This window comes from Aquila chrysaetos, chromosome 5 (assembly GCF_900496995.4).
Source record: "Aquila chrysaetos chrysaetos chromosome 5, bAquChr1.4, whole genome shotgun sequence".
NCBI lineage: Eukaryota > Metazoa > Chordata > Aves > Accipitriformes > Accipitridae > Aquila > Aquila chrysaetos.
This window is the reverse complement of record NC_044008.1, coordinates 32828641-32887667: the sequence shown is the minus strand read 5'-3', so window position 1 is coordinate 32887667 and position 59027 is coordinate 32828641. Positions and strand designations below refer to the sequence as shown.

The window sequence follows — 59027 nt, the reverse complement described above, 5'->3', positions numbered from 1 at the left end:
GTGGGAAAAAAAAAAAAAAAAGAAGAAAATTGGCTGGTAAGACTGAGTATATTGGTAGAGCAGAGACCGGCATCGGAATAAGGGGCAAAAGGGAGCAAAAAAGGTCAACTAAAAACCAACACACACAATCGTCTGTAACATTAATTCCCCTCTATTTAAAGAAGGCTTTTATAGGAAATGAGTGCTTTTGCATATTGCAGTGAAGGTTTGTTTTTCACATTCAACTCTGAACTCAGTTATCTGATTTTCTCAGGTGCTAAACTTCACAGCAATATGGCAAAGGTGGATGCGGCCCAGCTTTTTTTGAAAAATAAAGCCACGAATGACTTCCCAATCTATCCTTTGTGTCACCGGTTATTGTTCAAGAGCTCTTTAGCCAATAAATAACTTCTGAGACCTAATGATGCTTCTGAAAACCAGTGTCTCTTACACTCACTTCCCTGCTCTCCTGTCCCTCCTTCCCCCATGGGTTTGCTGTTGTTCAGAGCTTTCTCCAGTTTTTCCAACTGCCTGGATGACAAAGTCCTCCTATCTCTATTCACTTCACCATTGATATGATTTATGCTGAGGGTTTTTTCCTGATTCATAACTTGCTGTTTGTTCTTCTGCCTATGATGAAGGTTTCCTCCCTAGATTTCTGACTCTCTCAGATGGAGAGATTTCTCTTCTGTGGTTTTTTATGTGTTGAAATTCAGGGTGTCTCATTCTAACTATACTTTACCTGCAAGACGCCTTTTAAAAAAAAAAAAAGACAAACAAACCCCATTGCTTTCCAGCTATGCCATTCATTTAGTTATTCTGTCCAATTGATTTTCCACTTTTATTATCATTGACTAACTTTAATATCTAAATAAAGGCCTAGGTTTACAACTGAAGGAGATTTTACTCATTCAGGTTCTTTTCCTTTCAGTAAACTGCTAATAATGTGAGGGGTTCAGTTATCTTCTGTCACATTTAGCCCATCTATTTTTTTAATTTTTAATTAACCAGAAAAATATAAAATATTTAAAAATGGACACAACCCTAGCACGCTGAAGTGAGCAACTAATAATAAAAGTTCATCCTATGTTTTGTTCTAAAATTACTTGTATTAATAATGAATGAGGAGCAAGAAATTAATTCCAAAATTTGCTGCCTGGAAATTTTCCTCTGCCATCTCTGTTTCTCTCTCTTTTTTTTGCAATGTAATTGTTACGGTTCCTAGACATAATATGAATGAGTTAAACTGAATTCACTGAGGTGATTAAAATATATATGGTCATCATTAACTGAATTATAGCAAAACCAGCAATGAATCACACAGGCTAATGTTTGCTGCCATGTTTGATGACAGATGTATCATACTTAGGCTTCAGCTGATGAGAGAGGCCAACAAACTATATTTCAAATGTCTAGACATATTCCTTTGGAGAATACTCAAGTATGAGTTTCATACACGCCTCCAGTCTGAGTGATAAGTGCATTATTCATTGATAACTGGTTTTAAAAGATGTATATTGTGCTACAGTGTTATGATAGGCAGTATTTTTTGCTGTTGCTGTCTTAAAAAGTTTATTAGCTGTTCCATTACTTTTTTTCTTTCTTCTCCCCCCCCCCCCCCACTTTTCAAGGGTTTAAGAGTTCACTCTGGAAATCTCCTGATGTTTGGCAGAAAATACTCACTTTAGAATCATATCTTTATTTCTAAAATAGAAAACAGGGTGGTGGGGAATCTCTGTAATATTTTTATATGATTTCAAAGATAATGTCTTAAGCTTATTCAGTTCATTTAATGTACTTTAATTCACTTAGAAATAAAAATCAGCTGCTTGTCCCTTTTAATAAGAATAAGCCAACCAGCAGATGGTTATTCCATATTTGAATTCGTATTTCTATAGATCCATACTCAAGCTGTTCCCAAATGTTCACATTTCTTACTAATACTACTACAGCTGAATACTGGTTTAGGGAAACTTCATTTCAACTCAAATTTCAATTACAGGAGGGAACTGAGAGACTGGGAGGAGCCTCAGTAGGCTGCTATCATTTACATGGCATGAATAGTTTGTGAAGAAACGGGAAAGTCATATGAAGTAAAGAAGTCACGTTGCTGAGGAGAAATCCCACACAACCGATCGTTCACTCTTACTGGTTTCCCAACCTATTTTTCTCATCCAGAGAGAGCGGCTCAAGTTTCACTTAGTAAAAGTACTATTGATCCCATTAGTTTTTGAATAGTGTCGCAACAGAACTGAAGCAGTAAGAGATGAGAGCTCGGAGCTCACGGGAAGTAGTCAAAAGCAAAAAAAGGCAATTCCTTAAAGAAGCTGCGATAAAGGCATTATTGCAAACTACCCCAAAGTGGAATAAAATAAGGAGAGGGATATAAGAGCCCAACTTAACTAAACCACAAAACTTTCAACAGTGTTAAAACAGAAAAAGAAAAGGGGAACCTACATCAGTTTGCTAAGCGTAATTAGCACAAGGATACAGAGGCGAAATCAAAAGTTCAGCCAATCAAACAAGAAACAGTAATGAGTGCTGTACGAATAACAAGAAAAGAGGAGTATGTTCATAGGAAGGGTAAAACGAGGGAGCGAGTCGATCTGCCCTTCTTCAACGGGGAGGAGTCCTCCGTGCAGCGGCTGGAAAGGCAGAGGTGTTTCAGCCCGGGTGCAATCAGCCCTCACTAATAAATCGACTGTATTGCTAGCAACCATCTATCAGAGCGCAAGCTGCAACTGGGAAAGAAAGGCGTAGGGGATGCTTAGATTAGTTCGATGTTGTTAAAATGGCTGGGCCTCCCAGAGTACCTAGAGAGCCCCAGGCAGTTTTAGGAGTTGTCTTTGAGAATCTGCATTTACAAGTATACGCTCAGGTTCAGCTTTTAAAGAACGGGAGCTGAGGAATTTTAGACCCATGGTTAAAAAAAATCCTGGAACAAAATTATCGAGCAAAGGGGGGAGAAGTAAAAATCAATATGGACTGTAATCAATCGGATGTCTTTCTGTACAAGGGTACAGACTTTCCATGTAAAAGAGAGGTGGTAGATATCCTTTATCTTGACTTCATTAAGATTTGTGATAGCGTGACATAGTAACGACATGGCCTAAATGCCAATACTGTAACCTGAGTAAAATTTGGGGGGGGAACTGCTCTCAGTAGCTCACAGACAGACTGATGTGAAGTCCTGAGCGGGGTTCTGCGGAGATCTGTCACGAATGCAACACCGTTCAATACTCCCTTCAAAACCTTGGATGGCGGAATGCAAAATATGCTTGTAAAACTTGTGAATAACAAGCATCACGTAGGACACCAGCTGTCTTGGCTTTTCAGCCGATACTGCTGAATATTGAATGGGCATAAGAATAGCTCTTCCTTTCCTGGCTGTTCCTGAGCTCATCAGTTACCTCCGACGACCTCGGCGAGCACCTTCTGCTCAGCCCTTGCGTCTCCCCATGGTTCTTCCACGCTGGCGTGGGCTTCTGCCCTCTGCTCATCGCAACCGAACCGACCTGTGCTCAAGGCTTATGTGTCTTTGTCCTATGGGGACACTGGCAAGATGATCGGTCACCAAGCGCATCTCCAAGGCAGAAGAATATTTTCATAAAAGCTTTCCGGATGAAAATGGGACTGAAACCCCTAAATCTGTTTTCACACACCTGACCATTTTTTCCTGGCTGATCTAAGCTTTCAGTAAATTCTGTATCTCTCTCCCGAAGAATGGTAGGTCTGGTAATGTTTGGTTCATGGCTACTTTAATATTTCGGGAAGAGATCCTTTAAAGCTGGGTTGGGTGGGTTTTTTTGTTTTGGGGAGGGGGGCTGTTTGTTTTGGGGTTTGCGTTTTGGTTTTTTTTTTAATCTTCAAAGTCCCTGTCTAGCAAAACAAGAGTCTTTTCCTTGGAGGCAAGTTATACGATCTTCAAAGCTAATAACTGTCCTCTGTCTTTCAAGGCTGTGTTGAAGCCTGGGGCCATAGACTGTATTTGCTACAGCCCCCAACAAGCTCCAGTATGCCTCTAGCTGTGATGCTCCTCTAAGTATCAATAACCTCCCATCACTAACAAGGTCAAATACCACATTTATAAAATACTTCAGTCTTCTTAGATTGAGGGCAATCCTACCTTTGCCTGGGTTTATACTCCTTTACAGCAGGAGGCTGGTGCTCTGGTGAAGTGGTAGGGAGAGACGTCCATTGCCAATGTAGTAAATGCCGAAGCTGAAATACAAATTTCCAGGGCTCGTTTGAGTTCAACCCCTTCAGTCTGTCAGCTTGGAGTTTGTCAGCATGTGGGGGAAAGAACGAGAAACAGACTCTTGAGCGCAAATAAGTGACAAAACTGAAAAAAGGGCTCTTTAAATCTGTTCTTGCACTTCAAGACTTTTTGTTAATTGGAAAGAGCCTTGTGTGGGATCGTCATTTAAGGAGGAGGCAACTGCAAGCAATTTCCATGAGACACAAAGAGACGGTAAACCTGGGTGAGCTGTTGGTCATGTTCATTACATTTCTTATCTAATTCTGTGATACTATCAAGCCCTACTCACTGGAAACCCAGGCACTCTCATTATGTATAGAATCATGGTGCTAAATAACAATGTGCTTAGATGAGAAGAGTCAACGCTTTAACAATTTTGCAGCCTTTCCCATATGTTTTCAGGGCAATAAGATGAAAATTTCCAGGTCCTGCTTTGATAGATCACAGCTTATAATTATAGTCACGTTGCATGGGAACGTGGGCACACTGCTGGCTAGATTAGAGAAAGAGACAGACAAGATCGAAGCCTCCCTGTTATTTTTTTCCCCTCTGCGAGTGTGCTAACATGTGCCTATTTTAGAAATTTTGATGAGGATGTTTTCACACGTTTTCTCCTTCCCTCATTTTTATCGCTCTGAAGGTTTCGGTGGTTCTGCTTTGTTTCACTTCTAATAAATTCTTCTTTTGCTTGACCTTTATCTATTCCCACCGTATTCCTTTGACCGTACTGTATTCCTTTTCTCCCGTCGCCACGGTCAGAGCTCTCCACCCCCTCCAACGCCGTCTCCACCTCCCTCCCTGGAGGCAGCCCCTGTCATTATCACCTCTCCTTCACTCCTCTCTTCCCTGACATAAGCGAGAAGCTCGATGACACACACTTCCCTGCCTAAGAGGAGGCTGTTCCTCGCCAGCTTTTATTTGTATAATAACCCCCTTTTCACAATGGCACTTTACGGTTTGTTGTAGAAGATAGAGGAAAGAAAATCGAACGGTGGTTTCCAGCGCAGCGAGGTAGGGCTGTGGGTCCGCTCGCCGTCCCTGGGTCTTGCCCTGTACCAGCAGACGTGAGACTTTTGTGGGCTGGAGGGCTGTGGGTCACGGCCTGGCAAAGCACTAAGCTTGGCTTTTGAATGCCTTGCACCCCATCAGAATATTGCGGCTACATAATACAAAATACTGATGGGGTATAAAGTCACTCCAAAAGGTGAAGTGTTCCCCAAAGGGGTTGTTTGCTGATGGGTCTTTTGACAGAGCACGTATTTTCTTTTCTCACCAGGGCTTTACTGGACCTCCCATCTCTCTCCTCAAGTCTTTTCTTGGTCGGTTCTTTGCCCTCTTATAACTGTTTTGCCCGAGAACAAAGGTGATTCCTCAAAGCACCCGTTCTCGGTCCTGCCCGCCCTTTTCCTGCAGGAACGGCAGCTGGATCTCTACAGCCTTTACCTTGGACCTCGCCTTACACCGCAGGTCTCCATTGCCATAGTAGCCAGCAGCGGCACTATCACCCACGTAGAGCCCGTCAAAGGCCATAGAAATCTCATTTGGTTTCAGTCTTATCGGCCGTGGTCCAAAGTGGATCCGGGAAGAGACCTGCTGAGGCTCTGGAGAAGAGCCGCTGGGCAAAACGGCCGGGGATAAGGAATCCGGTGCCGGTGCCTCGTGCGTGCTTAAGGAGAGGCATCAAAAGGGCTTGGACTAGTGGAGCATCTAATAAAGGCTTTGAAGATGGAAAATGTCTACGAATACTGATAGACGGCCCAGTGCCAGGGGATGTCGTGCTTGCAGCAGAATGAACTTGGCTGCGGTTGGTGCGGGAGCGGGGATGCAGTTCCCGGGTACGGCAGGGATTTGGTGGTACGGCTCCAAGCCTCCCTTCTGTAGGAGCCGCTTCCCCTCCTCTGAAGACGGGCATCCATCTACGCTGATCGGAATATCGCGAGAGCAGCGACGGGGGGCACAGAGTAGACAAGACTTCCCCAGTTCCCGGGTACCCCTGAGAAGGTCCCAGGCTAACAGGGGCACAAAATGAGAGGGACGACCCCCTTTGCGGGTTCTTTGCCTCCTTTTCACGGTGAGTCTTATTTTCTGGGCACGCTGCTAAGCAGCGGGGTTTTCCAGCAGGGCCGTCCAGTCTTCTCAGTTCTCCCACAGCCTGACCTTTCCACAGCGCAGATGCCCCCTTCTCTGGCTCGTCCCACCTCAGAAGTTTTGACCAAGACCGTGTCACCTCCCCATCCCTCCTCGGTGGTTGGGAGACTACTTCAAAGCATTTTAGTTTCGCTTGCTCCCTCTCCCAAAACCTTTCCCGCTGAACAGGCATAGACACAATTTGTAAAACGATGGCAGACACATGCACACGTTTCACGCAAACCCAGAGCTGTTTATTATGTTCAGAAAGTGTTTTGGCAATGGATGGACATAGAACCAGCCTAGTTGTCCATCCTTTGCCAGTGTTCAATGATCGTATATATATTTGACTTAAGTGATACCAGAAATTAGGTGCCTGGTTTTGGTGAAAGCTAGGTATACTGGGGCACCTTTGTGACCAAGATGTTTTCTGGTGAATTACTTCTTCTAGTTAATGTGTTTAATTCCACCCAGAACATAGTTTAGTTACCTAATAGGTTTGATTTTTTAGGTTTCGGTTTAGGTCTGATTATTAACTGAAAAGTAAGAACTGCACGGTTTGCTTCTTACAGAGCTACCGAGCTCCTTAGAGAGCTACCAGTTCCTTTTAATTTCATAGTAGAAAAAGATTTTCTTTTCCAAATATTGACCTCAGTTTAGAATCAGCCAGGCCTTTTCAAGACGCTAAGCAAATGCACCTAGGCAATGCAGATACAATAATTGCCCACAGGAAGATCAGCTGAAACGCTGCCTCCAAAGTCATGTTGCTCTTATCCCTAACCTCCTAGGAGAGTGTGAGAGAGATGAAGATATACTGCAATTTCACCCACGTATTCTACTCCATACCTGATATTACCCATGACAACAAGAAATACAAGGGGGAAAATGCTGAATATGCACTTCTAAGAGATAGATGCCCTGAAGCAACAGAAACACAAAGCAGCTCCCACAGGAGAAGGATAGGATTAACGATCTTGATTGTTTTATAATGGCCGCTGGTATGTTTTTCCTGTTATGAGGCAAAAAAAGCTATTTGCTACACACAAAAAAAATGTAGAGCCTACCTTGTGCTAAAAGGCAAGGGCTTGAAGTAGAAATAACTTAGAAAGTGAGAGAATGAGCATGGAAAGAGTCCTGCATGGATTCATCCAGGCATGTGTTAGTGACAGTGCAAGAAAAAAAAAAAAAACACCTTAGTTAGTTTGAAGGAATTTTTACATGTATCTCATTTCTGAGGTGCATAAATGGTGACTCCAGCTCCAGCGAGGGGCAAGCCAATGAAAGCCAAACTAAAAAAGCCAAAAGAAGTGAGAAGTAGCTTACGTTACCTTATAATCTTGTATTTTCTCCAGTAGAGAGACCGCGGTCAACATGTTCTTCTCCGAGAGCGGTTTGCGCTGCACTTAATCTGGTACAACCGTGGGCTGCCACCAAAGACGGCAGTCTTTCTGTCCCCGTGTCCCCACTCCCACGTGTGTCCCTGTTCTCCTCCTTGCATCACGTCGAGGGATTATGCAGCTTCGGGGTGAATCAGCTCCCCCCAGCCAACAGAAAATGAATAGGTTTTTGGTGGGAAAGTTTGCTTTGGGCTGACCCGAGCGAACTGAGCTGGAGGTAGATGATGGGGAAGAAACTGGTGAATGTGTGGGGCAGCGAGCTCTTGACCTCCATCAGCTTCAGCCAGAGCAACGTCTCTGACTGCAGTCTGAGGCAGCTTCCAAACTGGAAAAGCACACAGGGAGAGCTGTTTTCTATCAATATGCTGCTGGACCAACAGCAAAGATCTGGGGGAGGAGGAGGTGACAATAAATGTGATGGAAGAGGCAGAATTCTGAGGGGTTTGAATGCTAAAGCATATGGGATATTTGGAGAATGGGGAACCACCATCTCGGCTCTTTTTGGAAAACAGAAGGAGCCGGACTCATGCATCTCCCGTAACCGAGTGACTGAGGAGAGCTTTTGCTGAGGAAATGAAAATCTCACTTAGCTTCAACCAAGAAATATTAATTGTTTTCTCATTTGCTGCTGTTCAGATATTTGCCGCTGATCACAACCTAGCAGATGATGTGCTATGAAAGGTGGAGGCAGCGTAAAATGCCTTGCTGAATAATTGATCACCACCCCCCCAGGCTATGTCCATGGATGAATGCATATGCCAGTTAGGATGACTGTGTCCCCAGTTAATGCTCTTAATTGACAAACACTTGATCTGAATTAAAATAGCATCTTTAAAGGCATCTTATTTATGTCAGAAGGGGTTTCGTATTTTACAAGGTTTCTTTTGTGTGTGTGTTTTCTGATCAAATGCAGGCACCTTTTGGCCCTTTTATTGTATGGACATTTGGAAATGGATGTATTTTTAACAAACAGCGGTGTACATCTCGATCACGCCGAATCAATGGGAAACCTCTGGTTCACCTTCCCACTGTACTTTTTCATCCAATGTGTGTTGCTACCAGCATGTTATAATTCCCCCATTATCTTAAGAGGAATTAGGGCACCAAATAAAAGCCAATATATCAGGGCCCCGTATCTCATCCACAAAGGCAACACGACGCAGCAAAGGGCCAGAGGGCTAGGCAATAGGGCTGCTGAACTCATTAAAGGGCAGACATTTCCCACCTTTAAGCCCGTTCTACAGATTTCTTGGCCTTTCACAAGAATCACAGGAGGATAAGAAATTTTACCTGAAAATAGCTCTGATTCCTGAACATCTAAAATTTTTAATGATGTGGCTGATGTTATGCACGTATTGTCTGCTGGAATTTACTTCAGACTCTGAAAGGGGAGGGGGGAAGGGGGAGGAAAATAAAAAAAAAAAAAGCTGAAGGAATTAAGAGAGTTGGAAAAAAGGCAGCATTAGTACCAAATGGTGCCACTGTACGTGAGCTCTCCTCTCAGCTTTCTGCCTCATCCCAGCTTTCTCAGTGTTGCTTCTCCTGAAATGCACAGGGTCTGGCTCTTAGAGGCCCTAGGCCATTCTCTTGTCTGTTCGCCTTTGGGAGGATTAATGGTTATTTGGAGGCAGCTGCCTGGATTTTCTCCCCATGTGACTGTTCACGCGGTCACATCCAAACTCGGTCATATTTGTTTTACATTTGCTGTGATAAGCTGATTTACTATTTCCTATGTAAACTGTGTAACATGACCTTGTAAGTCCAAACATAACATGAATTGTAAAAGGAGATAAAATCAAATCTCATCATTAATCATTTTATTTTTCGGTCTTTTTCAAGGCATTTTTTATTTTTCTTTCAGGTGAGAACCTGGTCCAAAGTATATCCAGGTGTGTCTACACACATCATGCATACTGCATATAACCCTCTACATTACAGGAATATTAATTGGCAAATAAGGTCCAAGGTGAAGCTTTTGAACGTTAGAAAGTGGCAAGTTTAAGATCCCCTTATTACTCTTTTTTCATCTGTATTCTGCACTGAACCAGACAGAGATCCCATGGAGAAACAATACGTGCTGATACTGCATAATGCACTTTGCGCAGGGGACCAAGTCAAGGTCGTACAGTCAGCTGGCATCTCCTAACTTTTGGGTAGCTGACTTTGCCACCCGTAGCATCCTTTTTAAGTAGCTTCCTTGCTTCTTTTTTAGAAAAAAACCCTCAAGTTCATTTTAAAGAAGAAGATAGAACCATGTTATGTGCGTCCCAGGCTATGGACAGATGCCCTTTTCCAGATCCACCTGTGCTGGGGTGAAGAGTTATCCCCCCCGCAGTTCGCAGTCACTCCCTCCCTTCCCCAGAAAAAACTCCCGTGCCCTGGTACCGGCTGGCTGAGCCTGCCGTCCGCCTCCGAGGTCGGAATGAAACCGCTCCGGGTTAAACAGCCTGAGCGGGAGGCTTCGTTCACGTCCCTCGTTCGGACTGAAACGCTTAGGGGAGAGTCAAGGGACCCAGGCTGGGAGTTCGTAACTCTCTCCGTGGGCCCGAGAAGAAACGGGACCCAAGAAGTAAGCGGTGCTTCCCGACGGAGAAGGCGGCGAGCGTGCCAGCGTGCTGTCTGCACGGAGGCATTTGCAAAGCGCTCTTCTGCCTGCACCTGAGCGGCCCAAACAAGAGAAGGGCAGTCGTCGTTTTTTTACAGTTTTGTTCTCTGCTAAAGCTACGTAGGTGTTTTTGTGACAGCGGAAAGGCATTTCCCCTGGAAAATGTCACAAACTTTATATAAACAGTGCAACTTCTCAAATGAAGAGAATGATTTTTCAAGGCGAGAAAGGGCAACCCAGTCTGACTTCAAAGTTGAACCTGCTTTGAGCAGGAGATTGGACTAGAGACCTCCTGAGATCCCTTCCAACCTGAATTATCCTGTGATCCCATGATTTTTTAAAGTGAAAAATAACCAGCTACAGGTTAGCTGTCACTAGTGCTATAAACTGAATGCAAACAATTAGCGCTTTGGAGAACTGTTGGGAGGGTTCCCATTACAGCTGAGACAATCGGATGCCTGGCTGGCCCCAGAAGGATGGGTTCCCGTTTTGCCAATCTTTCGGCTTTCTTGTTACTGCTCACGTGGCCCCGCAGTTTGTTGGATCTGCTGGCCGAGCTGGCAGAAAGCTGGTTGACCTGGCTCACCCATGGGTCAGACAGTGCCAGAGGCAAGAAAATGGGAAAAGGTGGGGCGGCACGGCCAGGATTAACCCTGGGAAAGCAGAGCCTTAGCTTCTCACGTCAGCAAGCTGTGAGATTGTGCAGTTTTATTCTTGTTGGTTAATGTAGATGTGTCTAGGCACTGTCTGCGTCAGTTCTCCCGCTATCACGTTTAATTATTTAATATAGGACCTGATCCTTCAGGACTGCAACCCCGTGACGTAGGCTGGTCTCTGTGCCTGCGTCTTGCAACGTACAGGGCAAGGGTTTCGGCTGGGAGTGCCAGGAATCAAGCCCTGTACCTGTGAAGTACCACTTGCGTGTCTGCTGTTAAATAAGTGATAATCAACAAAGAGCTTTTTGCTTCCCAGTAAGTTGCCTGTTTGGAGGCTTTTCTGTCTTTTGATCACAGGTCAGGTTCGTGTCCTTTTTGAGGTTAGGACAATTTCTTTTTTTGAGTGATTTTCAGTGCAACCTCCAATGCTGTCTTATTGCTTAGGTTACCTAATTTTATATTGCTGACTTGTGATGCGTGCAATGAAGCCTGACTCGCTGCAGCCGAGAAAGAACGGTCCAGCTCTCTGCTCCTCGCCTCTGGTTACAAGCTCCCGCTGCTTCCAATCAAACAGCTGTGGGCTGAGCCGGAATGGCTCACAGATCAGAACGGAGAAAATGAACTCTGCAGAAAACCCAGCAGAGCGGTTCCAGTCAGCCGGGAGAGCTGATCCAGCTCACCATGCCCTGCTCTGTCCCTGCGGCAGCCGAGGCAGGGGGGAGGCAGGGACGGACCCCCGGGCGGAGAAGGGGAGCTCTCCCTTGGGGGACAGCCTACAATTAGCTTGTATAAAGTGGTCATGAAACTGCAAGATCAGTCACCTTTTGCTCTTCAGAAGTACTTGCGTTCAAATTTTTCTTCAGGTGATTTTACACGGAAAAAAAGTTCCAGGAGAAATTCCCTGGGAAGCTGCAGAATCGGTAAAAGACACCCTACCGTATTTTTTTTTTTTTCCTCGAACAAATGTAGCAGAAAAGAATGCTTATTTAAAAATGATTATTTCTTCTGGCATAGAACAAGAGCAAGCCGGAGAATATTTTATACTTCATCAGTTAAATATTTACAATAGTGAAGTGGTGGTTTTCTTTTTAGCTTTCGGCAACAAATGCAAAACTGTGCAGTGATTAGCTTTGCGTGAAGCCAGTGTGAAAGAACAACAGTATTTTTAAGAAGCTGTCAGTGGCTTATCTCACAGCTGGCACCTATTAATACAGTGAGTAATTTCTGCAAACCCAGATAGGCTCCAAAATTAACACTATCCATTAAGAAAGACCATGGAGTGCTATAATTATGTCAGAATACTTTGGCTGGCAATAAACAAATCATCTTTAATGTTGTATTCACATCCATTAACACAGGTTTCTAACCAGAAAAGCGGTAAATTTATTTATTTTTAATACAACTTAATCCATACATAGTTTAGCATCATCCAGAAAAATAACAATTTTTCTATTATTTCCACATCAGCAATTTTTGTGGGAACTAGCCGGTTTGACATCACACTTTTTTCTAGCAACATTCCCATGTTAATATGTGCTTTCACCCAGCCTCCTCAGCCTGCTCAGAAGTGGCACAATTACTTCAGACTCAGCAGTGCAGCAATAAATTACAAATTGTCCTCTAGCTTGTTTTTGCACACCCACAGAAAACTTCTTCCCTGCGGTTGTTCTTAAAAGACTTGAGATTCCATCTGCTTATTTTATTTTCCAGGTGAAAAAGAAAGGGAAAAAACCCAAACAAGATAAAACTGAAAAGTCTGCATCCATTTAAACCTCTTCAAAATCCAGAGTGAATGCTTTGATTTAAGCAGAGTCACTGAAGATTTATAGTGACAGACAGATGAGAACTCAAAATCTCAGTCCAAGGCTGAGTTAGGAACACATGTAAACAACCTGGAAGCAGGTTTAAACAAGAAAGAACTTGCGCCCACTGTTTATTTCAGTGTAAACACATAATGCTGTCGTGAAATAAAGTCTGTGAATCAATTCAGGCAACAAATTTGACCCTGTTAACTACCAAAAGAAGGTTCCTCAGCTGGGACACTGGAGGAATATTGAATACTAAGCTCCAGTGCTCAGCTGCTAGTTAAGTGGGAAGCCAGGCTGGAGTAAAGGAGAATATTGCAATGATCCTGGGGATTTAGGTGTTGTAAGGGCAGCCTCCAAAAAAACCCAAAGAGCTCTAAGATCTTATCTAACTTAGCTCATTTGCTGAAAGCACCAAGAGGCTACAACAACTGCAAGTTACTGGACACATAAAAGCTAGTAGCAATAACTTTTTCTGAAAACATAATTTAATCTTTCTATGGGGACCTCAGTGCAAACATTTGCACAGATTACTGGTATCCTGGAGGAATGTATCTGGGCTTTCCAGCTGAAGAATGGGTTTTTTTCCCCAACACAGCAATGCAGTTATCCTAATACAGCTGAAAAACATGGTGCATCACTACTTTTTACAAATGCTCTGACTCTTCCCATCTCTGATTTTGAACACAAAGTGACTGTGCAGTCACATTTGCCTGTGCAAAATAGTTCACGTGCAATAGAAAAAAAAAACCCAGCTATTACGTAGTTTGTTACCCTCTGCACGATGTTCAGTTGCTTCTTAAACTAAATGTGTATCTAATAAAGCAACTTCATAGCTGTTAGTTTTTCTAAGAAAATACAAAACCTACAGTGACTTTGTGTATGACATTTCTTGACTTTTGGAAGGCTCCTGATATCAGAATATGACCCCTCTTCCTCGCCAATTAAAAATGAAATAAAACAGCAGACAACAAAAGAAAAATTTCACCCAGACCATCTTCTGGAACTGACTGTCTCTTTCTTTTTAACTCCCTGGCTTTCCCACCATCCAGGTACAGCTGCAGCACACTCGTATTATCACTGCCATTCCCGCCGTTCATCTTTATATGGGTAACATTAGCTCTACAATACTTCCCATCTTTGATAGCACTGGAAACAGACATTTCAAGGTTGCTTCAGAACTTGGAGGTTTTGTATAGCAACATCATTCATCAGCACATCTAAGACACTATGATTGGACTGGCCAGAAATAATTCTTCCAGGCTCTTTACTGAGGACTTCAAACTGAAGTGGCAGCATGCTGTGAGAGATCATCCCGACTATGCCTACTACGCCAACCCTTTCTGCGCCTTCTGAACATCAGAGAAACCTTATATAATCTGTAATATCACCATAGGGGATTTTTTTTTTTTTTTGGTCGCCTTTCCAGACCTTGAATGTACTGTAAGGAACATAGAGTACTGGCGTGTTTGCGGTATGTGTCTTCTTACAGAGATCTGAGTGAATGGTTCAACACTCAAAATTTCTTTGCTTTGTACATATCAAAGTTCAAGATCCTTTTGTATGGATTGTAGGGTGTATCACCTAGGCTATGGATTTCATAGGATGCATCACCTATGCTTCGGATATAGCACTTTTTGTGACAATTTACAGATAAAATGATTTAATTCATTTGTAACTTAAAAATTAAAACAAACAAACAAAAAAACGCAGTCACTTTAGGAATTTGCCATTCACCAATCTTTTATCCCACATCTCTGTTCAATGATGCGAAAACATAGGAGGATTCAAACTTTCCGTAGAGTCAAAGCTCCTGAAATCTCACATGTAGGCTTCAGCTGGAGGACATACATTGACAGTATGTTATTAACGACTGGTATAGAAACTGCAGTAGGCGACAAGCAGGTGCAGATCTATACCTTGATGTATAACACCGGAGGTAACAAAGCCAAGCGTCATCCTTCCTCACTCACTGATTTGCATGAGTCGGTTTAATTGGGCAAAATCAGTCGGGGACACCGGCCTCATCTGTTAATAGCTCTCCCTGACAGCGCGCACAATTACCAGCCGGTCCCCGATGCCACTCTCGTGAAGGTTCTCTGTGCCTGACTGCTAGTCAATTAATGATCAGGCTTATAAGGTCTCTTTGGCTGATGTTAGGTCCCCCAGTAATGCAAAGGAGCTGCAGACCTGGCTTAGCTTATGACTATATTTTGTTTGCTTTGCATTGCATTGTGTAGCAGGACAACGCAACCAGTGCCTGCTGATGAATCTGTCTCAAAACTTCAGATATGTTTTCAGCTGAGCCAAGATTCCTCATATATATCTTTAGGTTTTGGCAGGTGTTTTGCTACCATTTTTGTGTCTTCTTATTGGGTTTCTTCCTGGGTTTTATTGTTAAATGTTCACACATAAAAACCTTTTAAAGAAATTCTCAGACAAAGATCAATGTTAAATTGGAATCGATATTGAGAATGTATATCACTAATTTAACTGAAAATACTCCCAGAAAAGATGTGAACTGCATCTAGTGATGGCTACCCACATCGAAATCTAGATCCCCTTTTTTGCGGATTTGGTTATATCTGCAACCAATGAACTGAACGTCAGGTCCTGAATGGACACTACCAAAGAGACTACAAGTAAACGCGTATTCTTGCACTGAAGTCTGCTTGCTATTTTACTTTTGTCAGTTGATATCTCAAATGTAAGAATGCTTTGAATTATAAATTGAATAGTCTGTTTTATTTCTATACTATTTTATCCTTTGATCTATGGATTACAACACTTGTTAAGAGATACAAATCTGCTGCATATCGAGGCAGAGAGAGAAAAACTCTTAGATTGCATTAGTCTTTTTTATTGGTGTTGATAAAGCAGGCAGTTTGCTGTCAATTACAAAGTGTTTAGTTTACCTAAGCCTATATTCAGACCACCGATTAGTCATGCATATCAAAGCAATCTGATGATTGAAGACTTCTGTATGTCCATCCCTTGTCCCAGTCAAGCCAACTAAAAAATCCCAGTGGTTGGTCCGTTACCAGCATGATAAATTGAACTTCAAACTATGTCCTGTTACTCTTTGAAGCTATATCATCCTTGGATTGCTACAGCGTCTAAAATGAAAATTAGAAGGATGGTACTTACTGTGGTACCCGACCAATTCTATAGCTTCAAAGATTATAGATTAAGTAGATTTGTTTTGGAAGATTAGAGTATCAATAATGCTAGCATTAATGAAAATAATGCCCTTCTACCCTATAATGGGCTTTCTTCCAGGTCTAGTCTGCCTGCCGCCTTCCTCATATCTGAGAAAAAGGTTTCAAACATCAAGAATCCCATATTCTGAATTCCATTTAAATCATTTATTATCAATGCTGGTTTGAATGCTTGTTTTTGAAGCACTCCACATTTTCCCTGCCTTGTAAGAGAGTTACGATGCCCTTTATTCTCTTAGACTAATCCAAAGAGCACGCTCGATATACTTGAGTGTTCTGCTCTGTCAGAATGATATCTTATCCTGGCAAATGTCCAGCTGGTATTTCATTTAAATTTAAACAATAGAACTCCCGTCACTCAATTCGCATCACACAAACCCACGTTTGTACCCAGTGCAAATACATGACCTTCCCACAACACTGTTTGAAATTAAGGGATAGTTAGCTTTTGGACATGCCATCAAATGATAAACTGTAATCTATGTTAAAGCTACAACTTGAATAAGGCTCAGTTTGGCAGACCAGAGAGATTATGATTCATGCTTTAATTTTATCTGTCAGGTGCTATTGCAGTGCTATTCTGGCTAGCGTCCCAGGCAAACTCCTAAGAAGACAGAACACAGCTCTCAGAATACGTGCACATTTTAGACCTCGAAGCTCTACGACCTCTCTTGTATTTGACCTCCTGAGGTTACCAAACGAACACAAAGGCAGTCAATCATTTTCTGCCACTGTCTTGTTGAGGTGCTTTTTCCCTGTGTCTACTATACAGTTTGTTATCTTTGAGTTACACGGGGACAGATTTTTATCTGGAGTTAAGTGTACAGGTCAAACAGCTTGCATAAAGTTATGATGGTTAACCCAAGCAGAGTATCTAGCTCACTTTACTGCACATTAATGACAGACGTGGCTAAAGAGTTTCTGCTACGTGTCTCCCTTCTTAACTGTGAAATAGCTTTTTTTCAACAAATAAATCCAATTACGGGATTTTTTTTTCTTTCAAAGAATTGAGCTACAGATAGAACTACTGAATTTATGTGAAATCTTCTTACACGTGCAGCTAACAAATATTCTGTTGTTACTATATAAGCTAGTAACTCACATTATTAATTACTTTATCTGCTTAAGTACTTCCCCAAGGATAAGGGAAATGGTAAAGCCTTTACTGCGTGTTCTACTAGTATCATAAAAAAGACATTCAACACTTCATTCTTAAACATTATTTATCAATGTTTATATGAAAACGGTAGTAGTTAAATAGACGTAGTGAGGACAAATTTGGACATTAAACTTGTCTAGAATGCTACAGAATTTGCAATTAATTAAAAATGGAAGCTTCCAGATAGTATTTTCATAAATCCAGTCGTCAGGAAAATGTAATTCTTCTTCTCCAAACCATCTCATTTAATAGAGTATGTATAAAGATTTTATTCTTCTGGGAGAGGTATATTAAGGCACTGCGTGTCCTTATGTGTTTTGCAAGTGGTAACTAACAAACCGAGGCAGAGATCTGTGGGTACGTTTGAAAGCATAAATCAGAAGCTGTCAGGCAAAGCTGACTTAAAGCTTGTGCTTACACTGCCTTGATCCCTGGGTTTCTTTGAAGATTTCTTTGTAAGGCTGTAAGAGAGCAGCATTCTGAGGGTTAGTCCAATGGACGTAATGGCTACAGACGATGATAACTCCAGTGCAGAATTAAGTAGCAAAATTTGTCATTTTTCCAACTCCCTTTTGTGTCACTACATTTCCTTTTCCTTTCTAGCAGCCAGAGAGCAGCAGTTCAGCTCGAGAGCAGAGCTTTTTGCATCGGTGGTGTGGCTTTGCAGCCTTCGCCGTGCAGCCTGCCCGGTCATTTGCAGGCTAGACAGACAGCACCCGTCAGACCCCGCGGTGCAGCTGCTTCGTAAGGAAGTCGTCTTGACCTCAGTGGTCAACTTCCAGTGACGGTGATCTGCGATCATCATCTTGATAATTGCAATATTTTTTCCCACGGCGCTTCGTGGTTTTTTTAAAGGTTTAAATCATCTTAAAAGTAGCAGCGCTGCAAGATTAGATAGTCTTTTATTTGAACGGTTCTTCCTGAATCCTGAACAATTTGGAGAATCTTCTACTTGAGCAATTACCTAGCAGGAGGAATCAACACTGATCCATGTCGACTGACAGGTTCCTCTGGGAGATTTCTGCTTCTCCCAGCCCCAGACCACCTGTCAGTGCAATGGGCTCGCTACAGACAGCGCTCCGCACCTACGGGCAAAGCCTGAGGGTACGCTCCATGTTAATTAAAGAACTTCGTTACTCTTTCTCTCTCATTTCTTATTTATTTATTTTGAAAAAGAAGCTCTGTAAAGAGCTCCTACCGAATATTGAGTGTCTATGCAGTCCAAGCCCTACGCTTGGCAGCAATACAAGTCCAGCAAAAAGGACAGGGAGAGAGATGAAGGGGTGGTAAGACGCAGTGCGTGGTTATTTAGGGATGCTGGCACTGCAATAACCTTAGCACAGTGGCAAAGAAATTGTCTTCTCCTCAGGGGAGAGGTTTCCTTGCCCGGCCTTGATTCTGAACCCACACGGTGATGTGTTCTATTAGCTGCATCTGATCCCTGTGCTTTTTTTGTTCCTTTTTGTTGTTCAGATGCTATATTTTAATTAAAAGGAGGAAAAAAAAAAAAAAGAAAACTGAAAAGTGTAACACTGAGGCTGGAGGCAGAAGATACTGACATCGATTATGTCGTGAAGGATATAATCTTTTGCCAAACTGAGACAAAGCCAGTGATTCCAAGCCAAAAAAAAAAAAAAAGTGAGATCTCTTACCAGCACTCCTGCGAGCTGCACCTTTATTAAATCCATCTTTCTCTTCCTTCCCTAGAATAGTGTGGGAATTGGGAAAAGGGGACTCAAACCGTTTCTTATGGAGATCTCTTACCTCAGAGTATTTAATAATGAAAATGTGATGACCTGATACGGAATACCTTTTAAGATAATTTTGCAACTGTTTTGAATATTTATGTACCCATGTCTCTGTGTGTGTACGTGTGTATATATAGCTATGAGCAGTGAAATATGCTTTTTATTATACACAGAGAAGGCATTCTTCTTAAGGAGTCATCATCTTTGCATGTTTTTTTCTGACAGAAGGTTGGTTTGTTCATTCACTACTCCTATTATACCTGAAAAAAAGCAGTACATCTGCAATATCCTTTTTTCTGTGTCACAGTGCTACACATTCGCCCTTTCCCCTTCGTTTGTCAGAGATAATGCCTGTAAGTCAAATTCTGATCTCAAAGTAAATCTGGAGGAATATATAAAAGAGATTTACAGTGAGAAAAATTGAATGGCACTTTTGATCCAAAGGTGGCTTATGGCACTTGTGAATCCAGCCGTTGCAGTAGGTGTTTGCGTGCTGACTGACACTACGTTGGAGAACTGAACTGAAGCTGGAACTTGCTTAGGGGCTTTAGTTCCAGCATTTCATTTTTTGCTCTGACAGCTTTTAAAAAATGCCGTGTAGGACCAGGAAGCTATGTGACTTTCAGCCATATCCCCTAATCAGATTCAGAATGCTTTAACTATTGCTGTAAAGTGTGAAATCTCCTCTGGGCTGCTGTTCTTCCTTTGGCACTATTTCCACTGGAAGCCTGCCACCTGCGCAACACAAAAATAGGAAGCTCAACCTCTGGCCAGATTTTAACGTTTTAAAACAACTCCTAAAAGGGAGAGCACCAGTGAAGGTTAAAAGCAAGCAAGAGAAGAGTAAGACATGACAGAAAGCGAACTTGGAGGATGGAGCAGGCAGAACTAGCAGTACAGAAAACGAGCTAGAAAGGTAAATCTCAGATATAAAGACAAGGAGGATAAGAAAACAGGAAAGAGGATGAAGGAACACATAAAGAGAAGGAAAAGGGAAAAAAAAACCCCACCCAAAACAGGAAGATGACAAATATCAGAGAAGGAAAGTAGGAGGGATAAAGGCAGCTGATGAAATCAGGGAGCAGACCTGAACAGATAGCATTGAGAGTGGGCTATTTTTTTTCTCTCCTATAGCCCCCAGGGAGCTTGACTTGCTAATCAAGGTACATATGTGTTCAGCCCCGTAGCCAGCTAGATCTTATGCTGATGTCGGCAAGAACTGGCAGCTGAAGACAAGAGATTGTTTCTGTTTAAAGGAGCCTCTGCAATGCATACCCATTCCTCCGCGGCGGGCTCCGGCTTTGCCCAGGTGAAACCCCCTTGGCAGGGGATGGACTACCTCAATTCACCCTGATGGGAGCAGCCAGGGAAAGATTTAGCCCCAAATTTAAATAGTTGATAATGGCAGCTTCACTCCAGTTCCTTCAACCCCAGAGATCCAAATTCACAAAGGCTAGCGAGCCTTGTCTCCCTCCGCTCCCTTTTTATAGATGGTTCAAAGCAAGACCCCAGCATTACCACTTTGAACCATTTGCCCTGGAGAAGCCGATCTTTCACCATTTGTTAGGAGGGAAGCTCCCACTGGCTCCTCAAGTCCAGACATAGGGTGTGTGAACACCTTTCCAGTGTCTGAAACCATCGCCTGGCATACCCTCAAATCTAGCATTGACAGGCAGTTTTTAGCGCACCTCTCCTGTGAGAGGTATGATAGAAGAATTAAGTATTGGTATTATTTATTAACAATCTTCAGTGACCTATCCGAAATGAATGATCACCTTCAGCCTAAAAGACTGCCGTGTGCACCACCACGCCTGAGAATCTCAGCAAAAGGACCAGAAATACTTAATGAGTGTTGGGAATGTTCTTTTATTCCTAGCAGTGATCCTTCACACCTCAGATTACCTCCAAGAGAGGCTGAATGGAAAAAGTAGGGAAACTTGTACTGTGAGAGTTTTCTGTGACCAAGTAGAGGACTTACAGAGACTTATAGAGCTGAAAAGCTTCCCTACGAAACCTGCAAAGATAAAGGCTGGGCCCAAACCAGGAGAGTAGACAGTAACTGAAATAATTATTTGATAATGAAGTGGTTTGATAATTTCATTCCAGTCCATAGAGGACAAATATAAAAAATGACCACTATGGTTGAATTTTCCTTCAGCTAATCATCACCTACACAGACAACTGTATACTGCTGCTGCACTATAACCTGCGAGCGTTTTGTGTACAATGCTCTTTGTCTTACATGTTTGGAGCCAAATTCTCACAAACATATTATACAGTCAAATTATGGCCCTAGAAAGACTCCTGGACTTACTCACCACCGCGTTACTCCAGGTTCACGACAGCATATCCCTGCTGATCTCAGGGCCATTCTGACTGAGTGAAACCTGAAGGATATGGTGGTGAACCAAGTCTCATGAATGCAGTAGTTCCCTAAAAAATTATATAATGTGTTTAGGTCAGGCTTGTACACGCAAGAAAGCGCAACCTACTGTAAAACACATTTTAGGCTCTCTGATGTTACCATGTACTCTAGATGAGGTCCCTCTCTGCCCCAGCCCTTTCCAAAGCAGAATTTCCCTCTCCTAAGAAAGAAACACTAATAAGAGAAGTGTGGACTGCCAGGAGCCACTGATACTTTTTTGATAGCTTGGGCTGACCCCAAGGCTGAGCAAACACACGCTGGGTTAAAATGGAGGGGCAGTTCTCACTGTCACCAATTTTACTGTCTGTATTATAGGGTATCTTTCACTTTTCAAAAGCTCTGAAATACTTTTTTTTTTTTTTTTTTTTTTCTGCAGTGCAGTAGCATATAGAAGCCCAGACAGGATTCAGGCCTCATCATACCAAAAAACCGCACCAGTCAAATTCCCATGAATTGATTGAATCGTGTTGATTTTATTGTATCAGTGCAACCCAAGCAAAACAAGATATACTGTGCTGGAATAACGTGGCATTTGTTCCAGTGAAATTTTATACTTATGTAGTTTTCCTTTTTATAAATAGGGATTGAAAGGTGGTTTATCTACAATATAATGATAATTGTCTTTATGGAAAGTTTTATTAAACTCAAGCAGTGACAAAGGCATTACTTAATTGCTCGAGATGCTGGTAATGCAGCAACTGGCATAGGTTTGATGTGCACAACAATGGTTCACGTATTGACTAAATGGCAAGTCTTCATAGGGATTTACACAGCGACAGCCTATTCTTAAATAACTTCATACGTGAACACTTTCTTTCAGGAACAACTGTAATTTTCTCTGCAGCAAGAATTTTCATGCAAAAAGATACTTAGAAATTGTGACCATCCCCTTTCACATCCTCTTTAATATGAATAAACTTTTAACTGAGAAGTCATGCATGCCAGAACATTTATACCATAAGATATTGAAAATATTATTAGATCTTTAACTTCCACAAAGCTATCAGCATAATATCATATTCAATAGCATAATCGTACTGTGAGCATTTCCCTAGTACAATGCTATAAAAATGTCAACTTTAAGATAATAAGAGACCAAACACTAGCTAGAGAGAGAATGCCTGATGTACAAAGAGACAAATATATTGCCCATCCCTTCTGTCTTAAAGATGTGTTTACCTTAGCTCAGCTGAATTGGAATAGGGTGCAAATAACTATTCCGGAACAACTGTACTTCTAGATGAAATCGAACTTAAAACTAAGGGAATTCAAAATGAAGGTTCAAAGAGATGACATGGGATGGCTCAGTGCTTTCACTGGTGTTCTCTTGTGCTCCTACCTGAGGACAGAACAAGGTGTGAGGAAAATGGCCTTTCTTTCCTCTTCGGTGTTACTCAAGAACGACACCCATCCGTGCACAGACCCGTGGGCACCATGGGTGGCATCACGTGGAGGGCACCATGACCCATCCACCCGAACTTTTGAACGCACCATCCCAATCACCTTTCGGCTCCCAAAATAAGGATCAGTTGGGAGTTCAGTGGGAAACAGGCCCAACGCTGCTGGGAAAACATCGCAATCTTTACGCACAGTGGTTTGGGTGATGGCCATGCAGCAGAAGGTCTGGAAGGCAACAACCAGAAAGATTACTCGGCTGTTAGGGATAACATTTGTGGCTGGCAGTTGCGATTCCTCCTGCTGATTAGAAACAGTTCTCTCCAAGAGTGGTTCCTGTGGGATTACAACATATCCCAGCGTTTTGTAACCATCAGTGGAAGTTCTGGTTTTTTTTCCTCACAATTGGTATGGAAAAAGTAGTCTGTGACGGAGGAAAGGTCAAGAGAAAGAGGTTGTTTCAAAATAATTGCTTTCTGAAAGTGGGAAAATAATATGTTTATTTATACAGTAGAGAGAGTGCACTGTGGAAAAGGGCACAGGGAGACAGGTTTCGCCACTGCTTCCCGTCTAGAGATTTCTACGTAGCGCGAGGTTCAAGCACAGGTGAGTCACCTCATGTAAGTCTGTAATTTGAAAGGGTAGATGCCCAGTTCTGGCCTACTGGTGCAAAGCTCTCTCTATAATAGTCAATGGAGAAAAATGGTCCCCACAGATGAGAAAATCGTATGCCTGTTCTTAGCATCAGATCAGCTTCAGCAGGAGCTTGTTTCTCCCTGCTGGGGGTTGGGTCTGGGCACCTAGTTCATGTAAATACAAACAAAGCCAGGCCAGCTGTCTGTGCCTGGCGTGGCCCGTCCTCAGACGTGCAATCCATACATTTTATTTCTGATTTACAGAAGGCTCTATGAGAAGCATAAAAAGAGAAGAAAGAAACTGCAATAGAGGAAGAAAGGAAAAGGCGAGGCAAATACGGAAAAAGAGGGAAGGAGGGGAAAATTACAGTACCGAAAGCAGGATGTGAACGCAGAAGGAAATCAGGATAAATGACCAACCACAAGTAGAAAATGCTACACCGGCTTCCAGTTGCTGTTGTACAGGATTGCTAAACAGAAAACTGTGAATCTTGTAGAAGTATTAGTACCTTTACATAAATGTCATGTCCCAACTAATGGGTCTTTCATTGCTTCCCTAAGAAGACATCAAGCACTTTACCTACACTTTCCTTCTCGCCGTCATACCCCAGTATTTCTAGCTGAAATTCTTTTTGACAACTTTGCCTTCAGAGTCAGAAAGTTTCTCCATTGTCCACTTGCTTAATTTTGAAAGACGTCTACGTCTTCAGTTAACGCTTTTTCACACACTTGGGTAAACCACCTCCCCTCGGGCATATTTTGTTCTCGAAATCCCGTTGTTTCTTGACAACGCAGCAAAAATAGCTCTGACCACTACGACGCTGACCAATATCAACTCATTGTCTGCTTGCACTCTGCCATCTACCTGCGCCTAACCGCTCTTTTGTTCCGTACTTAGGACATGTGCTCTTTGTTCTGTTTGTACAGCATCTTGCGAAATGGCATCCTAGCCTGCGACCCGGGGCTCCTGCGCGCAAAGATGGTACAGGTAATTAATTCCAACGTTTTGCCTAGCGCTGCACGAGAACCACGTCGTACCTGCAAGCCTTTAAGCGCAAAAGCACTCACACCGCGCACCGGTACCGGGTAACACCGCTCTCTCCTGGGTTTGGGTCGGTGCCCATCACCTCCTCCGCCCGCCTCAGGGTAACAGGCTGGTTTAGACGAAGGTTTCTAAGCAGAACCTCGTGTTCTGGTTGGTTTCCCCCCCGCCCCCGGCTCTTTATTACTGTAAACCACGGCCCGGAGCAGTTTCTTTGGGAAGGAGAACAAGGCAATCTGGACGCACTCGCAGGGAAATACCCTGCAATACAGAAAAAGCGGTTTTTTCCCCCGGGGACGAGCCGCGCAGGCCAGTTGACATCACTCCCGCTCCCGGCCAGCCCGGTTCGCCCGGCAACCGCCTCACGCCTCCCCGCCGGGGACAGCCCCTCCGCCGGTTCCGCGGCTCTGCCCTCGCCGCCCACCGCCTGAGAGGGCTGAGTCAGCGGGGGGCCCGCCGGCCTTCCCTCAGATCGCGGCCTCCGAAACGGGCCCCGGCGCCCGACCGACCTCCTCCCGGCCGGGGAAACTACGGCGGGGCGGCTCCTCCCCACCCGCCGAGGCCTCCGCGGCCGCTCAGCCCGCCCGGCCTACCCCGGGGCGGCCCGTTCCCCGCTCCCCGGCGGGACAATGGCCAAGGGCGCCCGCACGCCAGCCGGGGCCCCCCCCCCCCCCCCCCTCCGTCTTCCTCCTCCTCCTTCTCCGCCTCAGCGCCGGGCCCGCCCCGCTCCGCCTCTCCCGCCGCCCCCAGCAGCCCCCGCGGCGCCCCGGCCCCGCCGCTGCCGCCGCCCGGCTCGCAGCTCCCGAGCCGCCGCCGGCGGTTGCGAACCTGCCGCCGTGCGCGGCCCGCCGGGCGCCGCCGCGGCCTGCGGGCGGCCGCTGGTTGGCGGCTAAGAGGTGGGGACGCGGACGGACGGGCACGCGTGAGGGAGGAGGGGGCAGCGGCGGCGGCGGCAGCGGCAGGAGTTTCCCCGACAGCTGGAGGTTGCGGCGGCGGCTCCTCCTCCTCCTCCTCGGGTCCCCGTTAGAGCCGAGAGACCCCCCGCGCTCCCTCCTTATTGACAAACACACACAAAGGGCCGCGCCGGGGACGCGTCTGGAGCCGGCATGGGAGACAAGAAGAGCCCGACCAGGTAGGGGCAGCGCCTCCTCCTCCTCCTTCTCCCTTTCCCCGGGCCCTTTCCGTGGCGGCCGGGTGCGCGGAGCCGGCGGCGATGGCGGCCGGCGGGGCGCCCCCGGGGAAGGCGGGGGGGGGGTAAGGCGGCGGGGCGAGGGCGTCGCGCCCGGTGTTGCCCCCGGCGCTCGTGTGTCTCCGCAGGCCGAAGCGGCAGCCGAAACCCTCCTCGGACGAGGGCTACTGGGACTGCAGCGTCTGCACCTTCCGCAACAGCGCCGAGGCCTTCAAGTGCATGATGTGCGACGTGAGGAAGGGCACCTCCACACGGTGGGTCGCCGGCAGGCGGAGGCGTTGGGCGGCCTCCCGCCGCCCCGGGGTGTGAGGGAGGGCGGCTGTGACAGGAATCGGGTGCCGGGAGGAGGGGGGAGAGCCGTTGGGGGCGGCTTCCCGCCGCCCCGCGGTGTGAGGGAGGGCGGCTGTGACAGGAATCGGGTCACGTTTACCGGGATCAACACCACCCCCCCCCCCCGCCGCCGGCCCGGCGCTCCCCGGTCAACGTGACCCAAGCCCGTCTGTGTGTGTGAGGAAACAGAAATAATAAATACCAAGAAGGGCATCATTGCCCGCGCAGCCTGACCCCGGGGAGGCCGTGCTCCCCGGGCGAAGAAGAGCCATCCCCTGGGGCGTGCCTTGCTAAGACACTCACCCTTTAGTGGGGTTGTTTTTGGTTTTTTTCTTTCTTTTAAACTCATTTTTTTCTCCGAGTTTAACTTTGCCTCATAAATAACACCCCCCCCCCTTTTTTTAATTACTATTATTTTTTTAATTCGCTTTTCGTCACCGAACATCACCGTCCAGGTTTCTGGGGGCTGTAGGGGTGGATAATAACCCTTCGCTGTTTAGGGGAGGAATTGTTGATTAGCTGAATTGCGCCGTATGGAAGTGCCACCCTGCGTATCCGTGACTTCCCAGGAGGACCTTTTCTCTGTGCACCCGTCGGAAAGCTCGCGGTGGATTACCTGGTTCCTGCGTTTGCCGGTGTTTTTCAGTATTGTGGCCTAAACGTGCGTGCTTGGGGAATGGAGGCTTTTTATAAAACGAACGGGAGCGCGCTTCTAGCCCTTGCGTGCTAACTGAAGAGAATATTGCTAAAGAATCCTTTGTTACGGTTATCGTACCTATGGGTTAATCCCGTCGGCAAGAGAAGTTTAAGTGGCAATGAAAGTTGCAATCCTATCAAAAGCAGCAATTACATTCTAGATGTAGGTCAAAGCAGTGCTGAATGTGACTTGCAACAAACATTACATGTTTGAAATTGTAAGTGGGAGGGCTGGGTCCGATTACTTGACAAAAAAGGTTCATCTTTATTTCTGGTGTTGATTTCCTAGACTTCTGAAAACCGGAATGAATGTTGAAAGGACTTCTCATAACTTCAGTTTTGAATACTAGTTGTTTTTTAAATTTTTTTTTAATCAAGGAAATCAGTGAGGTACATGCACTGAAAAGAGTTGCATCTGTCACATATAGCATAGTTTCCAGTTACAACAATGGCATTGTGTTTATATCACAGATAGATGTGTACAGATCAGTAATATTCAGCAAAATAATACCGCTGAAGTAACAAATGCAAAATCTTTAAAACAGCACGAATAAAGCCTCTTTAACCTCCGGTTAGTTTGACAGGCAAAGTCAGTTTAACATTATGTTTTGTTGCATTGGAAACTCAGTTGGATAAAAGCACTAAAACTTAAAAAAAAAAAAAACAAACACCAAACCCCCCCCCAAACAAAAAACCAAACCAAACTAAAAAAAAAAGTGTGGAAAAAATAAACAGTCCTGGGAAACCAATATTATCATTGCCTTCTTTTTTTCCCCGCTTGAATAATTCATAATTTTTTAATATTTTAGAAACAAAATACCTTTTTCTTTGTTTTGTTTGTTTGTTTCCACTTTCTCCGCCACAGTGATCTGGTATGCAGAGCTTTAGTTGGTACATTGATTTTTGTTTCTCTGCTTAAACTCTGAAACAATGTGTAGCTGAGTAGGTTTATGGGTTTCTTTTTCCCATAAGATTTAAATGGGTTGCATTTTCTCATGTTTGCAAAGTCCAGGATTTACACATGGCATGAGATAAATACAGGTTGAGGTTTTAGGCCCCCATTCTGAAATTAGATTTGAACTAGTAAGTAGACCTTTGTGTCTATGGAGAGAATCATTAGGGTGCCAAAGAGACACAAAAGGCCATTTGGATGGAATTTTTTTTTTTTTTTTTTTTTAAGGAGCTGGAGTCCAGGAGACCAAATTGAGGCCTTGTTAAAACATTTGCTGGTACTGCCTATACAACAAAATGTTTTTCATCAGTGTTGGTCAGAATAACAATACTATGGTGTTTTGATGACACTGTGAATGGCTTTTTTTTTTTTTTTTTGTCTTCCATTTTGAAGCTTAGTGTTAGATTAAGTTGATGTCTCAGCACGGTTCTTAGTGTGTAATGGTTCTTACTTCAAAATGTCTACTGTGTTTTTTTTACTGATGAGAGCTTTGTCTATAAGGCGTTGTAAAGCACGGGGGTTTTTTTAGTTCAGAGAAACCTGTTTCTTTGTGGTGGACAGATTAATGTCTGCTTCTGCATGTTAAAATTCACTAAATGCGACCAGATTTGCAGATAGAAAAACAGGCAATCATAGTCAAGTTTAGTGGTTTTGAAGGCCACTGGAAATTAGATGCAAAGTTGATTAAAACAGTTGTATTTTTTTATACTAATCATGTACAATTAACATTACGGAAATATTTTCAGGTGTGGAGTAGGGTTTGTGGGTGTTTTCACTGTTGAATAATTTCTTCTCTCTGAAAGAGTTATCTTTTATGCCAGAGGCTAGACATGGATTATGATCTTTAACAACTGGTGGAATTGTTAAGATTAATGGAAATAATTCTTATGACTTCTTGATTATATTTTAATATACTTCTAGACTGAGTTTTCAAAGCAGATTGGATCATGGAGTTAAATTAACTTTGTCCATGGCAGTATCACCTTGAATGGTTAAACTGGGCTGTGCTTGGATGGGAGATGTCCAAGAGAAGTCCTGGATGCTGCAGGAAGTGGTGTAACTCATTCCCAAGGTGGCACTCTTTTCTTTGGGTTGGTACTAAAGGAGTGCCCCAGTGTGGTGTCGGTTAGATGTGCCCTGAGTCAGATGTAAAACTAAGATCCTATCTGCCAGTTGGAAATCCCTGTACCTTTCACTGTAGAACCGTTGCCAGACTTTAATTTGGTAATGTCACTGAGGATCTAAATTTTCCCTGTAGACGCGGCTTTCTTATTTACTTTCTAACCTAAATTGTTCTGTATTGTTGCCTGGGTACTGAGAAATTACTATGTTCCTCTTGATAGGAGACTGTACTGAATATAGTAATTTTCTATATGTGACCTTTGAAACATTTTGAAATCTTTCTAGATGAAAGATGTTGTATAAATGTAAGGAACCTAGGGCTGTAATAATCATTCCTTAGTTGGACAGATCTCCTGCTGAAGTTCATTAGAACCATGAGTAAGGAATGCTGAACAGAACCCTAACGTACTGTGTTATAGAGGGAACTGGTAACGAACTCTATATTTAGGTTGCCTAATAGTTTCCATTATAAAGAAATTGTATGATCTCTTTGAGAAGCTCTATTGTTTGCAAAAGCCGTTGAAGTTTGGCAAGAGGAAGAGCCCTTAGGCTAAATAAGTGGTTTGATTTCCTTGCCCCATGAAATTGTTTAAGTTTTGCTGAGACATAAACGCTTGAAAATCATCATTCCCCCTCTATCACTCGTGTTGTACAGAAAAGTAAAGTAATTGCTGGAACACTGAAAAAGCCCAGACTGGCATCACTGTAAAAGCAACAGCGGCAACAATGATATACTGACAACCCAGAAGGGAATTACTTGGCTCCTGGGGAGGTTATAGTGGGGTTGCTGAATTTGTTCTGACTATCACAATTACTGCTTTGCCAAAATAAAGTTGCCTCCGTGAGCACGCTACCATTTCTTTTCTTTCTTTTCTTCTGCTCTTCATGGCATTATCTTGAATCAGGAGTACACCAATCCTGGTTGACCTTCAAGAATTGGGCTAGATCCTTGGACAGACCTTACTGCAGCAAGTATTTGCTCCCAGTTTGTCTGTCCTTGAATAGGTGTTTGTGTTTTGTTTGTGTGGTTTTTTTTTTTTTTTTTTCTTGCCAGCTAACACGGTTAGTCATTGTAATTTAGACATGTTGTAAAGCTGAAGATTAAGAGTTCCAGTGTTGCTGGGAAGAAGTACACAAGAGGGCTAGCATTCTCTCTAAGGGGATGTACGTTTGCTAATCTCTTCTGTCTTCTAGGAGGCTGTGTTACTGCTCCATCACCTCTCTGCTCCATCTTCCTTAGATCATATTAATGCTCTTGTTATTCAGTTAGTGACAGCATCCAGATTTAAAATTGCCTGTCACTTTGCTTTTCTTCATGTGGTTTTTATGCATGCGTGTTGTGGTCTGGTCTCTAGTTGCAGGATCCCATTCTTTTCTGCATGCTGTGACAAACCGCTTCTCCATTCAGTGTGAAGGATGAGCAGCCAGGGAAGTGTAGTGTGAGCTACAGGAGGAACTGCAAATCTGGCTTTTTAAACTTTGAAATGCTTGGCATGATATTCTGCTGTGTAAATAAAGGAAAAAAGGGCGGCAGGGATATGTGATCAATTTCCCCTTTCCAGAGTCGATAGCATCCTGTGATTTTTTTTAAATTGGGAAAAAGGGCAGAATTCCAAAGGGTATTTTCACTAATAATATTCTCTTAGCTAATAATAGAAGGTTTGTTGTACAAAGATGTACCTACTTTATGCTTGTTACGGTTTTATTTAATTTTAATTTTTAGAACTACTTTTATTGCTTGCTTTGAATTCAGTAAAAACTTCATGTTACCTACGAATCTGTGAGACTTAATGCACGCTATTCAAGCCCACGGTATTTTTCTTTTGGCAGGGGGAAAGAAGGAGAGAGAATAAGGTGATAAAACAGCTTCAAGTGACTTCTGTGAAGTTTGGGGGGAGGGAGTTGGTGGTGTTTTGGTTTTTGAGTTTTTTTTTTTTTAAGGTATTCTTTTTTGATATATGTGTTGGGTGAGCTGCTATACGCAATATCATTTACATAAAATAGCCCCTGAAACTTCTAGCCAGAATGAGAAAGTCATCTCAAGTCAGGATGAATTCCTGTGGATTCGGGATCTATACCTCTTAACTTCCTATACTGCTGAAGTAGAGACATATGTAACCAGGTGAATGGGGGCATGGCTTCCGTGTCCTGTGCTCTATTGATCTCCATTCCTGAATTGTTCCTTTTCTCCCAGCCTAAGGTATGAAAAGCCAATTTTAAATCATACCAGACAGAAGAGTCTGAGGTATAAGGAACTGGCATGCCATCTTTGTACGTTTGCTTGATATTTGGTTTGTGCCCCTTGATTGTGCCTGAGAGTGTGGCCATTTAATATGTGCATGTATTTTATAAGCATGTCTGACAGCCTCCTAAATATGAGATACAGGTCTCCACTTGAAGCTGTCATGAGTTTGTTTTATGCTTTGAGAAGCATAAATAAAATGTTTTACTTTTTTAACTTGGATATCAAGGTCATTTTTCTTCAGAAAATATGTGCAATTTGTTTAGTCATGTACCATCTGGATGTTTATAAGCACAAATCAGTTACATTTAACCAAATCTGGTATTTGTGTTTCTGTTGAAATGCAGTACTGCTCAGGACAGAGAGTTGGTACTTATCTTGTATATCTGGTTTAACATGTCTGTTTTACAACAGCTTGTTAAGGACACTCTCTTCTGCCTTCCAGTATGCAGCCTCTGTGTGCGCACATGCGCATGAGTGTGTCAGGGGGAAGGTTGTGAAGGAGAAAAAGAGGAAGAACCACCTGTCATGCTGATTTTACTAATACATGACTGAATCAAGCTTAACAGACTGAAGAGCTGTTGGTTATTTACTTGGTTACTTGGAGAAGGAAATATTTGCAGGAATTAAGTGAGTGGAAAGGTCATATATAATCCATATTTTACCAGGCTCTGTATTGCAACTTTTATGTTTTAGCTTAAATATTAAATTATGAAGAGAAGTATGAATAAATAGTTCTCTTTTGCTCTGCAGATAGCCATCAGGTAATCTAGTCATTCTGGACTTCCAGTCTTATTTTTAGGAAAAGTTTTTTAAAGTAACCTTTGGAAGTATTTAGGAATTTATTTAGGAATTCTTTTCCCTGGAAAATATAGTGAAACTTAAGAATTTTGCACACATCAACTTGAATGAGGTTTTGTTTTTCCATATAAAACAATGAAGTAATTTTTTATTGATTGGGGTAGCTCTGTTACGTGCCATTGATAGGCGTAGCTTGTATGGGCAACAGAGAATGCAATGGGCAGCCAGTCAAGAGAAGATAAAGTTTATATATTAGAGAGACTACATAAGTAGTTGGTTGGGGGGGGGGGGGGGGGCTTGTGGTTGTTTTGTTTTGTTTTGTTTTTTAAGGTTAATTCTGTTGTTAAATCTCTGTGGGTTTGAACCTTACATATTTTAATCCGTTACTCTAAACAGCTCATGAAAAAGTGTTCCTTTGGTTTGTTTTTAAGTGTGAGTTTGGTATTTTTCTTTTCATGTTTGTTTGGGTTTGTTTCTCTAACTCTTTCCTGATGTCTGTTACAGCTTGGGCTTTTTTTTTTTTCTTTCCTTTTTTAATGCAATCTCCCCAGAACAAAACAAATGGTATTTCATTTGATATTGGACTAAGACCTGGTGGGGCCTGTTTGATCCAACTTTGATAGTTGATTTAAACCTAGTTTAGTTGTTGCTTTTTGCATCATATTGAAAATAGTGATGTCAGCAGTCACCTTTGGCCAGAAATTTAGGTAGTTGTCATTGTGACTTGGCCTTCTATGTGTATATACCTTACACAATTAAAGAAACAAACACGGAGCAGAAAGAAACCTATCGCTTTCTATAAACTTTCTCTCTTCCCCTCCTATGATAACTGATGATGTCAGAGCTGCTGAACAGGAAGAAAAACTTCTTAGCCCTCTGTTTCCAAGATCTCGGATCTGATCATGGATTTAGGAGATACGCTCTCTAGAAGGCCAGCTTTGTTAATGAGCAATGCAGGGTCAGAGGTAGGTTCTGCCAGTTAAGAATGGCTTGTTCAGCTGAATTGTAGCAAAGCCAAGCAAAATAGGTTAGCATTTGTTTTCCACAGTTACTAAAGCAGTAAAAGCTTTGAATACATTTGGGCTCATTATAGGGATGGTTCTAAGGAGGCTAACGTCTCATTTGGCTTATCCATGTTGCCCTGGGAACTCATGATGGAAAAGGTCTTCCAGAGAGTTAGATACTCTCCCATACTGAAAGAGGATCAGTAAACCTGGGCAACTTCTAACATGATCTTTGTTCTAACAAGTCTCCAGTGAAGGAGACTGTAATCCCTTTAGACAGCTTATTTGTAGTGCTTTTTACCCTTGATGTTTTTCCAGATATCTAACCTTTCTGTTCAGTAAGATAAGTTGATTTATACTCCCCCTATCCCCAGTGAGTTACCCATTTATTGGGTTATGGTTTCCATGTTCACCCATTTTCTCTCTCTAAGTCTTTCTGTAAGAAACAATATTTCAGCAGCCCTTTCTCATAGGTGAGTGCTGTTCAGTTTATATCGTGATTCTTTATTGTTGACTCTTCGGCCAAGTCATTTCTAGTGTAAGGTTTAGTGGGACTATGCCTTTCCAGAATCCTGCTAAATTATGATGTCTGATGTTGGTACTTCCCTGGGTGAGGTTTCTCCTCTTGTGCAATAGTATCAGGATGTTGGCTTCTCTGTGCCTTGCAGTCTACTTGATCAAGTACAGTCTGGTGTCCTTTTGTGTCCCATTGTTACTTAAGTAGGGATTTTTTTATGCAGTTGTGGGGCCTGTGGTGCTTTATGCTGTCTTTCTTGGATTTCATCATTTTCATTTTTGAGTCATCTTAACTCAGGATGGTCTTGGCAGATAGTTCTCACCACCTCTCAGCCTGGTGCTATTTGCTCATTCTATTCCTTTGTCCAGAGCATGATTAAGAATATTAAATAGTATACCTGTAGAACCTCACTATAAATGCTATCCTACATCTACAGCTGGTGGTTAAGAACTATTAAAAACAAACAAACAAACCCTAAAATTTGAACTTCGTTCTGCACAATTTTGTCCCAGTCATAGTCTAGCTTGAGTGGGAGAATGTATTTTTGATTGCATCCTACCCAAGTCAAGACTTGGAACATGCATTGCTTTTCTCCTAGGCACTAGGACAGTTAGTTCATTAGAGAGAGAAACTAGACTGTGTCAAGCCAATTGGCTTTATCCTTTAATGCTCCCAATTGTTAAATAGTTTCTAGTATCTTTCTGAAATTTGACTTAGGCTGAGTCATCTACTACTTCCTGCGTTTTTATTTGCCCATCTTGTGATTTCTCTTTTCTTTTTTTCCCTTTTCTCTTCTGCAGTGCTTGATGACTTCTTCCATCTTGCTGTGGTTCTCTAAACAATTTGTTTCCAAGGGTGAATTTCATTAGATGCTGTTGACTGCCATATAACATTCAGTAGCCCGGTCTGTTTCTTATTCTAACTTGTACTCATATCCCCTTTTTTAATTTGCTTATATGGAATGAAACTTTTGTGTGGTGACTGACGCAAAGAAGCCTTTATGCCATCTGGTATTTGCTTTCTTTCTGTGTTTGATAATGGGTATACTTCTTTCTTTCTATTTCCATGATGAAGTACTTTCCTTTGGGGCATAAGTAGTGCATGTTTCGATGTCTTTAGCTGTTGCTTTTTGGGGTTTTGTTTTGGTTTTTTTTAAGTGAAAATGTCATCTTTGGTTTTAGTGCCACCAGTGGTATTCTTGCTCACTGTGTCTTTTCTAGGGAAAATTATTAGCTGTCCTGGACTAGAAGCTACTGGGATTTGAATAAACACCTACAGTAAGATTAAGTATGTTAAAAGAGGAGTCTAGCTGGTAAGAAGACAGCTCTTGTATCACCTGTAGAGTGATGAGAAGTTGCATCTTCTGCCCCATGGCTTTTTATAACAATTTTTCCTTTACTGTTGTGACAGCCCATTATGCCTGTTCCTGTTTAAAACTTGACAGAAGTGTCTGTGCGTTTCATCTTGAAAGTCAGGTTAGGACAGTGTGCTTTGCAGAAAATTTTCTCACTATCAAATGATGTCTTCGCTTGTTGGCTGATACAGTCATCTACAAAACACTTTCAAAGTAGGCTAGTGGAACAAAATATTAAGTGTTCATTTTTTATGCTTTCATGCAGTAGCTTATCCTGGTTTAAGTAGGACAGAGAGATCCTGAGGATTGTCTGTTCTCTCTGAAGTGCATTCCACTGGTATGTGGTACGTTGATGTAGAGCAGGCTTGAACTTGGAGAGTTCAGCTGCAGAATGTTGTTGGTAGGCTTTCGGCTGGCAAACTTTCCATCAGAAGTCAGATTGAAGACTACAAGACATGACCTTGATGTCTGCTACAAGTCTTTTCTTGTTTTCTTAGGAGTTGGGGGTGGGGAGGAAATGAACAATTGAAAATTTTCCCATTCTAACTTACTGGAAATTTGGGACTTATCTTTAAACTTTTCCATAATACTTGAATGTACTTTTATCTGAACTGCACAGTTCAAATGACAGTGCTTGGTAGAAAAAAATGTGTGAATGAGGGGGGGTTTAAAATTTACTTTAAAAATAGGGTTCCTAACTCTAAAAGCTGAAAAAAGTTGGTTTGACACATTCAGTGAAAGGGAAGGTGTTCCTTACAGATATCATTGAATTCTGTGATTGGGGTCATGAGTTAGAAGTTCTGTAATTGAATAAGAACGGAAAAAGGAAAGGTGAGGGCTGATGATTATGTGGCATCTTTTTCTATTAATATACATCTTTTCTGAAGAGCATTATGGAGACTTGATTTTTTAGGGAAAGTGTGTAGTCTTTTCCCCCACTTAAGGTGGACATCTTTGCGAAGCTGGCTCTGAATGGAAGAAGTTTCTAGAATGCTGCATCCTTCTGGGAAGATCACACCCGCAGTGCAGAACAAGTAAGATAGGTCAGAAGCAAGCTCCTTCCTGTTTGGTCACAAAGCTAGCTGTGCCAAGTGTTCACCCTGTTTTGTGCAACAATAACTGTGCTGCTGCATCAGTATGAACCTCATGTTTTGCGTGTGTTTTTTTGCATAGGTGCAAGAAGCATCACAGTTTCTACAGGAAGGGGACAGGAGCAGCCTGAAGGATCCAATCCTTTGTGGGATTGGAAGTTGGGAGAGGTCACTTCCCCATGAATCCCAAGGATCTGGGGGTCTAAAAGACTGTAACCGCTGCCTTCTCTGCAGACTCCCAAATACTGCCTCCTCAGGGGATGTTAAGGAAATTGAGCTTTCTGACCCCTGCTCATATGTAGCACATTGTCATCTAGGAAACATAAATTGGTTGATACCCATATTCTGTTTCTCAGACAGGATATTTTCAATACAGCTGTCACGCTGAGCATCGGTGAACCACAGTTTGTGGCATATGGGGAAGAATTTCTAGTAACAGTGTGCGAGAGAGGTTGAAGCCTTAAAACGGGTTGTTGGAAAAGTAACATTTGATGGCTGCTTTAAAAACTATCCGTGAAGATGAATTTTGGCTTTCTAAAGGTCCTGATATGGATATTTCTTCTTAGGGCAGACTGTTGTGCAGTGTACCAGTTGTCTTCAGAAGGCTTGGTGGCCTCATCTGTTAAATGTCATCTGGAAAATAGGGCATTCCCTTTAAGGGAATGATTAAATAGGGACACTGCCTCAAGGGGTAGTTTTCTGCACATTTATACAGTGACTGATAAAACCATATGGGTCTTGTAAGTCTATTCTAATTGAATCAGCTTTTATTGAAAGACAGAATTGCTAGAAATGCACTGAATGGATGAATTCCAAGTAAATTATTCATGCTGTAAAACAGCTAGGAATATGAAAGCACTGGAAATCAGAGCTGGCTGAAAGTTAGAAATCAAATATACGTAGGATGTGTAGGAATTGCATTGTTACTGTGCAATATGCGTATGGATCTATATTATGTTTTCCCATACAGACCACTAGCTCCATTGTTTGCACTGTCATAATTACTCAGTTGTATTATTTGCGGAGGAAGTGTAATGCCTAGGATATGACAGAAGTGATGGTAATGAGAAAAAATAATTTTGGATAACAACATAAATTATCGATGTTGAAGATGCATTTAATCATTAACTGCTTCCATGTAGAAATAAAGACTAGTTTCTCTCGAGATGGCTTTGTGTGGTGATTAGTGTGAGCATATTCATGTGACATGGCAAGCTAAACGTAGTTTAATCTGATAGTTTTTATTCTATGAATAGCTTAATAGAGCACTGACGACTGAGGGAGGGTGAGCTGATCTGTGTCAGAATCCAAAGACTGCTTCTCCTGCTAGTGATATTTAACTTAATTGCTAGCAACTATTGCACTTGCATTACAAGAATGGGTAATAGGAAATATTTTTTGCTTTTCATAATGTGATTTCAGCTGCTAAAAATCAGGATTGGCGTCATTACATGAACTGCTAGCTTCTGTGTAGACCACAATTTGCAAGATCTAATTTGCCACAGTGTTTGCAATATTACTTACTATACACAGTGTTCCTGATAATTTCCTGTTTGCTTTAAATAATACCACTGATGTGCTTATGCAGAAATGAATCTTTTTTTTTTTTTTTTCTTTTTTCTTTCTTTGGTATTAGGAGGTAAGTTGTGGTCTGGTTGTGCTTGATCACAAAAATCAGCAATGGTAGTGGAACAAGTGTTCGTGCTGGGTTTTTAGTGAAGTTGAAAAAGCAGTTTCCTTTATTCTGGAATATTGTTTCCTTGGTATTTTGGCAGAACCTAGAAGCTCTTGTTGCATAAGGTGCTGCACAAAGAGCTTGTGGAGTAGATGTGACAGTCCATTAAGAGATAAATGTGATTTTAAAAAAGTATATTTTGCTTATGTATCAAATCTAGAAAAAAATAAAATGTTACGTTAGTTGAAAAATTGCCTAATTTCACATATCTAATTGCACATACGTGGAAGGATATATTAAAAGCTGTTTTGGGTATAGAAACACGTGACAATTCTCTCTAATTATTTGGGAATGAGTGTTTTGCATTTGACAAAAGTAGTCCTCCACTACTGAAGTTTGAAAGATATTTCATGCTTTAAATGTTTACTGTTAAACTAGCACTTGAAAAATTCACTGTCTTCTTGAGGCACAAAGATCAGTAAAAAAGATAGGCAAATTGGTAATGTAAACACAGGGAATTTTTTTCTTGGCTTCTGTACAGCCAGATTGCACAGACTTGCACTTCAACGATACAGATTTGTGCATAAACTGGAATGAATGGCCTAAAATGTAAGGCTTAAATTTTTGCCTTCTCAGTTGAAGTTTAATAAGATTCTGCCATTCACTCTGTGTCAAATTGACTGTTGACTGTCTGCAGTATTACATGAGGACAGTTATTGCGATGACTTAATGCATGTATGTGTGTCTCGGTTCTATTGATTTCTTTCTATATTATAAAGAATTTAAGTAACAATTTCTTGACTCTTAGGAAATTCTTCACCTGTGCATTTGTAAGCCATGATAACAAGATTATGATGCTAAATTAAATTTGGTTCCATTTATTTTTTTAAAGCCGTCAACATCACTGCAATGTCTATATAAATATAGGCCTTGGCATTCCAACATTTTTCATGGATTCCTAGTCTTTAAAAAAAAAAAAAGCAGTCTCTTTGAAGTTAAGATCTTTGCAGGCAGAGGTCAGCTTAAAACAAGGAAGTCAGGGGTAGCTGTGTATATGTTTAATTTTTCCCTCTGTTTAGGTGAAGTTGCTTACATTTGCTATTATTAAAGCCAGTTACAGTGGAGGGAAGAGAAACTCTGGAAGGTGCATAGATGCAAAAATCAGTAGTGTCATTGTAGCCTGTTTTGCAGAAAGACTTCTGAAAAAGAGAGAAAACATGTCTGAGGAAGTGGGAGTGTTAATTACTTGATATTCATAAAGTAACTTGTTATCAGTATATGAGGGTGGAGGGAGGGATATAACTATTAAAAAGAATTGACTAGTGGGTGGGAGGAAAGTTTATTTACTTAGTAACTTCTAGTTCAAGGTACTGTGTTACTTGTTACAGAAACTGAATTTGAAATATATATTTCATTCTGGAGCCATTTAGACCTTCTGGCATCTAAATCTACATCATGAGTCCATCATGGAAAAGTCACATTCCAAAGCTGCTGGTTGTAACCTGTACTGTGATCTTCAGAGTAAAAAGCTGTCTAAGCTCTTATTACAAAGTTACAGTTAGAACTTTGCATAATTAATGTCTTTTTGAAAACATGCAGAAAGTGTATCATACTATAATATTGCTATAATATTTAACTATAGCTGTACCCTGTAAAAGTTACTGAAATAAATGCCATAAGAATTGCTCAAAACTTTCATACCTAAGTGAAGATATTCTTCTAATAATATGTGTTACAGGAGTAGTCTTTCACTTAGGAAATCTTCTACCTAAAACCGCTTTTTCATCTCCTTCTTTTTGTATGTTTGTTTAAAAAGCTGTTTACTGTAGAATCACGCATCTTTCCAGCTGACTCCCTGTATACATCTACTTGCTTTGGAGATTAGGAACAACTTTTTATTTTTAAATTAATTGCTCTAATTACTGTGTTAAGATATATTTGAAAATGTGGACCTTAGTAGTTAGAGAAATGAGGACATGTGGTGAAGGAGATTTGAGTAGGGACTAGCAAGAATATGATGATGAAGTTGAAAGTATGCAAAGATAAGCTTTTCTTGAGATTTCAGTAATGACTGTGAACTAGAAAAGTGGAGATTAGAGTATTACTGTGGATATCAGATTTCTATTAGCTTCTTGAGACATTAATATTTAGGATAGACGTGAGTGGAAAATGATCTTCAAATAAATTATAAGATATTTAAAGCCTGTACATTTGTATTGGGAAATGATCCAGTCTAGTAATGAAAGAATAGAGTAGGATTTGAATGATTCAACTTTGTTCTCAACAAGATTTTAGTGCACTTAACTGTATTCTGTTTAGACTTCTAAAAGATCTGTATGATACAAGCATCAGCAAAACAAGATTTTTATCATGGTTTGGTTAAACCTAACCTTATTTCTTCCAATAGTTTTGTTTAGTTCACAATGGCATATTGTTAATTGAATTACTTAAAGTGGAATTATTTAAGAAAAAATGAACAAGTACTTATTCTAATATTAGCTTTACAGGAGTTTGTCTTTTCAGTTTTGGTGACAGTTCCGAGAAGTGTTGAGCAGGGTGGTCTGTAGGCTTATTAGATGCACAGCTCTGTGGAATGAGCATGTGTGGTTTTTCTTGGTGAGCTGACACATCAGGTCTCATACTGTCTTGCAAATGCATTCTGAAAACACTCGTGGAAGTGTTTTAAACTGTTTCAGTTGGTTTTAATGTAGTTTTGCAGAATTTCAGACTAGCCAGTGTACGAGAGTCTTTTAACAGCTTTGTGAAATTATCCAGCCAAGTGATATTTAGGAAGGGATATTTACAAAACTATTTGATGAGGTATCTAATGGTAAGATTTGATATGATTTAGATGAAGAGACAGTCATAATCATCATGAGGTTGGCTTTGTTTGTGTTGGCCGGAGGTGAGGAATATATGATAAAATACAAAAATCAAGAAGCAAAGGAGCGATACAGAATACTGAGTAACACAACAGCATGCATTTCTAAGTACAGATATCCAAAATGTAGGTCTGTATTCAAGATGAAGTACTAAAAATTATGCTATGAATTTTCCAAGAATGTATTGACTTGTCTGAAGTAAAATACGTTTGCTGTTAGCAAATGGGTAGCACACTTTAAAAAATTGTCATTGGAAATGGCTCCCATCCTGTTATTTTCTGCATAAAGGCTGAAGCTATAAGGAGATGACTAAATTGAATTAATTCCAAGGTCTGTCCTCCTTTATCAGGGATTACTCTTATTTCCAGTGGCAATGCACTACAAAATACAGACAACTAAAGACTTTCAGTCCACCTCATGTCACAAGAATTAAATTTGCTACCAAATTCTAAAAGAATTGAAGGTTGGAAAAACTCGGGCATGTTAACAAGGCATTTCTGAAATCCTTGCTGGATGAGGGAATAGCAAAAGCTGGTGGAGGAGGAGTACTAGTACATGATTGAAATTAGAATTCCATTTGAAAAAAAATACTGAGTATCTTAACTCAGTCAGCTCGGTCAGACACAGAAGCCCCACAGTAGTAGATGGAAAGGAGATAGGCAAGTCTGCAGGGCACTAGAGAGGGAGGAATACCATTTCTTTCATAACGGTGTAAATCTATGGTAACTTCTAGGTGAACAAAATACACACAACTTTTGTAGGTTTGCCATGAAGTGAGAAATTTTAAATTTGGTGCAGAGTAAGCTTAGAAGAGTTTGATAGCAGCTTCTAAAAGCTTGCATTTCAAAAAGAAGACAGACACCCCCCCCCCCCCAAAAGAGGTGGGTTGGAGGGAGGACAACAAGGCACAATTAAAGTAGAAATTAGTTGCATCATGGTAACAGTATTTCTATAACATGGTATTTATTACTGTAAGTTGTATGCTGTTTTCAGGTATCCAACTTATTTATCAGTCTTGTAGGCAGTGTAAATCTGTATTTGATGTGTCTGAACCTTCTAGCATGGTTGAATACCTTAAAAATCAGATGTCATCATACTGGGGATAGTGTAGAAGAGTGTATAGTTTGGGTCAAAACCAAGATTTTAAGTATGAATACGAGTGGATATGGTGGGTTTGCGAAAAACATAGGAAGTGATTAATCTTTGAAGTATCATATAGTTACTTGAGTAGAAGGTCAGCCTGTGGGGAAGGAACTAGTTTTGAATTTGAGAAGAACGAGTTAAATGCTTTACTTGCATTTGGCAGTAATTTTGAAAAACGTCTTAACATTTTAATACTGTTTGAATTGTTACAGTAATGTAACACGTTTCTGTGCATCACCTTGTTGTCAGAACTGCCTGCAGGGAGGCTCCACAGTAAAATTGTTTTCTGTCCAAAGTTGCCAAGCATTTGCAGTGGCTTAAGAGTGCACATAGATGGTTACTGCAAATCAGCTGATCCATGATACTTTACTTGTATTTCTAAAGATCCATGGGACACATTTTATACAGAAGTTGGGAAACAACAGAGCTGTCAAAAGAAGCAAGCAGTGTAATTATAGGTAAATGAAAGAAAAGCTTCTGTAATTAAAGTAAGGATGAGTGCTTGAACAAAAATTTGTAGCTATCCAAATAGGAACAAGCTGAATTTCAGCATGACTTAAAGTAGAAGTTGCAGAAGCTTGTATATATAAAGATAGAAGGAAAAATGAAAGTGGTATTAATCAGACAGTGGAGGCATTGTCATGATGATGCACTAGTAGTCATATTCCTTTGTGACTGTCAGAAGTGTGTAATTCTGGGAAGGTTTCTTTTTAAGCAGTTGTCCTTCATAAGTAGTAAATGAAGAAGAAAGTGGAATACAGGAAAACTTGCAGTGGTTTGAGGAACTGACTGACTTCAATGCCTAGTGATTAGTTCTATGTATTTTTTCCTAGAAGCTGACTGAGCTTGTTCTTGTATGCATTGCCTGAAGATACTTAATTGGGAATACCTGACTTTGATTTTTAGAGTTTCTACTACCTTAGTAAGAACTGACACAAGTGTTCTGGGTTTAATCCGTAGTGTATCAGCATACCCTGTGTTCATAATGCAACTTTTGGAATAAGCCCCAAGACTTTCCCAAGGAGGCATCATAAAAAACCTGTGTGTGGAGTTTGTAAAGGCCAAAGCATTTCTTCTTCTTTTTTTTTTTTTGTACTGATCCTATTCTTTAGCAATCAGCTTTGCAAGTTTGACCAAAGATGACTTGTATAAATGGATTAGTTACTGCTTGTAAGGCCTTTTGGCAATAGCAATTTTGATAATTCTTGGAAAACTCTGGAGAGTGAAATTCAGGGCACTGACTGACTAGATTACTGGTTTCCAAAGAATGAGTTCTACCATGCCTTGCTGGTGGGACAGAACAGGTTGCAGAAGTGTGAATGAAGCTGATGTTCAAAACCATGCTAGACTCATTACTTGAGTCCTGTGCAGTGAGGGCCTTAAAGCAACAAGGAGTAGAAGATTTGGGAACTTCCATTAACTTGGAAGCATTTATTCCATCCTCCTGAATCACCTGAAAGGAAAGAATACTTTGTATTTAAAGAATAATGTGGATTTTTCATTTTTGAGGAAAGAGTTCTGTGACCAGGGGCAAGGCAAAATCAGTGAGGTTTCTGTTCCAAATATTTCTAACCTCTCCTTTCTTGAGGATTGAATCTGATCTCTTGAACAAAAGGTCAGTGTTTCCCTGCAGGGAAGAGAAGTTTAGATAAATGGTACTGCTTAAGGATTAGGGGTGCCTTTGAATAAAACCTCTTTAAGTCTCTGAAACCTTTTTTTTTTTTTTTTTTAAGAAATGATGATCTTTTACAGTAGAGGAAAGGAGAAAATTCATGTGCAAAGTTGAAATTATGGAACGTAAGGGATACCGTGTAGGTACTCTACATAAAAGCAGGTGAAGAATTTTGAAGAAATACCACAGGCTTTGTTTTCCTCAGGAGTTGGTCTTTTCTGGGAATGAAAATACGATAGGAGATAAGATAACTGCTGATCAGCCTGAAAGCTTGAATTGTTCTGATGAATAAATGTTTCCTGGTGTATAATAGTTACCTGTTCTGTTTGACAGTGTGAACATATTGTCTGTTTCACTGAATCCTTCTGTTGTTCAAAAGGTAGCTTCTTAGTATCTGGAAGAGATACTCGAGTCCATGAACCAAAAATAGGTCAATACCATATTGGGCAGCTACGACATAATATCCTTCTGTACAAATAGGGTTTCACAGGCAATTCCTTCCTGACTTCTAGGATGGGGCAAGATGTGTATAATTTCATAGGAAACCAGGGAGTAAGAGGAATTTGAAAACAGAATTGTATCAGCTCATTGATAGGTGAGTAAAACTGGACTAGAATATTGCTGTAGTTATTGAAGGAAAAATGTGGCAAGTAAAGTGACCAGAGCTCAACAGCAGACTTAAATACCTGGCTTAGCATGTGGTATTCTAAAAGTTTTTAGTTATGTTGTATGTGGTACTTGCTTTACAAAATAGGTAATTTGCCACTCCAGACAGGATAAGCCTCCAGCAAGGGCTTTTTGTCTGAATTGAAGCCAAGAGGTGGATGGATTTGAAAAGAGGAAAGGGAAGGAAAGGGTCATATTAGAATGGAAGCTCTGCTTGTCAGATATTATTCTGGATCCAGGTTATCTGTTGAAGAACATCTTTCAGCTTGATTGAAAGCTGAGGTGACAGAATTTCCTTAATTTAGACCTGTTCTGTTAAGATTGGGAAATCGTAATTTTAATACTACTTAGCTTCAAGAAAGAGTGTGCCTTTGAGAATGTTTCCTATTCTTCAGAATATCTGAACTCTGTAAACTGTGCGTTATAGATGTTTTCCCACAACAGGTTGAAAAGATGTATGTATTCAGCACTGAGATTTAATTATAGCATCTAGCTTTCTTATAGAAAAGCATAGGTTATGTTTTGCGACCTGTGGGTACTGGGAGGATATGGGTACTGGTTCTGTGTGGAGCAGTCCAAGTCCAGCATGGCTCACACTGAATCAAAGGTAAGGTGTTCGCTGCTCTGTTGGACTGTTGATGTCTCTGCGCTGTGCTTCTCAGCAGTCTTACTTGCTTGGCTGCACTGTGTGCTGCTCGGCAGTCTTACTTGGTTGGCTCTGCATGTTCAGGATATGCAGCACCGAATGGATGGATCTTCTCTGAACCCTGGACACAGGGGTGCATCATGCTGACGAAGGACTCAGTTGAGATGTCGGTAGATTTGCGGTTGGTTCATGGAAAAACTGTCGTTGTTGTCCACATCATGCTCTTTGTTTCCAGACTGTAGCGGATGGACCCTAGAGCTGGTTTGACAGATAAGTAGCTCAGGTCTGTCAGAATTTGAGCTTATACTCTGAGTAGTGCAGGAGACATTAGACTGCTTCATGGACTCATGATGGCTGTAGAAGCAGCACTGTGCAAATGTAGTTGTGCTCTGTATAAATGAAATAAATTCAGCCAGACCCCAAGATGCCTCAGCATTATGCCAGTTTGGTTGTCTGCATGTTTGATGCACAACTCAGGCAACTGAGGGTTTACTGTACTTCTGCAGCATATTTTTATCAGTAGTATTGTACATAGATTTTTTTGTTGTTGTTTTTTTAATTTCTGTTTTCAAAATGGACCCGCTTTGTTGTAATGAGACCAAGTTATTCACCATATCAAATTGGTCAAAATTCTTTTTACGTAGATGATTGTTGATTGTTGAATACCAGGTGAGGGAAATTAAGGAAGCATGTACTGCTGTGAGATGTCCAAAATGACTTATGAGCAGTAAGGTATTGTGGTGAGCTCTGGGAAAGGGAGATGACTCAGGGCAAAAGTTCCGGATATCATTTGGTCTAGTGCACTGTGTGTATTCTTGAATGAGTATTTTTCATCTCTAGGCATGTAAATTGCTATGCTATAAAGCTTTTTCTTTTTAAGAATGCCAGCAACGAAAACTAGTTCATCCTTCTCAGTATTAATATTTGCTCCCTTTGAGAGCATCAGCGTTGAATGAGTTTCTGCACACAAAAGCTAAATAGACAAGTCTCTGCAGCATCTGTAAATATACCCTCTAAACCAGCAGCTAGATCAAATCCTGTGAGATAAAATGTAGTCATATCCTGCAACAAGAATAGAGTTAAAATGATGACATCCTTGTCATTTAGCATTAATGAGAATTGTAGGGAAGACAAAAACTGTATCCTTGAATGTTTGTATTACTGTCTGTTGGATTAAAAAAAAATTAAAAAATGTTAGTTTTCCTTTAAAAAATAAGGAGATTGTGAAGTGTATGAGTGTATGTAGGACCTTGAAAACAACATTGGAATTAGATAATTAATAAAGTCAAATGGATGAGGTTGGAATAGAAATGTAGGTAGAAGTGCAGCTGATGTTAACTTAGAAGAAAGCTAACACTGGCTGAAAAAGAAAACTAAGTGATAGAGAAGGAAAGGCATAATATGTGGAGCTGTGATCCCCAGTGATCTTTTGGAAGCTCAGCAAATCAGTTTGTTGATATGGCTGCAGTGCTTAGGGCCCAAGCCATAAAGTTCACCTCTGTTGGAAAGAATTGATCGCTCTTATCTTTTGTAATTGTGTATGCTTCTCTTGATTAGTGTTCGACTTAAAATGACTGAAGTGAAATTACTAGATAAAAATGCAAAATTTTGAGGGTCTGACTAAGCAATGTGTATTGTATTTATGAATGTTTCTGCCTGTAGTTCTGGATTGTTCAGTTGTAAAGTCACTCCCAGTAGTAGAGGCAAAAATGCTTGTAATCATAATGCAGAAGCTTATAGAGCTTCTTTCTAAACACCAGTTAGCTCAGGTGCTCTTGAATATGCTCAAAAAGCAAATTACCATAAATATATTAATGAAATAAAAGGCGGTGTTAATGTTGTCTGTATATACTTAATCTGTAGCAGCCTATTACAAGGAGTCTTTAACTAACTGGTTTAGAAAACCAGTAATTTAAAATGTTATATTTTGGCAAATCATCAAAATCAATTTCCAGTTACAGGAATAGTTTTTCTTACATTTATCTTCCTTGCAAGAAAGCCTTCTCTGTATGAATTCCTTCATGCTTGAATGACATGATTCAGCTACCGCTAAATCATGAACAATTCTATCAGGGTAAAGCTTCATGAGTGGTAAAGTTATCTCCTGAAGCCTGCATGGCTTGTAAAGTGCTTGGTTGCAGTTCAGTAGCCCCTTTTGAGTACCTGGGAAAAAAAAAATTGAACGCTTGACAGACACTCTTAGTGTTGAGAGATGTGAATTTATTTTTTTCTCAAATTTTTAATAGAGAACACTGAATGCCTCATTTAAGAAATCTGGAAGTGACAAAGCAGATAATAAATTTTAGAAAGTTGATATAACTGATAGCTATAGAAATTATTGACAATGAAAAGATGGATGTTTAATTGGGAGGAATGAAATAACTGAGTGGAATTCCTTGTCACTGCAAAACCACGTAGAACTTCTTGATTCATTTTTAGTGCATCTTCCCAAACATGATTTCTCTGTGTTTTTTTTTTTTTTTTTGTCCTAACTGACTTCTGTTCCTTGTGGCAAAGATCTTTTTTTTCAGTCTCATTCATTTTATGGTATTAGAAAAAGAAGTTCTAAACCTAGGACCTAGTTCTAAGCTTAATTTCCCAGCTGTACTCTAATAGATATTATCTAGTTTGTCCTCAGGAATTGAAATTGTTGCAAATTGAGAACTCCTAAAATAGTTGGCTAAGAATTTTAGAATTTTTTCCCACTCTCTACCCCTTTTTAACAAGTTTCCATGATCATGGTGTTGTCCACAGCCCTGGGCAATAATTAATTCTGCGTTGAGAAGTTCACTGCTGTCTTACTTCATAAGTAACATGTCAGATTATGCTCTCAGGTCACTGTGTAGTAATGCCGGGATTGTCACTTGGCCATTAACTAGAAATGTTAACTCCCTCTATCCCTATCTCCTGGAGCAATCTTCAATTCAAGACAGATTACCAGTTTTGTTTATATATCACAAGAGTTTTCCACCTGAAATGATGAGCTTGTGCATCAATTACACCTTGGTGGTTCTTGCTTCATTATGAACTAGCATGACAAAAGGTGAAAACAGTTCTGAGACAAGATTTCTTAAAAGTGTCCTGTGTACTCTTTATGTAAACAATTGCAGTCCATTGAGTCACTTTGGACTCTATATACTGTGTGTTTTCCAAGGTCCTAGTTGCAATGCTCTCCTGAAAAGCATGTAGTCATATACTTGCCAGTTGATATAAGCTGGGTAGTTTTCACGAAGTGATTCATTGCCGATCTTTGTCTCTCCATGAGTTAGCGTGGGCTTAGTTCATGAGTGGGTACGCAGTAGTCTTGTTTTTACCCCACAGTTCTATTGTGTTGATGTTTTTAATAGTCTTTATTTTTACTTTAATTCATTAAGAACTTGCTGTGAAGACTCATGAAATCTCAGCTGGTTTATATTAACTGCCTTTCCCACACTTTATGGATTCTTGTAACTTGGCTTTCACTCTGTAACATGAACTATTGCAATCATTACTGAAAATCTGACTAGCTAATGGGAGCTGCCTTGATTTTCTGCTTTTGTTATTTTACTCGTCAGTTCACCTAAGCAAGAAGTGCTGCTAGTGTGATCCTGTAGGTTGGGATAAATAAATATGCGTAAGATCTGATAGCTTCTCTTGCTTTAATAACTGCTTTGTATTTTCAGAGTATCACAGTGTATATAATTTGTGCTTTTTCTACTTAAAAAACCCCAACAACACAACCCAACTAACAAAACCCAAGAACCTGGCAGGGTAAACATTCTTTTGGAGAAGAAATTGCATCTTCAAAGTCTTAATAGAATCACAGAACCTTCCTTTTTATATGTCATGACTTGAAATTTCTTAAGTCCAAAATCTCAAAATAAAGAAATACACTTGCATTGGAAAGAGTAAAATGTTTCATTTCAAATTAGAATCATTGTATTCCAGTACAAAAGAAAATAAAAATGAAGCCATTTCAAAATAATATTTGAGAAAAATGTAAAAATAATAAACTGTGGAAATTCTTTTGCCTGCTGTTCCTCTTCTCACCCTGGTTTTTAGTTTGGATCAGAACTTGGAAATGAAACCTGTGCTGTGTGTACCGATAGAATGTGGTAGGAAGTTTCTGTTGCCAGCTTTTAAAGTGTGTATGTTCTGACAGCTATATCCTGCAAATATTAGTGCGGTATATTTTTTTCCGGTCAACACTTAAGTTTTACTCTATAAGGCCAACAGTGGCTTTAGCTCTGATGCCTGAAAGGTCAGCTTTTTCCTTTTTGTGGTATAGATTGTATACTTCTGTATTTGAGTACTCTCAAACCAGACCCCTTCATCATTTGAGGGGGCTGGCAGTGGGTGGTAAAGTATTCCCTCTGGAAGCTTCATCTTTTGGAGTTCACTCCATGTAAGTCTCTGTCTGGATATGACAACTGGGAGAAGAGGGCACATTGCAAAGTCTTGTCTCTAAATCCTCAAAAAAAAAAAAAAAAAAAAAAATCTCGTTTGTTGATAATGCAGGTAAGTGAAACAAAAGGCTGTAATGGGTTTAAATTCGGTATGCTGTTTTAATGAATTATTAGCAGCAAGATAAGTTTTAGCAAGATTTCTTTTTATAGTGATTGTTAATGTTAATAACTGAAATGTAGAGAGTTTGAGACTTGTAAAGTCTAAGCATTATGCGTGTCTATATATATGTGCACACAGGAAACCTCGACCTGTCTCTCAGCTGGTTGCACAACAGGTTCCTCAGCAATTCGTGCCCCCTACACAATCAAAGAAAGAGAAAAAAGACAAAGTAGAAAAGGAAAAAAGTGAAAAGGAAGCAACAAGCAAAAAGAACAGTCATAAGAAAACCAGGTAAAAATTTTAGAAACTTTTGCAGTATTGGTAAAACGTAATTTAGAAAAGAAAATCACAAAACGTTCTGCGATTTTACTGCTTTGTAAGTGCTGTGGCAAACTCAACAATAAGGCTAAATATGTGTGTGAAGTTTCACTGGTTTAGGATGCCTATTAAATGTGAAGAAAATCTGCAATTTGTAATTTTGACCAGAAGATGGAGACCAGCTGAATACAGAGAGAAAGACTTGGGTGTTTTTGTTAAGGGTTACAGATGTATTTCTCAGACCATACAAAACTGTAGATAGGCAAATGGGTGATACTAATCCCTGGAAAAGAGGGGGCAAGAGTGACTAGTTTTCATGTGAAATAATAGAGGGAGAGAACAAGTACCAGACTGCAGAAGAGTGGGAAAGTAACATGGTTATTGCGATCCTTGCAGAACTGGAATAAACTTCGAAAGGCTGAACTAGGGTATAAATTAATTTGACAGGATAAGGCATGTATATTACCTGGTGATAAAAATCTCTGTGCTACATCTGGGATGCTGAAGGAAACCTTGGACTTTTAGAACTGAGAACATGAAATATTACAGTACAGACAAGCAGTTGTAAAAGCCTTGATCTTGCTGTAAGATCAGGTTGAAGGAGGGTGCAAACTGCAAAACAAAAGCAGCAGGTTTAACCCCTAAATCATCACAGTCTAAGCATAAAGTTACTGTGGCAAGAATGCTGTGCCAAAAAAGCTGAGAAGTATACAAGACATAATCTAATCAAATGTGGGAGAAACTATTGATTTTTTTTTTTCTTTTTTTTTTTTTTTTCCACATTTGGAAGCACTCCAAAGTAGTCCGGCCAAGGAAGATCCTTTCAGATTAGTTATGCAGAGAAGTAGCAGATGCTTCTCTTGTGCCTGAAATAGGATCATCGGGGTCAGAACCAGGGAGAGATTGAGAGTCAAGAGAGAACAGTCATTAAGAAAGTCATGATTAAGATTAAGGACACTGAGATGTTCCTTCCCTTTCTTTTTTCTTTCTCTCTCTTTTTTTTTTTTTTTTTTTAAATACTCAAATTTACTAGCTTATCTCATGAAGTACTTCAGTTATGAAGTATTTGAAGTTAACATAGTGAGTTTTAATTAAGGTAATTAAATATTATAAATTGAAATGTTGATGGTTGAATTGCAATAGTATATTAAAAATGCAAAAGTGAGGTAGGGAAAGAGGGAGAACATTTAAAAAATAACTAAAATAAAAACTTCAGACTGAAATACCAGTATTGAGATTTGCATTAAGAATTGCTATTTAAAATAACTAGCCTACTTTTTTTTTTTGTAATGCTTGAAACAGTTCAGTTTTTCACAGAATCGATTGACTAGATAGGATAGCAAGTTAAGAATGCTTGATTAATTTAAGCAGATTTCTTCAGTATCCTTTGGGAAAAGGATATCCTTCTCTCTTTGCCTTAAAATTTGTACGTTATTGCTGGAAACAACCATAAAAATCTGCACGCACACTCAATATGATGAATAAGCTCCAGGCATGGCACTTACACAGGTTGATAATGCTGAATATTTCTGTCCATTCCCATGTTACAGAGCAGCAGATTTTCAGTTTTCTTTTAAATTCTTCATTCGTGCTACTTCAACCTCAGGGGAACAAGATGTCAAAGCCTATCTCTATTCTAGTGGAGGAGAGGCATGAGGTGTTTCAGCTGAAGTGACTGGGAACCAATTCTACTTAAAGTCAGATGATAGGGTAAAGGTTAGGGCTTTGCTGTTAGCACACCTGCTAACACGTGATGTCAATTTATTTTATTGCAACTAGAGCTAGTGAAAGCTGTGGAGTCAGTTAAATGCATAAAGCTATGCTGTTCATAACCGCTTGTATAAATTCAGCTGTCTGGTGACACTTTTTCACGGTAGTCAAAGGAAAGTAGTAAATTGAAAGTACTTTATGCTTGTCACTGGCAAAAATATGATGGCAAAATGTAAGTCAAAGTGTTCTTTGGTTCTTTTTGTTGTGAAAATCAGACAATTGAAATATTAGATGAAGAGACTTGCCCTGTCAACACTGTGTGTAATACTCAGCTCTGTGCATAATTTAAATCACAGCATATGCCAGGAATACCAGAGTTATACTGTGAACATGAAGTCCAGTTCAAATTATATACTAGCAGTCCTAGTGAGGTTTTGAAATTAAGTAATACCTGCTGCAAGTTAACACTATCTGTGCTGTTGAATTCAAAAGACAGACACAATGTCTTCATTATTGAACATCATTCTCCACTTAGAATTGTTGCTTAAGGCCGCTGCATAGATGGATGCTTCTCTGGATCAAATGTATAAGTTTCTGTAGCTACAATAAAAGAAAGACTTAATATCTGAAAGTAAAAACCGTCACATGTGCAACACATCCATATTGCTGCACAGTTACATTATTCATAAGGTCAACTTTTAAATAATCTTAGGAGAAGGTAATATGTTCTGTTCAGCTATTTTAATGTAAAACATACTAGGAAACACTCCATCGTAAATACTCCTGGTACATTGTTTTCCTACTTATTACATGTTGCACATAGCAGTCTTATATACACATATATGTTCTCCAGAGCTCCTAAAAAGCAGGAGGAAGACAGGATAATAAGATGATGTGTGTGCTTTTAATATGATTATTTGCTTTATTTAGGCCAAGATTGAAAAATGTGGATCGAAGTAGCGCTCAGCATTTGGAAGTTACCGTTGGAGATCTGACAGTCATAATTACAGACTTTAAGGAGAAAACTAAGTCACCCCCTGCTTCCAGTGCTGCTTCTGCAGATCAACACAGTCAGAGTGGTTCTAGCTCTGACAACACAGAGAGGGGAATGTCCAGGTCATCTTCACCCAGAGGAGAAGCGTCATCACTGAATGGGGAATCTCATTAAAGTTTATTTCCTCCAGTTTCTTTAGTCTCTTCTCTTCAAAACATGCAAATACATAAGTTCTGTCACCTGTTACCACATTTTCATGACAGATTATTCATGCACAATTGGTATGTTGACTGGAACATAATTTATGCAGTTTTAAAAAATGAAAAAAAGTGCAGTGGTAGAAACAATAATTTAAATGCAATCTACAAATGCTTACGAAGCATTTTCAGACCAACTTTTTAATCTTCATGTGTAAAGGTGCCATGAAAATGTGGTTTGAATGTTCATTATGCAGTGTTATTGGTAAGTCCATTTTCACTTTTAGTTTAGTGAATTCTAACACAACTCTTGGAGTCTCTACTATTGGCATGTACTGAATTTAAATTTTTATAACATAGTTCAAGCTGCCTAAATATGTATTATTTGAGAATTGTGAAACATAGTTATATGTATGCAAGTCAAAGATCAACTTAATCAACTATTGCTGCAACAGAATTTTCATAATAATTATCTTCTTAAAAACACCTGCTGGTACTTGGTGTGGTTAAATAGGAAAAATGTTATTAAATAAAACATTTGTATGAATTTTTGCCAATGTTTGACACATTTTACTAGATTACTGTTACTGAATTATGTTGATGGTTTTACCAATATTTTTTCACACTTAAAACACTTATTGTAATGTTTACAAGCAAAATAGAAAACACATTCTAAGCATTGATTGGTTAACCTTACAATTCAGGTAAAGTACTACATTGTCACTGTACACTGGTATTCTATGTTGTGTAACAAATACTGAACCTCAGATGACGACGCATTTGGCAGAAACTAACATTTGGAAATATGAGAGTTTGGAAAAGCTTTAAAAATAACAGAAGTGCAGTTCTCATTTCCGCTTAGTGCTGTTTCCTTGCCCCAGATTTACCTAATGTCATGTAGTCACTTGTCATTTCATTACAGGAATATCAGATATTGCACAAGAATAAGGAAATAACAATACTATTAATTTCTTGTTCCTGAGTCAATTTCTTTAATATTGATTTGGCCTATTAGAATATATTATGTCATAAATCATATGAAAAAACTCAGTACCCTACGTTATGGCATAAACTGTCAACATTTACGCACTTAGCAATATACTGATACAGAGCAGAACTATTTACAATCCCATCTGGTATTATGTAAAATTACCAATAAAATATTTTTGTGAATACAGATTTTGCATTTTTGTTTACAACCAATAAGTGTTTTGATACACACATACAATCCATGTATAGATTTTAAATTATAGATTCAGGTTCAGTACAAAAGTCCATTTAGCTCCTTTTAGTGAGGTAGTCCACTTAAAATCCCGTGATTCTTTTCTTTCTCATTCAAAGTAAATATATTTTTAAGCCCATGTAAAAGTTGGATGGACCTTCTTGGTAGTGAATCCAGCCCCAAATTATTACCAACGTATGATATGTCTTCTTAACAGCTAAAACAATGGATTTTTGTAGCCCCTGACAATTGTGATGTTTGGTGGTTTCTTGTAGTAATGTATTTTTCTGTTTATAATGCAGTACTTCTACAGGCACAATGGTACTGTTCTATTTTGTAAGATGCTAGTTGTGAAATACAGTTAGTTGCATAAAATGAAAGTCTGATGTGATATCTGAGAACATACATACCTCATTCCTTGGTGTTGCTGTTTGAACTTTTTAGACATCAAATGTTAATTATAGGCTATTTCAGATGGATAACTGCTGACCTGTTTATTATGTATTCTGCTTTATCTTACTAAATAGGATGTCTGTTCATTGCCGTTACCTGGCCAAATCTTAGTATCTGTAAAACGATGCATTTTAAAGGTTCTTAAATGTTTTTGGGGCAGGGCTGGTGTTCAGAATAACATACACTAGTTTTTAAAAGAAAAAATAACATGCTTCTCAACTTTATTTTTTATATTTTATTTTTAGGTGGGACTATTTGCAGAATATACTGATGTAATGGATTACAAGAGAGCTGAAACTGTTTAAAGTAAGCAGTTTAATGATAGCAAATCTCATCGCAAGATGTTTTATGAAATGTGTTTCTAATTTAAAATGTAATGAATGCTAACACATTTCAGAACTCCTTGCAAACAAATCATAATCTATTACCAGTAGTTCACTAAATGGGAAACGTATTTTCATTTAATTTTATGTGAATAAACCACCCAGCACTGCCAACAAGAGGTCTCTTTGTATCTTCGGAAATAAGTAGCCATTTGGTTTGGAAGGAAGGGAGGATGGAGTGGATTTTGCTATGATTCAACTGTCTCTAGAGAATAATCTCAAAAATGTGGTACAAATGTGTTTATAATCAAAAAGAATGCAGAAAAGTCTCACTGTTCTTTATGGAATAAGACACAGAAAAGCAGTTTCTAACCACAGATACAACACAAGTCAGCTAGGATCTAGAAACTGAGCTGTGGTGGTTTTAACTGAACTGTTACGTTGCCAGTGTTTACATTGCAGTGATGCCTGTTTTGGCATTAAAGAAAGTTAACATAATTTTTGCCTGTTTGTGATTAAAGGGATGTGACAATACTGACAGCAGAGTAGACAAATTCTAAGTAGAATGTGGCATTTGACTCTGTTCATAATGTTATAATTTAAATGAACTTCACTTTCATAATTTCTAAATAATTTTGACTTGTAGTAATCCTGAGTCCTTTTTCTAACTGTAAATATATTTAAAAGCATCTTTACTCCATTTATAAAAAGTGAAAATTTAATGTTGTAATGTGTTTTGATTAGCTATTTTTCTCTGTGACTGCTCTCTGCATAAGAACTGTTATTTGTTAAATCTATATATGCACCAGTCTTCAACAGCCATACATCCTGGGTTGTTCATGAAATGGTGACCCAACAAAGACAAGTGTGATAGTGTTCCATGTAAATGAGTTCCTTTATGTGCTGATTGATTGTCCGGTTTCAGAAAAGAAAAGAGGGGAGAAATGGGGGAAAATGAAGTATAAATAGTTCATTGATAAAGTGTACAATAATTCAGTTCTTATGTTCTTAACTTTGCCACTAATTATAGGTGGTATAAGGAAAAGAACAAATACACAATTGAAGACTATGATCCATTTTTTTCCTGAATTTAAGTCTACATATTGGAGATAAACAAAAGTTCTACTTAGTAGCAGGTTAAATTATGCCATATAAAATCTTGATTCTAACAGAACCGGTAGTAAAAAAAACCAAATTACATTATCAATTTTAAAATTCTTGATATTAAAAGTCTTGAGATTTAAGACTATGTCTGAAGTTTTAACCTATTATATGTTTCTCTAGATACTTGATGTTTTGGGGCATAGATTGTAGAATCTTAAAAATGGTTTGATTTTATAATTTGTGCACTTTTTTTAATACTACAGATACCACATTTTTAGGTAGCTGTGTAAGATAGACTGCTTTTTATAATTTGTTTCCACCCGTTCACTGTAGTGTTCAGGCAGGTGTTCTAAACTTGACACAAGTGTGTGGCTCTGCATCTTAGATTCTTTAATTTTTCTCTGTCCTGTCTCAAAAGCCTGACCATTTCCCACATTATGCTGATTGATTATATTTTTGTTATACAGGATGGATTTGGCATGGAACTGTCTATTGTGTACTTTTTATGTACATCCGGGGTTCTTTAACTGTATCTGCTTGGTTTTTTTCTGTCACTTGACTTTTATTTGACTCTGCTTCCTACTAGGGAGTCTGGGTATACTTCCTTTCAAATATCAGAAACCATGTGGAAATAGAAATGCAATTTAATTTAATTTCTCCCAAGGGAGCAGCAAGTGCTATACTTGTAGTAAATTTGGCCTGTGCTTACTCAGGAATAAGATAGGTAAGATAAAAAGTTAACGCTGGTTTTGGCTAGTGGACCAGTCAAATTATGATATGTTGCAAATGCGTATTTCTGTCGTAATATTAAGATCTGGGTGTGCTGGAAATACAGTTTGAGCTTTTGAAGGTTTTTCTTACCTGAAATTATGCCCTGGCTTAAGTCAAAGCAGTCTCAATTTGAAAGGGTGTAACTTCACAAACTAGCAAAAGCTGTACAGTAAAATTGGTCAAACTGAGGAAGCTCAGTTGGTTTTCTTTTGTACTGTCAACGTTTTAACAAGAGGAGAAACTGTTAAAAAGAGACTTAAGAGATTAGTTGAAGACAACAATTAGATATTGAATTTAGTTTGAGATCTAAAGAACCACCCATGTTTTAATAAGAATTAACAGGTTTTAACTACTAAATTAAAATCGGCAAAGTACTTCACAAGTTAATTACAAATCAATGCTTTACAGAAATTATTGTAACTTCCTGTCTAGGATGGAGTAAATGGTGCAACAGCAATGGATAGCTGCACACTTGCTAGTAAATGGTATTATCCAACAGCAAGTGATGTTTAAGTGACTTTCCTAAGACATTAATGCAAGAAGATTGTGATATGTTTATGAACAAGGCCTAGGAGTTCAGGTGTCCCCCTTACGCCTAAACTATACCATTGGATTCAAGCAGTGAAAGAAAGTGCAGCAAACAAATAAATTAGTTTCAGATCCTAGAGTCTTAGTAATGCAGGAACTGTTTACAGCTTCTGTTTAACTGTATCGGTGAAAATTAATTAAAATGAACCACCTCTGTGTAATACTTAATCCCTCAGGAGACGTTTTTGATCCTAATCTTGCCCCTTTTATTACGGGAAACAGATAGAAGTCATCTGAAAGAACTTGCTCTGTCCACTGACACAGGGGATTGTAAGAGCAAACAGTTTAATGGGCACAGGAAGTTTTAGCTGTGCTTCTAAGAAGTTAAACATGGAAGATGAAGGGCAAAAGCATTTTCCATAGCTCACATGAGTATTACTAAGAATGATTACAAGATTGCTGTACCATTTGGGGTTTGTAAAAGACAAAATGGTAACATCACCTAATCACTCCTTTTGTTTAAAAAGAAAATTACCACCAGAAAAAATACTGTTCCATTAACAATAATTTAAAGAATAGTTCCAAAATGTTAATTATTTTGTAGAAAGTATGGCATATCTTGACAGAGGTAGGAATATCTGAGCAAGAAGCCCTTCAACACTACGTTTTCAGGATCTAGGCCACCTGGAAAAGTGTAATCTTTAACTACACTGTTCTCTGTGTATAAATATTGATCTTAGTCAAAGTGCTCACAAAGTGAACAAGCTCCCTTAAACCTTCAGGTTTTAAGAAATGTGGCTTTAGACCAATGGAGCTCTAATTTACAATGAAATTATTGAGAAGACAACTGAGGAAAAGACAATGTAAATCTATTTTTTGATAACCTGCTAACCACGTGCTTATAATTTTTCTCTTCTATATGAAGAAGCAAAAGTATACAGAAGAAGGACATATATGTAACCAGGGCTAATGAAATTTGGCTCTTCACCTCCTTCCTAAACTCACTAGATTCTGCAAACTACAAATTGTGTTTGGTTCAAAGGCAGTCGCAGGTACTTTGTCACTAGAAAAGGATGGTGGTATTAATAACTTAGCATTTGTTAGTTAAGACAAGTGAGTGGTCAGGCCAGTTCTACTTTCTGAATACCCACTTTGGAAATACAGAGATCTAATTTGCTGTTCATATGCATCTAATATATAACTAGCATCCATGACTAATCTGTTTCAAGCTGATCCTTCTTTGCACAGAATAAATCAAAATGCTTCAATGCCAAGCCCAGTTCCTGATGGCACAGATCTCTGAGCAAGAAAATCTGCCATCTGACTGATCATCTCTTATTCTAACAGCCTTCAGCTATGAATTAATCTCAGCAAGGGAAATCTCTTAAGGTTACGTGTATTTATTGAGTATCACCACTCCCATCTCTGAAGGAAACACATTCTGATTCCTTCTCCTTTTTTTTTTTAAAGTACATCTAATAGTATAAGTGGATGCAGTGAGTTCGAAATAATTTATTATGCCTGCTTTTGTAAGTGGGGAATTTGACTGCTATTCCCAGTTCATCAACTATGTCTTGGTTTCCGTAAGACCAAAAATGGTATGTGGAGCTTAGAGGTTGTTACCAATTTTGTCACTGTTGTCCTTGTTTCTATATAATTGACTTACTGAACAGATACGTGCTGAGCAAACTTACTTACACCAATCCTGTACCATTCAAGCATTCTGGCCGGGATAGCTGGCATTCTGGGATGCCAATTACTGGTCTTCATATCTGCATTTCTGCAAATGGTCTGATTCTATTGCTGGGAGGCTTCCAAACATGGAAAAATAAGCAAAATGCTTTCCAACTGTTGGAGGCTTAATGTTGGCAAGTAACTTGCGGTACCTGGAGGCTTTTTGAAAGGTGCAAGAAAATGCTCTCGGTGCCAGCTGGAGAAGGAGATCTGAGGAGTGTGCACAGATACTGAGCTCTTTCTCAGCTTTCTTGCAGAAATTCCAAGTGGGCAGCTTCTGTTTCTAAAATGTCAAACACCTTCAAAAACCCTCAGTCCAACAAAAAGACAAGAAGATAAGGGGGGAAAGAACAAAGAAAATGTATTTTCAGAATAAGACCTAGAAAAGCCACTATATAATGTCGTCTTTGTGTGTTTAGTATTCCTTTCTCTGTGTAGTGTATTGGAAGTAGGCAGCATCCCACACTTCTTATAGGTGTGTGTTGCTTTGTAATTCTTGATACCTGTTGGTTCAGTGACTTTTGGCCTAAAAATAGAGGTAGGGTTTTGTGAATTTAATAGTAAATGCCATGAACATTTCACTCTTGGATACAGGTCATTTATTGAAGGGGCAGAAGTATTGGTTGAAGAGCTAGTCAGGAAAAAAAAAAAAATTCTTCTTGTACATTTAGACACTAACCAATTTTAAAGGGTCTAA

The 59027-nt window shown here is 40.1% G+C and overlaps 2 protein-coding genes across 2 annotated transcripts; one reads left to right on the top strand and one right to left on the bottom strand.

Moving 5' to 3' along the window:
* Window positions 1–21847: 21847 nt before the first annotated feature.
* Window positions 21848–25557, bottom strand: LOC121233286 (translation initiation factor IF-2-like). Its single transcript, XM_041123263.1, has 4 exons — window positions 25522–25557; window positions 25043–25460; window positions 24485–24710; window positions 21848–23000 (listed from the first exon to the last, which is right to left on the bottom strand). Exons 1-4 carry the CDS (start codon window positions 25555–25557, stop codon window positions 22877–22879), a joined length of 804 nt encoding a protein of 267 aa, XP_040979197.1. The 3' UTR covers window positions 21848–22876.
* Window positions 25347–53372, top strand: YAF2 (YY1 associated factor 2). The gene is made up of 4 exons (XM_030013328.2): window positions 25347–25581; window positions 25767–25892; window positions 49115–49267; window positions 51935–53372. Exons 1-4 carry the CDS (start codon window positions 25556–25558, stop codon window positions 52170–52172), a joined length of 543 nt encoding a protein of 180 aa, XP_029869188.1. The 5' UTR covers window positions 25347–25555; the 3' UTR covers window positions 52173–53372.
* Window positions 53373–59027: the final 5655 nt, after the last annotated feature.

Coding starts and splice junctions, on each gene's coding strand:
- LOC121233286 (XM_041123263.1), bottom strand. CDS start 25,557: ATGCCGGCTCCAGACGCGTCCCCGGCGCGGCCCTTT. Junction 24,711..25,042: donor GGGGAACGGGCCGCCCCGGG/GTAGGCCGGGCG, acceptor TCTGTATTGCAG/GGTATTTCCCTGCGAGTGCG. Junction 23,001..24,484: donor AGCGGTGTTACCCGGTACCG/GTGCGCGGTGTG, acceptor GTTGCCTTCCAG/ACCTTCTGCTGCATGGCCAT.
- YAF2 (XM_030013328.2), top strand. CDS start 25,556: ATGGGAGACAAGAAGAGCCCGACCAG. Junction 25,582..25,766: donor GACAAGAAGAGCCCGACCAG/GTAGGGGCAGCG, acceptor GTGTCTCCGCAG/GCCGAAGCGGCAGCCGAAAC. Junction 49,268..51,934: donor AACAGTCATAAGAAAACCAG/GTAAAAATTTTA, acceptor TGCTTTATTTAG/GCCAAGATTGAAAAATGTGG.